The 72089-nt window shown below is 42.3% G+C and overlaps 5 non-coding genes across 5 annotated transcripts; all 5 read right to left on the bottom strand.

Annotated features, from left to right (window-relative positions):
* Nucleotides 1-36780: 36780 nt before the first annotated feature.
* TRNAS-GCU (transfer RNA serine (anticodon GCU)) lies at nucleotides 36781-36862 on the bottom strand. Its single transcript has one exon. It is a non-coding gene; the product is annotated as a tRNA-Ser (tRNA).
* Nucleotides 36863-63391: 26529 nt separating this feature from the next.
* Nucleotides 63392-63473, bottom strand: TRNAS-GCU (transfer RNA serine (anticodon GCU)). The gene has a single exon. It is a non-coding gene; the product is annotated as a tRNA-Ser (tRNA).
* Nucleotides 63474-67473: 4000 nt separating this feature from the next.
* On the bottom strand, nucleotides 67474-67555 carry TRNAS-GCU (transfer RNA serine (anticodon GCU)). Its single transcript has one exon. It is a non-coding gene; the product is annotated as a tRNA-Ser (tRNA).
* Nucleotides 67556-69188: 1633 nt separating this feature from the next.
* TRNAS-GCU (transfer RNA serine (anticodon GCU)) lies at nucleotides 69189-69270 on the bottom strand. The gene has a single exon. It is a non-coding gene; the product is annotated as a tRNA-Ser (tRNA).
* A 1313-nt stretch (nucleotides 69271-70583) lies between these two features.
* On the bottom strand, nucleotides 70584-70665 carry TRNAS-GCU (transfer RNA serine (anticodon GCU)). The gene has a single exon. It is a non-coding gene; the product is annotated as a tRNA-Ser (tRNA).
* Nucleotides 70666-72089: the final 1424 nt, after the last annotated feature.

The raw sequence follows: 72089 nt of genomic DNA, 5'->3' as shown, positions 1-72089 counted from the left end.
CAATTCGAAAATCTAGCGATTAAGCCCTTTGACGTACCCACCCTGCTGTGGCTTCCGCATCGGTTTAGACCAAAAGTGCCACAGATGCCAGCACAGATAAAAACAGCAATAAACACTTGGGACAAGATCCGACACAAATTGACTTCCCATACTCTGCTATCACCGGCCACCCCGCTCGACACTCTCACATATTGTATCCCAACCTTCAATGCTAAGCCTTGGACAAAAAATGGGGTCACGCACCTATACCAAATGCACAAACATAACAAACTCAAAACCTTCCCAGACCTACAGGACGAATACCGCGTACCGGTGGCCTCTCAATTCTCCCATATGCAACTAAGCTCGTTTCTACACAAACACGCAGACAAACCCTCCACCTCAGACGACAGTCTACCCGTTATGACAAAATGGGAACAGATGACCACCGAAGGCTCATGGGCACCAACGTTTAAACCATTGTCTTGGTGCTATCAGCTTCTCCGACACACACAACACTTTGCAGACTCCAACCCAGCCAAACACTGGGCGCAAGACCTACAATGTCACATAAGTAAAGACCAATGGGAACGCGCAATAGTGGCAACCAAAAAACTAATCAAATCAGAAACCCTTTTGGAACAATATAGGAAAACTCTATACAGGTGGTATATGGTACCAGCTCGCTTACAGAAGCTATACCCAGGCTCGTCTCCGGTGTGTTGGAGATGTGGCAAGAGTGAAGGAACAGTACTCCACATATGGTGGCAGTGCGATCGGGTGGCCGGCTTCTGGCAAGACATTGTCCGACTGCTCCGAAGCACTACACAAGTCAAGCTCCCACACACACCCCTAGCATTCTTGCTACTACACATGCCAGACAACACACCTAAAGAGGTACAAAAACAAACATTTCACATCCTCTTGACAGCCCGGAGGGCGACAGCTAGACTATGGAAAAAGCGTAGATCCCCACACATGACAGAGGTTTACAGGGACGTTGACACACAACAACTATATGAATCCCGCTATAGAGGGGTTCTCCCCCTGACTGACGCGGCCACGGAAGCATGGAGACTATGGGAAATTACGGGTGATTCCCGACAACCAAACCACTGGACAAGACAAGGTCCCAGGGCCAACCACTAGAGAAGGACGGGGGAGAAGACACAAGATAGAGACAGAACCGAAACTATAGGCAAAATTAAGAGATGTAGAAGGATCACGACTGTGTGCGGGTACAAGATAAGAGGCAACCAATGTATCTTAACAAATGCGATTGTACACCTTGTTGTAAAAAGTCTGATATGGACCCCTTACCCTCCCCTTCCCACTTCTATTCTGTACCCCTTACCCCCCCCCTACCAGTTTTACGCTTTATGTTGGATATTTATGTTCATGACATTTGAATGACGAAAACCAATAAAAAACTTTAAATGGAAAAAATAAAATATCTGGATTGACGATTTCAGCCTGTCCAATGCTTACAATAGGAAAGCATTGGATTGGAATGCAAAGGACCACTAAAGGCACTCAGACCACTCCATCTCAATGAAGTTGTCTGGCTGCACCCAGACCACTTCAGCTCATTTAAAAACTGCAATGTTATCAGACAGCAACTAGAGGCACTTTTTGGTGGTTAAGCGACTTTTGGTCACCTAACTAATGCTGGATATCCTCACACTCTGCATGAGAACATCCAACTTCAGTAAAATCCCAATGGGAAAACATTGAAGCAATGCTTTCCTATGGGGAGGGTCTAATGCACTAGTGGGGCTTGCCGCGCATGTGCATTAGCCTTTCCATCAGATGATATCAAAGGAGGCAGAGTGTCGACCTAGAGCTGAGGGAGATCGGTGTGTGAGTAAACAAAGTGATTTTTAACCCTTTACATGCTGGGGAGTGGGGGTGTGAGGTAGTGGTAGCGACCAGAGGTAACTATAGTGTAAGGAATACAACTTCATATTCCTAACACTATAGAATCCCTTTAAGTTTTAACTCTGCAATGTAAAACGTTTAGCACATGAAAAAAGATAGAGGCTGAAGTTACTACAGTACTCCAAATAGGCGGTAATACAACAAAGTACAGGTGCGGCTACTTCACCACACTGTGGCTCCTATAGTGATATATGCAAACAAAATTTAGAAAAAAGGAAGGAAGTGCAACCAAAAGTATGTGCAACACGTGCTACAGCTTTAATTGAAGAAAAAGCATCTATACAAACGTTTCGAGCAAAACCCTTTATCAATGCACCTTTTCCTTAAACATCAATGTAACACTCACCATTTTATAAGAAAAAGTGAAATTACACTCCCAAACCAAGTCCCAAAGTGAATGAGAAGAAGGGGACTCCCATCCAAGATCCCCCTGCATCTTGCTGGTTCCGGCTATGTGACTCACGGTCATGAGATGCTAGGAAAGAAGGTACACAGGTTCAGCACTAGGCTGGACCAACAGAGAGCACTACAGTGGCATGGAATGACTAAACAAAACAAAACTCGAAAGAAAAATGTCACACCATGTCAATTCAGCAAAAGACACAAATCGAAAAAAACTATTATTAGAGGGTAGGTAAATTCTTATACAGCAATCCTATATGAAGGCATATATTGCCATATACAATAAAAATTCACAAACATAGAGGGAGAGCCAGACTAATGGGTGGGAGTCAGAGTCTCAGACATTTTGTAATAGGTGTAGGGAGCATAGGACAGAAAGAGGAATAGAAGTGTAGTAAATTGTGAAGCACAAGTTAATGGTTTCATCAACTTAGCCCAACCCACAGAGACACTTCAGTAGATATACGGCAAAAGCAGTCGAGCATGTAATGAAGTCTTTAAATTGAATACTCTTGCCTGTCCTAGGGTGGGTACATATTTCACTTTAATACTGCCACTGCAGTGATTACATGACAAGGAAGGGTATGTACCATGTACTGGCTTTGATAAGAACCTTGGTGTCTGTGAATGTGGCTTAAATGAGTCTGCCTTGACAACCATATCCCTTATGGTACGGCCTCTTTTTTGGGCAAATTAAGGGGGGGTCCCTGAAAAGGTGTTCTATCTGCTTGTGAAGTTGTAGTAGGTATTCTTTGGATCTTAGGGGAAAAGGTAGAGTAGGTACATACAAACGGTAACTTGTTAGATTTGATCTTAGGCTTGATGGCAAGCAGGTTGTCTCATGGTAGGGACCTCACTGTTTTCTTTGCTCTTTGCTGAGTGCGTTTATCTTTTTAGTCATTTAAAACATTTAGCAGATATGTCAATGGTTACATTGCGGGGGTAAATACACTGCCTTCCTGACAGCATCTGGAGGCACATCCACTGTGAGAACCAGGCCAAACTCAGTTTTCAGAGCTAACTTCCATTTAATTATTATTATTTATAAAGCACCATCAAATTTCACTGTGCTGTATAATGGGTGGACTAACAGACACATAATTGTAACAAGACAGAGGGGTTGAGGGGCCTGCTCAATGAGCTTACATTCTAGAGGGAGTGGGTTATAGTGACACAGAAGGTAAGAGTAGAAAAGTAGGTTGCTAGAAAAGTATTCACTGCGGGCTTAGTGTTTTATTTTTGGGTTGATAGTTGCATGAGAGGAATCAGGGTGCAGGGAGGTAAAGCTGTTAACAATTTAATTGATATGCTTTCCTGAAGAAGTGAGTTTTCAATGAGTTTTTGAAGAAATGGACACTGGGTGAAAGTCTAACGGAGAAGGGAGGGGAGTTCCACAGGAATGGTAGAGAAGTCTTGAAGGCAAGCATCAGAGGTAGGAGTACAAACAGAGAATAGACGTAGGTCTTCAGCAGACATAGGATCCTAGATAGGACATACCTATGAATTAGGGAGGATAGGTAGGGTGAGCAGCATTAACTAGAGACTTGGGACTTGTCATCTTAAATTGAGCCCTATATCTTAAGGGAAGCCACCTTGTCTGCCACAAACTTTGCAACTCACGTCACTGAGAGGTTTTCTACATTCAGGTAATATATCTCATCTCTTATCCCCCACTACAAATAATTCTCCCAACCCCATTCCCTCTGCTGTGTTATGCTCAAATGCCAACCTGCTATGGTTGAAAAGGTCTCCGATCATCCCGCTCCACCACCTGTTCCCTCAATCTTATTCCCTCGTATCTCACCAGCACTCTTTCTCCTTCTTTTGACCTCCCTCTCACTAAGATTTTCAATCTCTCCCTATCCTCTTGCATATTTCCATCAATCTTCAAGGTGAAGGGAAAAAAGGGAAAAGAAAAGAAAAACCTTTTTACTTAAGATATTGGGGGCCATTATAATTAATGTTAGGAGGATAGGAGGAAGAAATAAAAAGAATGGAGCCAAACAGTTACAACCCCTCCTTATTGGGGGAAAACCCATGTAAATATAAAAGAGAACAGAGTGGGATGGAGGAGGTAACTAAAACTAGTGAAAACATTTACAAATAAAGCATATTTACAACTTCACATTTAATCAGTAAACTAAAAAGTTCAATCAGACAAAAAGAAACAAGAAAAAACACACACGAAGATACAGATAGTACTACAGTTGCAAGAAAAAGTATGTGAACCCTTTAGAATGATATGGATTTCTGCACAAATTGGTCATAAAATGTGATCTGATCATCATCTAAGTCACAACAATAGACAATCACAGTCTGCTTAAACTAATAACACACAAAGAATGAAATGTTGCCATGTTTTTATTGAACATACCATGTAAACATTCACAGTGCAGGTGGAAAAAGTATGTGAACCCCTAGACTAATGACATCTCCAAGAGCTAATTGGAGTGAGATGTCAGCCAACTGGAGTCCAATCAATGAGATGAGATTGGAGGTGTTGGTTACAGCTGCCCTGCCCTGGGTTTGCTTTTCACAAGAAGCATTGCCTGATGCGAATGATGCCTCACATAAAAGAGCTCTCAGAAGACCTACGATTAAGAATTGTTGACTTGCATAAAGCTGGAAAGGGTTATAAAAGTATCTCCAAAAGCCTTGCTGTTCATCAGTCCACGGTAAGAAAAATTGCCTATAAATGGAGAAAGTGCAGCACTGCTGCTACTCTCCCTAGGAGTGGCCGTCCTGTAAAGATGACTGCAAGAGCACAGCGCAGACTGCTCAATGAGGTGAAGAAGAATCCTAGAGTGTCAGCTAAAGACTTACAAAATTCACTGGCAAATGCTAACATCCCTGTTAGCGAATCTACAATACGTAAAACACTAAACAAGAATGGATTTCATGGGAGGATACCACAGAGGAAGCCACTGCTGTCCAAACAAAACATTGCTGCACGTCTACAGTTTGCACAAGAGCACCTGAATGTTCCACATCAGTACTGGCAAAATATTCTGTGGACAGATGAAACCAAAGTTTAGTTGTTTGGAAGAAACACACAACACTATGTGTGGCGAAAAAGAGGCACAGCACACCAACATCAAAACCTCATTCCAACTGTGAAGTATGGTGGTGGGGGCATCGTGGTTTGGGGCTGCTTTGCTGCGTCAGGGCCTGGACGGATTGCTATCATCAAAGGAAAAATGAATTCCCAAGTTTATCAAGACATTTTGCAGGAGAACTTAAGGTCATCTGTCTACCAGCTGAAGCTCAACAGAAGATGGGTGTTGCAACAGGACAATGACCCAAAGCATAGAAGTAAATCAACAACAGAATGGCTTAAACAGAAGAAAATACGCCTTCTGAAGTGGCCCAGTCAGAGTCTTGACCTCAACCCGATTGAGATGCTGTGGCATGACCTCAAGAAAGCGATTCACACCAGACATCCCAAGAATATTGCTGAACTGAAACAGTTCTGTAAAGAGGAATGGTCAAGAATTACTCCTGACCGTTGTGCACGTCTGATCTGCAACTACAGGAAACGTTTGGTTGAAGTAATTGCTGCCAAAGGAGGTTCAACCAGTTATTAAATCCAAGGGTTCACATACTTTTTCCACCTACACTGTGAATGTTTACATGGTGTGTTCAATAAAAACATGGCAACATTTCATTATTTGTGTGTTATTAGTTTAAGCAGACTGTGATTGTCTATTGTTGTGACTTAGATGATGATCAGATCACATTTTATGACCAATTTGTACAGAAATCCATATCATTCCAAAGGGTTCACATACTTTTTCTTGCAACTGTATATATAAAATAACATAAAACACAAACAATAATTAATGAAAAAATGTATATACAATGGCTAAAATAGCTTGTATGGGAATATATAGACTAGCACCTTAATACACTATGGTAAAAATACAAAATAGGTAATCAATGAAAGAGAGGTATCAGATAGGGATGTGCATGGGGACAATTTTCGGTTCGGTTCGGCATTCTGAAATTCGGGACTTCGGCAATTCGGAACTTCGGAACTTCGGAACTTCAGAACTTTGGTTCGGCACTTTGAAATTTCGGCACTTCGGAACTTTGGCACTTCGGCACTTCGGAATTTCGGAACTTCGGCATTTTGGAATTTTGGGACTTCGGCACTTTGGGACTTCTCCTGCAGCCGCTTAGTAGATAACTCCCTAATTCCCACGGTATTATGGAGTTATCTACCAAAAGGCTGAAAGACCTAAATTGGTCTTTCAGCCAAACTTACTAGTACTTAGTAAAAATTACTTAGTATTAGTAAATTCTGTCCCTACTCGCTATACCGTGAGTATGGGCATGTCTAGTAAACACTGTAAAAAAAAAGTTTCCACCCCTGTGGCGGAACCAACCTCGCCACTGGCCACTGGAGGAGCCTGGTCGCCCGCCTCCTGCCACTGGACTATGGCCCCATGTTTAACACTGTTCTTTTTCCCTGCAGAAAGGCTGGTTCATGCCTTTCTGCGGACTGTTAAAGCCATGCTACCCCAGATAGCTATGCCATGGAGCCCAGCGTATACTGAAAGACTGTATGAAAGACTTTGACTCCATGGCGATTGAACTGTATGTATGTGATCTTAGCGCCATCCGGTAACAATGTGAGCTCAGATCTAAGCTATCTGGGGATAGGTAGAATGTGTATGTTCTATGTGATAAATGTAACAGTATGTATTTTATATATTTTATTGTCCTTTGTCTGCCATGTGGTTAATTAAGTTTTCCCTCTGTCCTTGGAGATAATTGGATTACTTCCCAATTATCTCCAGGACAGAGAGGAGGGGTTGTGATGCATTGTGGGATTGTAAGCTTGTGATTGGTAAGTGTCCAATATGTTTCCCAGTTTCCCATCTGGTCCCCTAGGGGAGTGTCCACCAGGTGGGAGACCTGCATAAAAGCCGGGCAGGTAGCCCCAGTAAATCTGTTCCTGCTTGACCCTCAAAACAAAGTGTTGTCTCGTTCTTGGGGGGAATTGGATTGTATGCTGATTGCCAGGAGTGTAAGCTGATTGTATGCTTTTCCTGTTCAGCTGTTTCCAGTGTTCATGTGTTTCCTGTTCGGGATTTGGAGGATTTGTGTAGTTTGCAGTTCGGGAGACTGGTGCTTGCAGTAGCTGCCTGTGCATTGGAAAGGGGAATATCGCCCAAACGGTTTTTAACCTCTTGTGTGCAAAACGATACGTTACAACCCCCCCAGCCCCCATCCCTGAACAGAGGGTGGGGGCCCTAAAGTAAAATAAGGGGGTGCTATTGTCCTCCCCACCGGCCCCCACCCCTGAGTGGTGGGAGGGGGCCCTAAAGTAAACTAATGGTGGGACCTATTGTCTTCCCCCCGGCCCCCACCCATGAGCGGTGGGTGAGGGCCCTAAATTAGAATAAGGGGGGAGACCTATTGTCCTCCCCCCGGCCCCCGACCCTGAGCTCAGGGGTGGAGGCCAGGGGGGAGGACAATAGGTCCCCCTTATTCTACTTTAGGGCCCCCACCCACCGCTCAGGGGGAGGACAATAGGTTGGTATTTAGGGCCCCCACCCACTGCTCAGGGGTGGGGCCACGGGGAGGACAATAGGTCCCCCCCATTATTTTACTTTAGGACACCCAACTGCCGCTCAGGGGTGGGTGCTGGGGGGGACAATAGGTCCCCCCCTTAGTCTAATTTAGGGCACCCACGCATCGCTCATGGGTGGGGGCCGGGGGGAGGACAGTAGGTCCCCCCCATTAATTTACTTTAGGGCCCCCACCCACTGCTCAAGGGTGGGGGCCGGGGGGGCAACAGGTCCCCCCTTATTATTCTTTAGGACCCCCACCCGCCGCTCAGGGTTGCGGGCCGAGGGGAGGACAATATCCCCCCTTATTTTACTTTAGGGCCCCCATCCGCCATTCAGGGGTGGGGGCCGAGGGGGGCAATAGGTCCCCCCTTCAGGTTAGAAGCCCCCACTCGCGCAGCACGGGTGGGGGCTCGGAAGGGGGGGAAACTTTTTTTTTTTTACAATGAGCAGCCCCAGGCTGCTCACTGTTTAATAGAAATGCCCCTACTCGCGGTATAGCGAGTAGGGGCATAATTTACTAATACTAAGTAATCTTTACTTAGTATTAGTAAATTTGTCTGAAAGACCAATTTAGGTCTTTCAGCCTTTTAGTAGATAGCTCCCTAATACCGTGATAATTAGGGAGTTATCTACTTATTCATTCCTGTCATTTCATTGACTGGCTAAGTAACTTACATTTTATATGAATGTGTGTTACTTGATTGTTGTAAGTGTTGCAAATGCTTACAGCTGAATCCTGGCTATGTTTGTATACTTTTTATTTAAACTTGTATACAGTGTAACAGTCTTCATACTTCTACTGGGTAGGTATATTGGTACTTTGGCAATACTGTGCTTCTGAACTTCGGCACTTCGACACTTCGGAATTTCGGCAACTTCGGCACTTCGGAACTTCGACACTTTGGAAATTCGCCAATTTCGGAACTTCGGAATTTCGGAACTTCGGCAATTTGGCAATTCAGCTATTCAGACATTCGGAAGTATCTGAATGTCCGAATTGCCCGAAATTCATCCGAATTGACTTTCGGAACGAAACGAATTGCACATGTCTAGTATCAGACCTCTATGTCTATAGTAGTATTGTGCTATATCTATGCTAATATGGCACTAAGGGTAATGTGCTACTTGATACTAGCAACAAAAAAAGCTATAGCATAATAGGATATTTGTTATATCTCCCAGTATGAAATCAAATATGCAGTTACTTTCGTAATGATTATCTAAATAATTACACAGTTGACAAGCAGGTTCGTGCAAAGAGATATTATGAGATATATATATACTTTCCTTGATTTAGAGAGTGTTTATTATATTATCCAATAATTAGCAGGAATGCTGTTGGCAACAGTATCACTGAGTACTACTACGATGTTTCGTAGATACAATGTTGCTAATGTCTTGTTATGATACAAAGATTGCTCAATTGAACTGTTAGCATGCTGCTATGTAGAGATAAATGCAATATGGTGCCATTTATACACTCTAGCTCCCTGTTGGGGGGAGGGGTATAACAAGGGAGAGTTGATAGATACTAGCAAGCAAAATATATACAGGGAATAAACTATCTCACCCTATTGTGCCTTCGAGGGATCCTCTTATGCCCACTAACAAAAGCTCGCCCTGTACTGGTCATAATCAAAGAGCCCCCTCCAGAATATAAAGAGGATAGTGTATTAATAATCAATAGAGAAGCACTCACATATTTGATCAAGGTAGCTGATTCACCTATATATATAAGAATCAGCAATCATCCGCCTATCTATAAAGCAATGGCTCAAGAAAGCCATTGTAAAGATATGCTGTTCGTTAGTAGATTTCTCAAACACATTAACTAATGTTGCCTGGTAGCACTAGGTTAATAAATAGTGAATTGCACAAAGATATCTTAGAATGCCTGGTAGCAGCACATTAAGGTTGCTAGTAAGGGCGAAGTGCCCCTAGTCTCTCTGAAGCGCATTTCGCTATTTAGCTCATCAGAGAGAACAGGGAAACTGACAATTGCCAGTTTAAATAAGGGATACAGTGATCCCATTGGATCAAGTGTATTTGAACGTACCAATCATCTAGCAGTGTATCAGGAGGAGTGGTTTTGTTTAATGAGTAGGAGATCGTGAATACACTGCAAAGACAAATCTAGGAATTTACGAAAGAATGCTAAGGGTAAATATTGTGAAAGTACTATACAGGAGCCCTAGTCATGTTTCATGACATACAGTGAAGAAGGAAAATCAAAAAGAATGATAAAATATGAACATGATACGGGGCATACAATTACTGTATTATGCAGTTATCATCAATTAGGGACCAATGTAAAAATATGATATGAATCATTAAGCGATAAATTTGATTGATAATAAACCCATCAATAGTTAGCTGATGGTGTCAGGGAATATTTGGAATATGTACAAATTTAATATGAAAGGGTGCAGTATATAGCTGTTTGAGATCAGCGGTTAACACTATTGTAATGACTTTGTATACCTAAAGCCTTAACCCTTTCAGGACTGCTGACGGTTCAGGACCGTCAGCGGTAAAACGTGCGTTTGGACCGCTGACGGTCCTGAACCGTCATAACGGTCTGGGGCTACTTACCTGATCGCCGTCGGTCCCACGGCGGTGATCAGCTCTCCTCCCGGTCCAGGGGGACTGCCTGTCTGCCCGGGCAGTCTCCCCTCGGCAGATCGTCACTATTGATACATTTAAAATATATATATATTGAAACAGCAATTTCCTACTTGTATTTATAGGCCTATAACTTGCAAAAAAAAGCAATAAAGCATGTAAACACTGGGTGTTTTTAAACTCGGGACAAAATTTTGAATCTATTTAGCAATTTTTTTCATTAGCTTTTGTAGATAAGTAAAAGATTTTTCAAGTAAAAGTCCAAAAACATGTTTTTTTTTTAATTTTTCACCATATTTTATTTTTTTTTTTTAAATACAATATATGACATAATACAAATAATGGTATGTAAAGAAAGCCCTTCTTGTCGTGAAAAAAAAATATATAACTTGTATGGGAACCGTAAATGTGAGAGCGGAAAATTACAGCTAAACACCACAAAAGTGTTAAAACTGCTCTGGTCCTTAACGTACAAACATCGCAAAAAATGGCCGGTCCTTAAGGGGTTAAACGATAGTTGTAGTTCTTGCTTTGTAAACACAAAGTAATAGCTTTACAGGACAGTGGAAGCAATATTCTGTATGATAAGGACATTGATCCTAACTGATTCCAAGTCAGCTATTCTAGCTGATATAATCAATTTTTGTATATACATTGTATACTCTAAAAAATGAAATACAATACAATACAATCAAGATAATATTTAATCTATATCGACAAAATCCTGTCAGGTATGATAATAAATAATGGGCCATGAATACTAATCTGTCAAAAACGAATAATACATGACCGTTTATCTTTGAACACAATAGATTAAAGATGTGGCGAAACCAACCTCGCCACTGTGAACTGTAGAAGCCTGGTTGCTAGCCTCCTGCCCTGCGACTATGGCCCATGGACATTTTGCACTGGAAAAACTATATTTTGGCATGTAATAGTTTATATTACTGCTACTGGGCCTTTAAGGGCCATCCATGGACATATTGGGACTTTTGGGACTACTGTCCCTTTAAGACTGTGGAGCATATTACAGTATACTGCCTTTAATATTACATATTTTATAATGAGTTCAGTTAACCTGGGTTATATGTATGCAGCATTCAACTGATTGTTCGGTAGAATCACTCCATTCATTATACTGAGTGAAACTACCGAACAACCCACCACCCAGGAATAAGTATGCCTCCAATTACCGTTTGCAACACAGTGTAATGTATTCTTTGTCCTCTGGGTGGCCGCCATTCGGGAAATGAACACGTGGCGGCGGCCATCTTAAACTCCCGAACAGCGGTGTTTTACCGTCGAGTGTCTGGAACTAAAATCGGACACTCGACTAGGCAAACACCGCTGAGACCTCCATACTTCCAGAAGTTCGTATGGGAACTACCGAACGGCCCGCCGTTTGGTAGAAAGAACCCCACGAACTAGGGGATTCATTCAAATCCCCCTTAGGCTCCATAACCCAGGCAATTCGTCTGTTTTCATTCCCTTGTCTGTGACCGACCGCAGGGCCAAAATGCATGGAACTGTTTTCGGATACTTTACCCATGCGGTCGGTCAAATCTTTGGAACCCTATATCTCCCGAACCGTTTATCCGAATGACCTGATTTTTGGATATGTTGTCCCCCTGAATAAGGGCTAAAGGTGTACCCCCTGTTGGGGTACATCCAGAACTTGGCTAAAAATGTGTACCGTATAATTTGGTTTACTGTTATCTGAGGGGATGTGTGGGTTGAACCATGTATGTGATTGGTTATTTTATGCCTCCCCCTGGGTGTGGCCTGTAAGTGTACAAGTGTAATAAAAGCCAGGCTGGATGAGCCAGTCCAGAGTTCCTGTTTAACCCTCAAAGTGAAGTGTCGTCTCATTATTGGGGGAGGATTTATTGCATGCTGTTCCAGTTTGACTGCTAGGAGTGCAAACCTATTCGTATGGTTCCTATTCAACTGTCTACAGCATTCAGAGGCTTGAGAGGATTCATATGCTTCTCCAATACGGTGATTGTGGTGTCTGCCAGAGTGCTTGGAGTCCTCAGGAAGCGCTAGGAGCATCCTTCAACGGAAGTACCCAGTCGGGGTGCCAGGCGATCCGTTACAAAAGATACCCAATTTTTTTGTAGTACTGCACGTAAAATTCTCTGAATATACAGCTTTTGTGGTTGTTATTATATAGAGAGCCATTAATATAGCAAAAGGTGTATGATAACCACGCTGACCATCAGTACAGCATGCAACTTACATAGTAATGATAATTGGAATAGTACTAAAAAAACCTAATAAACGCCGTGAAGTATTTCGGATCTGGACTGCCCGTATGGGTAGGACCAGTCTGATATGCTTCAGATATGTTCTCTCTGTAATAGCACAAGATGAGCTAAAACCAGCTTGAGTTTGGAGCGGGGACCCACCGAAGGGTGTTTTTTGCTCTAGATATAGACCAAGTAGTACTTAATATGGTTCTGGAAATATGTACTTCAGTATAGAATAGACAATTATCAACTATATATACAGATGGTTGGAAAAGGTCTATAGAAAGCTTAAGAGTTGTACACAGTATGAGGGTTAAGTGTGAATAAAGGGGGTAAAGTTAAATTCCCCTTTAAACCTCGGAGTGCAAATGTATGGAACAAGTGTATCCATTTTGATTCTTGTTTCAGCAATTTTAAGTTAAAATTTCCCTTTCTGAAATTAAGAGTGATGATTTCAAGTGCCTGAAATATCAGTTTGGAAACTTCGTTATTATGTTCTTTCCTGATGTGGTTGGCTACTGGTGATGTTAAGATTAGTAACTGTATTGACATGTTGTAGAATTCGTCTTCTAAACTGCTGATAAGTTTTGCCTACACATTGTATCCCACAACTGCAGCTGATCACATAGACTACTTTAGTGGAACTGCCGTTTATGAATTGTTTAATAGAAAATTGTGTTTTGGTTTGGGTACATTCCATGATTTTGGATGGTTTGCCAAAATCACATGCCTTACACTGTCCACACCTATAGGTGCCATTAGTGGTGGTGAGCCAAGTTCGAGGAGCCGAGACAGGTTCCATGTGGCTATGTACCCACTTATCTTTTACATTTTTGGATCTGCGTGCTGTGATGCTGGGAAAAGGTGGTAGATGATTAGCCAGGTCCGTATTATGTCTAAGAATTGGCCAATGATCACAATAAATCTGTTTTATTGGATCCCATTGGTTGCTCTTATTTAGGTCGACTAGTTTTCAAGCACATAGTTCTCTCCATGGAGACCACCCTATGATGTGTAATGGAATTTTTATTACATCTTATTTTGGATGACTTTTCCTTTTATCAGAATTTTTATTATTATTGTATACATTTTGTATATTCATGACCTCTTATAGATAGAAAATGGTACCAATACATATAATGTTTGAACAGTGTGTGAGCATGCGTCTGATCTTTCACAGGACTCCAGATGATCTATGGTCATAATCTCTCTCTTTTTTAAAATGTGATAGCTTTCATAAATTTATAAAAACATGACTAAATATGATTATCTCTTGGAAAGCCATCACAGAAATTGTGAAGAGGGATTTTGATTTGCATGAAAAAAATATAAAACCAGAGTGTAAACACATTTATCTACATGTACATATTGGACATATGTTTATTTTGGCCTATATTGGAACTGACATATACATCCCCAAGCACATATAATCTTGTTTTAATTTCTCAAATGTTAATTTCAAAATTTTTGATTCTCTGAATACTCTACCATGTAGCAAAGTGTGATAATGTTTTACAAATTAAAAACAGACTGTATAAATATGAGCAAGTGTTTCAAACAGTGGTGGCACTAAAGTAGAGAGGGCCCCGGCGCAAATTTTTTTTATTGCGCCCTTATCGCAAAGGATGGCCATTTCACAATCTAACATTTGCCCATACAGGGTTGTGTTTAGCACTGGCAGTGTTTATTGTTTGATTGTAAGCATGTTTTTGTAGGAAGTATGTGTATGAATATACGGGAGTACCTGTACCTGTGTTTAGTATTTTTATGTACTGTTGCCATTTGAAAGCATTGGTTTGCTTGTGTGTAGTTTTTTTGACTTTGAATATAGGTGTTTGTCTGTATGTAGTATTAGCATTTGAAAGCTAAGATGTATGCACAGATACACACACTGACATACATGCAGATACACAGATACACAGAATGACACACCTGCAGATACACAGAATGACAAGCATACAGATACTAACCCTGACAAACACAAATACACAGACGCATGCAGATACACAGCGACATAGATACACATACAGACACACATGCAGATACACAGATACACATACCGACACACACATACACACCGACACAGATATACACAAATATACACATACAGACACACATGCATAATGTAAATTTTCTAGCCACCTTCTGGTTTCCTACCTTTTGGGTGCAGTGGGGTGGATTCCCTTCCAATCAGATGGCTGAGGCTGTTGGGAGGCTGAGGCTCTCCCAGTCTGTGCTTCCCTTCTCTCTGTCTCTCTTCCATGTGGTCTGTATTATTTTGGAGGAAGTGCCCTGCAGTCACTTCCTCCCAGTGCTGACATCATTAAAGAGCCGCAGTGCTGACCAGGCCCCTGAAGACACATTGACATTAGGTGGACCTAACTGCATGGACCCCAGAGCAGAGCACCAGCTGCACTGATGGTAGTTCTACCGCTGGCTTCAAATCAAATACACCAGTGGCTCATATCAAAAAGGAAAAAAAAAAAGGAAAAGGCACAGTTATCGTCATATAAAATAATACTATATCAAAGTATTTAACTTCTTCACCTCTATTCTCTGTTAACATTCTGTATGTTAATTACATGCTCTGAAACATCCCCATTGTATAATATTAAAGCTCTTCAAAATATGTTGAAGCTATATAAATGCTAGGAAGCGTAAATTCTGCTTATGCTCATCTTTAAGTAGGGTCAGGGTTTTTGATTTTTAAGGGACAATCTAAGATCCAAAACCACTTTATCTTAATTAACTGGTTTTGTGCACAGGGCCTGTCCCTGGGTCTGGCAATGTAAAACATTGCAGTTTTGAAAAACAGTAATGTCTACATTTTGTCAGAAACATCCCTCTAGTGACACACTAGAGAAGGAGTAGGCAATCTTTGGCACTCCAGATGTTTTGGACTGCATCTCCCCTGATGCTCTGCCAGCATTTTGGCTGTAACAGCATTATTTGGAGATGTAGTCACCAACATATGGAGTACCAAATGTTACCTACCTAGAGGCATGTCCTTGTAATGACCTCCAAATTTCAAAGATATTTACTATTGGTGTCATAAACTTCTCTGAAAACTTATCAAAACTTATGTTACAATGCTGCCACCCATCCCATGTGTTCCCTATTAAGGGTTAATAAGTATATAGGGGTGTATATAAAAAATAACCCTCTCTGTCTCATTAGAGATATCTTTGCCAGAAGCTCAAGGAAGCAAGGTGAAAGGTCAGTGTAGTACCAGCCTAGGGGGGCCTACCTTGATGTTGGCAGGCGGGCATTCCCTCCAATGGCCATTGCAGTTACTAAATGACCTCCATTGGTTTAAATATACATAGGGATTCAGGTTCAAAGTAGTCAGCGGGGGTGTGGCTGACTTCCGGTTAGGACGGTCGCATGGAGTAAGGGCTCCGCATTTAACCTGGCTCACAGCTACATATAAGCACAGATTTTTTCAGAAAAAACATAACTCCAACAAAAGCAGAGTGCCCAGATACTGCATATGTCACTGTCAAAGCAAATGACGATCAATGAGCCATTCCGACAGTGGAGAAAAGACCTCCACAAAGCGCAACAGGATGGTGCCGACTCAGCCATACAATCGCTGTTTTGGGTAGACCCTTCAGAACCGGATTTTACACCAGACACATTAGGGGACAAACCCGTGATGGAAAAGAGCATATACAAAATGCTTCAAGACCTCAGAACAACGATCCAGAAGGATTTCCAACTAATTACAGCCTCTATCCACAACTGATTTGGGTGAGAGCACCAACCATCTTGAAAATAAAACAGAAGAATTGTGCGTTGCACATAACGACATGACAGATAGGATCCAGAGCTTAGAAGAGGAACATGTTGAACATGCTGTTGAAAGGCAAACTGGCTGACATTGAGGATAGGTCCCATCGGAACAATGTCCACTTTCGCGGCATTGCAGATTCCGTAACCGCACACCAGCTCCTGACCTACATCAAAGCACTGTGCCACTCACTTGTACCAGAACTAGAGGACACAGTGTGGTTGCTGAATAGAGCTCATCGCCTGCCAAGGCCTGCCTGTTTCACAGCTGCCACACCGCGGGATGTAGTGGCACGCTTCCACTACTATAAATTAAAGGAAGCCCTACTAAACGTCCCCAGGAAGATGCAAGAGTTACCGGAGCCGTATCAAAATCTGAACCTCTATGCTGATTTGTCTTCCTCAACAATGGCCAGAAGGAGAGAATTCATTATCACAACGAAGACCCTCTGCAATCACAAAATCCCTTATCGCTGGGGCTTTCCCAACAAAGCTCCTAATATGGAAGAACGGCTCCCTTTGTATGATTATGGAATTGGAGGTGAGGCTCCACAAAATCAAGGAGTGGGGCCTATGGAGGGATCATGATGAAGAGCCAGTGTCCAGCACAAGTGTCCCCGTCCAGACTTCTGCCGGAGTGGTCCATGGTGGAATAACAGAAGAGAACCTAACAAGTGGATCACAGGGACTGTCTACAGCTACTCACCGCAAGCTACGAGGTTAAGTCTGTCTGTTGAGGTTTGTGCGTCAGGAACCATTCCGAAACTGTCAGGCCCTCCCTGAGTTCTTGGACATTTGCTTATAGACTCATTGTGGACTGTCCCAGTTGCAGACTTCACGTAAGATATAAAAATCAGATGTGCAATGTTAAATATGAAAAAATAAAAAATAAATTAGTAACAAAGTAGTCAGCAGAGATCCCCCAATTCAGATTGTGCCCTTGTGTGAACGTGGCAGCTCATTAACTGAGGGATATCACCTCAGAATCAGTTAGACTCTCAGGAGCTCAGGCATGACATGTCTGTCCTGCATGGAAGCCTAGCTCCGAACCCCATCTTTGTGGCATTTTCTCCAAAAAAATATGTCCTGAATACATCAAATATGACATTGGGAGCAGGAAATCATTTGCTATCCATGCCCTAAAAGAGTGGAGAAATTTAGTAGAAGGATCTAAGGTACCCATAATAATCATTGCAGATCATAAAAAAATTGGCATATGTAAGCGAGGCTAAACATTTCTCATATAGAATAGCAAGATGGCTGTTGCTTCTCTCACTTTAATTGCATTATAACTTTTAGACCAGGTGCCCTCAACACTGATGCTTTGTCTAGACAAAGTGAAACTGAATCTGCACACGATCAAGAGAACACTTCCATTATACCACCTGAACGTATAGTAGATGTTGGATTCCAACCCTTCAATATAGGTCACACAATATAGGTCACACAATACAGGTTGTTGCAAAATTGTGACTATGGTGACTATTTGCAGCAAATGCCATATATGTTAGTAGAACATAGAGTGGTCCTTGTTCTTTAAGGAAATGCATCCTTTTGGGTTAAAAAAAGAGGTTCCCACTAAAATGTCTCTGATTATATGTTCTTTTAAATTGTGAAAGTGGACAAAATTTGTTGAAGAAGATGCTGAACATTTTATTCCTTTTGATCACAACTGTAAACTCCATGTGTGTTGGGATTGTGGTTTTAGTCACTTGTAGTCTGGATCAGAAAATCATGGACAGTAAAATATGCATTTGTACGGCCCTTGGACACTCAACTTGACCGGTCAACTCCAAGGTTTCACAACCATTTTAACATGGCACAGCATAAATATGTTGAATATATGAGGCCAGAAGAACATAACTGATACCAGTTCTGTGTCACCTTTTCCGAATATTTGCTCAATGTTTATATGTAGCATCATTTAAGAAGACACGTTATTAACAGGGTATAGATCTTACAATTGGTCAATACAAGTGTAACACAAAAAAATAAAAATCTAAGAAAAGAGTATTATATAAAGGTACCCCTTCTTTCTAATTCATACTAAGGCGCATTAAGTATAATAAGGTGATTAACCCCTTAACGACCGATGACGGTTCAGGACCGTCATCGGAAACATCCCCTTGAGGACCGATGACGGTCCTGAACCGTCATAACGGTATTGGGGTACTTACCTGAACGCTGTCATTCCCCTGGTGGCGATCAGTGTTTCACCAGGTCTAAGGGGATTGCCTGCCTACCCAGACAGTCTCGATCACATAGCCGCAATAGGTGCCTGTGTATCTGCCTGCAGGGGGACTGTGTGTGCTGACAGGCAGTCTCCCTGCATCTGTAAAATAAAAAAAAAGTTTAAAACAAGCTATCAGTGTAAAAAAAATATATATATGTATATATATATATAAGATATATATATACATGTATAACATCTATATATAATATGTATATATATATCTTATATACATAAAGTCAAACTAAGTGTATTTTTATATTTATATATACTTATATTAATATAAAAATGCACTTAAAATTAAATTACACACGTATATATATATAAAGTGCTTCCCCTGCCGCCCCCGAGTCAGCCCACAGGGATGCAGTGTGTATTGATTCTGGTGTGTGTATAGTGGATGTAGAATGTGTGCAGTGGATGCAGATGTAACGGATCACCTGGCACCCCGACTTGGTACCTCCGTTAATGGATGCTCCTAGTGCTTCCTGAGGACTCCAAGCACTCTGGCAGACACCACAATCACCGAATCCGAGAAACCTTTTAAATTCTCCCAAGCATATGAATGCTGTAGACCATTGAATAGGAACCATACGAATAGGCTTGTACTCCTAGCAGTCAACTGGAACAGCACTCAATAAATCCTTCCCCCCAATAATGAGACGACACATCACTTTGAGGGTTAAACAGGAACTCTGGACTGGCTCATCCAGCCTGGCTTTTATTACACTAATCCACATACAGGCCACACCCAGGGGGAGGCATAAAATAACCAATCACATACATGGTTCAGCCCACACATCCCCTCCCCTCAGATAACATTAAACTCAATTATCAGGTACACTTTTTCAGCCAAGTTCTGGATGTACCCCAAAACCCGGGGGTACACCTTTAAATCCAGCATCGCTGGATAGCCCTTATTCAGGGGGACAACATATCCAAAATTCAAGTAATTCGGATGAATGGTTCGTGAGATATGGGGTTCCAAAGATTTGACCGACCGCATGGGTAAAGTATCCGAAAACAGTTCCATGCATTTTGGCCCTGCGGTCGGTCACAAACAAGGGAATGAAAACAGGCGAATTGCCTGTGTTATAGAGCCTGGAGAGGGTTTGAATGAATTCCCTTGTTTATGGGGTTCTTTCTACCGAACGGCGGGTCATTCGGTAGTTTCCATACGAATTTCTGGAAGTATGGAGGTCTCAGCGGTGTTTGCCTAGTCAAGTGTCCGATTTTAGTTCCAGACACTCGACGGCAAAACACCGCTGTTCGGTAGTTTAAGATGGCCACCGCCACGTGTTTGTTTCCCGAATGGCGGCCACCCAGAGGACAAAGGACACATTACACTGATTGCCAATTACCCGTTTGCAACATTGTTGCAAACTGTAATTGGAGGCACACTTATTCCTGGGTGGTCTGGTTGTTCGGTAGTTTCACTCAATATAATGAATGGAGTGATTCTACCGAACAATCAGTTGAATGCTGCATACATATCACCCAGGCTACACTTAACACATGAATACATATACAATATTACAGGCAGCACACTAGAACATGCTTCACAGTCTTAAAGGGACAGTAGTCCCAAAAGTCCCAATGTGTCCATAGATGCTGTTAAAAGGGCCAGTAGCAGCAATATACAGTACAATATGCCCAAATATAAATCTTTAAGTGTACCAATTTTCCAGGGGCCATAGTCAGCAGGTAAGAGGCAGGCAGCCAGGCCCCTCCAATGTCCAGTGGCGAGGTGGGTTCCGTCACATTTCTCCCCTTTCCCATTTAGACTATCCAGACTCCAGACCTCCAGTCGGTCTGGGGCTCTGATAGTCGGCTGGCTGTCCTTACAGGGGGTAGTTGTCCAGATGGCCCCCTGCCACTCGTGTCCAGTTGTAAGTCCAAGGCTTGGGGAAAAAGTAACCAGGGTGTCCTCTCCCCTGGTTGAACACAGCTGTTGTTGGGGAAAAACGACTGTCTCCCCTTCCGATATTTTGTCTGGCTGTTGTGGACTAGGACCGACTGTCCCTATCCCCAGTGGTGTAGGTGCAGAGACTACGGTCCCATCTGCACGGTTGTGGGGTTTACTGTCTCCCCTTGGTGTGCTAAGCTGCCGCTGGGGAGAGGGGATGACAAACTCCTCTCCCTGAACCGTAGACTGCCGCTGGGGAGCAAGGACGGCTCCTTCAGCTCCCTGTAACTTGGGCACAGAGACCACGGTCCCATCTGTGCTGTTGTGGGGCTTATTGTCTCCCCTTGGTGAGCTGTGCTGCCGCTGGGGAGAGGGAATAACAACCTCCTCTCCCTGAACCGTAGACTGCCGCTGGGGAGCAAGGACATCTCCTTCAGCTCCCTGTAGCTTGGGCACAGAGACCACGGTCCCATCTGTGCTGGTGTGGGGCTTACTGTCTCCCCTTGGTGTGTTAGGCTGCCGCTGGGGAGGGAGGACGCTGCTCTCCTCTCCCTGCACTTTACTGATCCGCCGCTGGGGAGAGGTGGTAGCAAGCTCCTCTCCCCTACATACTTCTATACTCTGTGGAGGGAGACCGACTGTCTCTACTCCCAATACAGTGTCCTGCTGCTGGGGAAAAGAGACTGGGCTCTCTCTTCCCTGCTGGACACTCTGCTGCCGGGGAATGGAGACTGGGCTCCCAATTCCCAACAAATCACACTGCCACTGGGGAGGGAGGACGGCCCCTTCAGCTCCCTGTAACTTGGGCACAGAGACCACGGTCCCATCTGTGCTGGTGTGGGGCTTACAGTCTCCCCCTGGTACATTAAGCTGCCGCTGGGGAGAGGTGGTAACCAGCTCCTCTCCCATTAGAACACTCTGCCCATTGATGATCCGCCGCTGGGGAGAGGTGGTAACAATCTCCTCTCCCATTAGAACACTCTGCCCATTGATGATCTGCCGCTGGGGAGAGGAGGTAACAATCTCCTCTCCCATGCCTACTTTCAGTCTTTGTGGAGGGAGACCGACTGTCTCTCCTCCCAATTCAGTGTCCTGCTGCTGGGGAACGGAGACTGGGCTCTCTATTCCCAAAAAATCACGCTGCTGCTGGGGGGTAGGACCAACTACCTCTGCCCCCTGTAACTCAGCCTGCCGCTGGGGAGGGAGGACGCTGCTCTCCTCTCCCTGCACTTCACACTGCCGCTGGGGATCTGGGCCGACTGCCCAGCATCCCGGTGGAGAGACCTTGGTCCCATCTCTACCTGCCTGTTGTGGTTCCTCACAGGACCAGTCTATGAGGACCCCCACTTCGGGTTCCTCCCGCCGCCTCAGGGAAAGACGGCTAACCTCCTCGGATGCAGCCTCTACTCGGCTGCTGTAACGCTCCTGCTGCTGAGCATACTTCCTCTCTTTCGCCAACCGGAATTCTCGGTCCAGCCTTGTGTTTCGCTCAGCCATGACCTGGTTCCAGATCACCCGGCGTGTCTCCATGGGTATATCATCCCCATACTCGGCCACTCGCTGCCTCACCTCGGCCAGCCAATCATCTCCAGAGCCAGAACCTTCCATACTTGTCTGCTCCCAGGGGCGCTGCACGACTGCTAGCGTTGCCCTCAATTTGTAAATCCAAACAGTGTCTCTGAGCTGCTTTACCTCACACTAGGACGCCATCCCACCGCTGCCACCAATGTAACGGATCACCTGGCACCCCGACTTGGTACCTCCGTTAATGGATGCTCCTAGTGCTTCCTGAGGACTCCAAGCACTCTGGCAGACACCACAATCACCGAATCCGAGAAACCTTTTAAATTCTCCCAAGCATATGAATGCTGTAGACCATTGAATAGGAACCATACGAATAGGCTTGTACTCCTAGCAGTCAACTGGAACAGCACTCAATAAATCCTTCCCCCCAATAATGAGACGACACATCACTTTGAGGGTTAAACAGGAACTCTGGACTGGCTCATCCAGCCTGGCTTTTATTACACTAATCCACATACAGGCCACACCCAGGGGGAGGCATAAAATAACCAATCACATACATGGTTCAGCCCACACATCCCCTCCCCTCAGATAACATTAAACTCAATTATCAGGTACACTTTTTCAGCCAAGTTCTGGATGTACCCCAAAACCCGGGGGTACACCTTTAAATCCAGCATCGCTGGATAGCCCTTATTCAGGGGGACAACATATCCAAAATTCAAGTAATTCGGATGAATGGTTCGTGAGATATGGGGTTCCAAAGATTTGACCGACCGCATGGGTAAAGTATCCGAAAACAGTTCCATGCATTTTGGCCCTGCGGTCGGTCACAAACAAGGGAATGAAAACAGGCGAATTGCCTGTGTTATAGAGCCTGGAGAGGGTTTGAATGAATTCCCTTGTTTATGGGGTTCTTTCTACCGAACGGCGGGTCATTCGGTAGTTTCCATACGAATTTCTGGAAGTATGGAGGTCTCAGCGGTGTTTGCCTAGTCAAGTGTCCGATTTTAGTTCCAGACACTCGACGGCAAAACACCGCTGTTCGGTAGTTTAAGATGGCCGCCGCCACGTGTTTGTTTCCCGAATGGCGGCCACCCAGAGGACAAAGGACACATTACACTGATTGCCAATTACCCGTTTGCAACATTGTTGGAGGCACACTTATTCCTGGGTGGTCTGGTTGTTCGGTAGTTTCACTCAATATAATGAATGGAGTGATTCTACCGAACAATCAGTTGAATGCTGCATACATATCACCCAGGCTAAACTTAACACATGAATACATATACAATATTACAGGCAGCACACTAGAACATGCTTCACAGTCTTAAAGGGACAGTAGTCCCAAAAGTCCCAATGTGTCCATAGATGCTGTTAAAAGGGCCAGTAGCAGCAATATACAGTACAATATGCCCAAATATAAATCTTTAAGTGTACCAATTTTCCAGGGGCCATAGTCAGCAGGTAAGAGGCAGGCAGCCAGGCCCCTCCAATGTCCAGTGGCGAGGTGGGTTCCGCCACAGCAGAGTTTGTGTGTTAAGTGGATGCGGTGTGTGTTTAACGGATGCAGTGTGCATAGTGGATGCAGATTGTACATTTGTGTAATGTATGAGGTGTATATTAGATGCAGAGTGTGTGTTTGTGTAGTCGATGTAGTGTGTGTTTATAGTGAATGCAGGGTGTGTATGTGTGTTTGTGTAGTAGATGTAGTGTTTGTGTGTATTAAATGCGATGTGTATAGTGAATGCAGAGTGTGTGTTTGTGTAGTGGATGTAGTGTGTGTTTGTAGTGACTGCAGAGTGTATGTTTGTGTAAGGATGTAGTGTTTGTAAATTTTAGTGAATAGTGTGTGTACATTTTTGTGAATAGTGTGTGTATATGTTAGTGTATAGTGTGTGTAAATGTTAGTGAATAGTGTGTGTAAATGTTAGTGTATAGTGTGTGTAAATGTTAGTGAATAGTGTGTGTAAATGTATGGGGCTGCAAAATGTGGGGGGAAAAGCCTACAGTTTTTTTTCCATCCATTAATAGTAATGTTTTATTCCCCCCTCCCTGTATCTCACCTGTGGCCATGGAGGGGGGAGATCACATTGGCTGGAGCCCTGGAGCCAGAAGTCCTGAAGCATGGTGCAGCCCCCCGCTACCTGTATTATGCAGGGGGCCCAGCACACATGAAATATACTGCCCAGCTACTCTGCTCTGTAGAAGTCTCGCGAGCCGTGCAGAGCGTTGCCATGGTAACCCGTGGCAACGCTCTGACGATCGCGTCGCTCGCGAGACTTCAACAGAGCAGAGTAGCTGGGCAGTATATTTCAAGTGTGCTGGGCCCCCTGCAGAATTCAGGTAGCGGGGGGCCTGCAGTGCACACATATATAGCGTTAATTGCCATATATGTGTGCACATAGCTAATGTGTGGCCCGGGACGACCTGAGCAGTCCGGGCCCCCCAGGACCGCTGGGCCCATGACAACTGTTATGGTTGTCATGCCCTGAATATATATATATATATATATATATATATATATATTATTGATACATTTCTTCTTATAATTCAAAATATTAGTTCTTTCAGGGTAATTACAATTTACAGTAAAGTATACTCACACACAGACAAAGACAATATTACTGATGCACACAAATAGGCTTATTGACAGACAATCTCAATGACACACACAGACAAGGTTACTGGCACACACACAAATTTAGTACAGACAAACTCTGATACACACACACACACTCACTACAGACAAGCTCACTGATGCGCACACACTCTCCCTACAGACAAGCCCATTGACACACACATGCTCCCTACAGAAGAGCTCGCTAACACACAGATTCACTACAGAGAAGCTCACTGGCACACACAAACTCACTAGCAGGCGCGCACACACAGAGGCTCCCTCACTAGCAGATGCGCGCGCACGCACACACACACACACACACAAGCTCGCTCGCTCACTTACTAGCAGATGCACACACACAAAGGCAGACAGTCACTGACTCCGAGGCAAGCATCCACCCATACAGAGACAGGTAGACAGCCACACACACATGCAGACCGTCACACACACACGCAGACAGTCACATACACACAGTCACACACACACACACACAGGCAGTCACACACACACTGGCAGATAGTCACACACACACATGCAGACAGTCACACACGCAGACAGTCACACACACACGCAGACAGTCACACACACATGCAGACAGTCACACACACACAGGCAGACAGTCACACACACACGCAGACAGTCACACACACACACACACACAGTCACACACACACGCAGACCGTCACACACACACAGGCAGACAGTCACACACACAGACAGTCACACACACGCAAACAGTCACACACACACACACACACAGTCACACACACATGCAGACAGTCACACACACAGACAGTCATACACACACACACACACACAGGCAGACAGCCACACACACACACACACACACACACACAGTCACACACACACACACACACACACACACACACAGAGGCAGACAGTCACACACACACAGTCACACACTCACAGGCAGTCACACACAGGCACACTGACCTGCTTCTTACTTCCTGCTTGGAGCTCCTGGAAGCTGGGCGTTGGGGAAGCAGGGACTCCTTCCTGCTTCCCATGCTGCATTAACCAGGCCCCGGCCGCACAGCAAGCTCCGCCCCCGCCGCACATCAAGCTCCGCCCCCACTGCAAGAAAGCTCCGCCCCGCCACACACTAGGCTCTGCCCCCGCCGCTAGCCCAGCCCCAGGTGCCGTGGCCCACCGGGAAATTTCCCGGTATCCCGGTGGGCCAGTCCAGCCCTGATGATAGCCCAGGAATAAGAATTACCCCCAGTATGGCATACCATTTGCAAAAGAAGACAACCCAAGGTATTGCAAATGGGGTATGTTCAGTCTTTTTTAGTAGCCACTTAGTCACAAACACTGGCCAAAGTTAGCAATTTTTTTTTGTATTATTCTTTATTTTATTGAGGCATTTAAATGATACATATCAGAATATAACAGTGGGAGTTCATATGAGCCCCACATGCAATCAAGGGAAAGAAACTACAGCTAAAGGTAGCCTCCTTTTTGTAGCAGGTATAATAGAACAATGCATGTGCGGTATTCAAGCAGTTAAAGACATTAGATGATAATATGCACTATATGGCCTCGCATATGTCAGAGATCAGAATTGAACTATAGGCCAGAACATAAGTATATGCTGTCATGTTAATCGCTGGCTAGATAACAGGCTATTTAACATTTTCTTACAAGCTGATAAAACGTCAAGTAACATTATAAACATTCTAAAATAAAATCAGGCAATGTATAGGCATTTTAGAGGTTGTGACCCTTCAGGGTGCGCTAAACATAAGGGATTATAACCTTTGCAGCTTCATAAGCTTTGGGTGTTGCAGGAATGTTATACTCTGCAGGGGATATGTGTCACGGCCACTATGCTTTATTGGTGAGTGCAGCCTACATGTGTGGCAGAGTTAGTGAGTAGTAATAGATGTGTGTCTCTCCCGCCCCAATGTCATGGACCACCACCCTATACCCATTCAGACTTTCATGGTGATATTCGGCTTCAATGTCCCAGCTGTCCCAAAGTGGGTTAGTTCAGGTTGGGTACAGGGTAGTAAGTGGTTGCTCTGCTATATTTCTGTATATTGGCAGTCCCTAGCTCCACGCTCACTATCCTGGGACTGTTACGTCTGTTGGTAGCCTATTTGTGGAAGTAACCGACCTGGCGCTGCAGGGGGTCGATAGTGGGTGATGCAGGGTGATTGGTATCAGTCTGGGTTTAAGCTCGCTGTTAATAGAGGCTGCCTCTATGTTGTGGTGGGTGGGCATGTTCATGCAGGTGAGACTTTTGTGGGACGTGTCCTTTTGCTATAGTGCGTTACTTGGGCTACTTATGTCTCAATACAGGTATGGGTAGTGAGACCAGCCTGACGTGTTAGTGCAGTAGTGGGAATCTGGTGGGGAGACAGATTGACAAGGGGGACGGGTCAAGCTATCCCCTTTAACCAAACCTGTCGTGTAGACAGGAGTAAGCACGTTATGCTAGGCATTTTAAGTAACTGGTGCATGTAACGTCTGATTAATCAGGAGAGTACGGTATGTTTTGTAAAACAAAGAAAACAAAGAAGGGAAATTAAAGTGAATACATACAGTTAACAAATAAACAAACCCCTCTGGTTCTAAAAACGAAACAGGTGCTATAATTAAATCCATGCTGGTTAAACTTGTATGTTGGCCTGATACAGTCCGAGTAGGGACAGACATCGCTCCAGTGAGCAGTTTTGCAGTCGCCCATTGCTTCTCAGGTAGTGACTGCCACGTAGGGGTCCGGTGTTAGCCCCTGTGGGACGAACGAGACCCAAGTGTGGTTTGGCGAGATTGCACTCTGCGGACCCGTCTGAGTTAGTGAGTCCTGAGGCAGTCCCAAGGCCCGCAGTAGCACTGCTGTATCTCCCAAGTCACGAATCTGGTGGGAGTCCGACCCGTGTTGGATGGTAAGTGTGCGGGAAGGCCTCCAGCGGTATCTGAAGTCGTGCCTGCGGAGGATCGTGGTGAGTGGCTGGAGAGATCGTCGCCATGCCAGGGTGTCGCTCGACAGGTCGGCAAAGAAGGTTAGTGCCATGTTTTCGAAATGTAGGGGCGTTTTGCCCCGCAGCACGTTAAGGATTGCTGTTTTATCTTGTTTTTTGCGGAAAGTGACTATCACGTCCCTTGAAGCTGAGGTTGGCGCTTTTGGCGGTTTGGGAATCCTGAAGAGATTGTCCGGGATAATATGTTTGGCTTGTGTGGGTGTCAATATATTTATGAGCAGACGTGTAATGACATGTGGCAGTTCAGCATCGGTTATCGTTTCAGCGATCCCTCTAACCTTTAAGTTCTTCCGCCTCTTTGTGTCCTCTTGGTCTGCTAAGAGTTGGTTGAGTTTCCGCTGTTGTAATTTCAAGTCGTTTACGGCCTTGTGGAGGTCGCCAATGTCCTGGGAGTTGGTAGTGGATGAGCTTTCTAGCTTGCTTATGCGACCTGTCAGCCCCCTGAGGTCGCCCCGTAGGGCAGTGACATCTTGTAGTATATTGTTTTGAAGGTCAGTGAGCAGTCGCTTCAAGACCGCTGTGGTGACCGGCGCTGAGTCCGGGTCTATCTCGCTTGACTGTGTTGGTCGCCGCGGTATGGGAGCCGGCAGGTACTCTTCTCTGGAAAGGTTATCGGAGAAGTCTGAGCAGCCTCCGTGAAGCGCCACCATGTTTGGCCCAGTTGCGTCTCGCGCCCTTCTCCAGGAGACAGATTGGTGGCCCTGAGGTGGGTTTTTCCTGGTTTATTTTTTTCGTTTTACGTCCCATGATGTTTTGGACGTCCAGGGGGTATTTCTTTTGTGTATGGGGTATGTTATTTGGGGTGATTTTCTTTTATTTCTCCGTTTGAGGCCTGGAGCTCTTAGTTAGTGCGAATGCTTCTTTCAATGATCATGCTCCGCCCCTCGCGTTTTTTGCATTTTTTTTTTAAATTCTTTATTTTGGTTGTGCAGGTGGTTACAACATTTCAATCAGCACCACAACAGCGTGTTTCAGTTGTCATACAAGTTAAACAGTGGCATGATAGTTTGCACATTTTTCTTATTTTAATAGCATGCTGAACTAAACAGTTGATTTATCAGAATATAGGTGGGTGAAATAAAATGAAGTAGATTAAAGTTATTGGACGCTCCACATTGCAGGGTCGCCTATGCTATGGTAAAGATTGCATGAACATGTGTATTGCAGAGCGAAATCTGGCTACGAAGTACAAAAAAAAGAAATTAAGCTATGAATGTTGAGGTAACAGGAACAGTACATACAATGAAGAATGCAAGGTACAATATATGGAGGCATAGCTTGGTAGGTTGGTAACTATTAGCAGTACCTCATTATTTGTATTAGTAAAACAACGTTAAACCGTGGCGCTAATGCGCTTGAGAAACCCGATATAAACACAATAAACTTCTTGTGAAGCTAGATTATCTTGGGCATGCACAGTGAGTGCAAGGTGAGCTACTGCTTAATACTTGCGTTTGAGTGTCTCACTGAGACAGGTCAAGGCAATTGTGTCCAGCATATTGGGCAAGAAAATCAGGTAGTAGAAGGCATACTAAAGGAATATTGTATAGGGCAAAGTTAGACAATCAATCAGGGGCAGTACCAGGATCCCATTGCAATCCTAGAGGTCTAGCTAGTCAGGCGGTGATAGAGCAGGGTAGGTACGTAAGATGAGCACCATTAGGTTGTGAGTAATTTAAGACGGATTTGAGATATATGAGCTTTTGTAGAACTCATTATTGGTGCTGCAGTTGGAGTTAGGAGGACAGAGTTTGTACTTTATGCTATTAGGTACAACAGGCAAAGTAATAATTTGTGAATAATTTAGGGACTAAAATGATAATGAGGTTAAGAGTTTGATTTAACGTTAACTCAAAATTGGCAATTCAAGGCCACAGTCTCTGACATGCACCCCACTTTGGCCCGCCGTGCTATGCTCGGTAGTTTGAGAGTTTGCCTTGGAAATTTTCCATCAGAATGGTGTACTGCTTGTTAGGAAAACTGGTTGCCCCCGCTCGTGGGAAAGGGCCAGCTATTCCAGCTTTGTTAAGGGCTAGTTATGAAAATAGCTCAATGTGTCCTTACTAATTATTTCATACCTAGACAGCACAGCTCTGGGCTGATTTTATCTCCTAAGGCTAAAACCTCGGTTTTGAACTGTGGTCTAAGTCTTTCAAGAGACAAAATGTTTTGAAAAAATATAACAAAGGAGCGAGCTGGGTAAGTGCAGCAGGAAACATGTGGTGCATGAGAGAACGGTGCGCTTTGTTAACATGTGCTACAGATTGTGCGTGATAAAATAAAATAAAATAAGGCAGTACAAGAAGCGGTAAGTCCCGTCAGAAAGCTGACAGGCCTCTACCCCCGGGCCCCCTTTTTCTGCTGACAGCAGGACCTGGAGGGGGGTCGCCCGAGGGCAGAGGAGTAGGGATAACAGTTTAAGACGTCTAAGTAAAGTATAATAATACTAAAATAAATAAATAAATAAATACATTTTTGGCAATGAAAGTGAGTGCCCTCCTATATGTGTGAGAACTAATTCTAAGTCGCTATTGTGCGACATCTTGTGCTATTGGGCCAGGCTGAACTGGGATTATAAGGAATGTGGTTCCTCTGGACCATGCATGGTAGTCCAGGGGGGTCGTCATGCTATATGCCATCAAGTGTCGTATTAACTGTGGGCCACTTACATTCAGACTACTATATATTGGTAGTTACAGTGGGAAGTCCATTTCTAAGTCCGGAGAGCTTGCAGCCGAGCCCCGTTAGTTGGACGGTCTGGCCCCTGGCCTAGTTCATGTGGTTACAGCGACGTATGGGTCGGGTGTGAGTCCTTGTGGCACGAATGGGACAGTTCTAGTCGGGTCCCAACTGTGCCGTGGGGATGTCGGGCTTTTCTGGCCTGTTTGCTTGAGGGAGTCTGTAGGTAGGCCCAGTACTTGCAGGAGCGGTGCCGCCTCGCATATGTCCCGTATCTGATGAGTGACCGATCCCTGCTGGATGGTGAGAGTGTGGGATGGTTTCCAGCGGTATCTGAGGCCTTGTTGGCGGAGAAGTGCGGTTAGAGGTTGGAGGGAATGTCTCCACGCCAGGGTGCCGCTGGAAAGGTCGGCATAAAAGCTCAGCGCCCTGTTATCAAATTGTAGGGGTGTCTTGCCTTGCAGGGCGTCCAGTACAGCCGTTTTGTCCGTTCTGTTTCGGAATGCAATTATGATGTCCCGGGTGGCCCCGGGTGCTTTCGGCGATTTGGGGTGTATGCGGTCTGCTTGTGCTGGTGGCAGAATCAGTGTGAGCAGGCGTTGAACAACCGTCGGTAGTTCTGCTTCGGAGAGATCTTCCGGGAGTCCCCTGACTTTCAGGTTGTTACGCCGACTGGCGTCTTCGTGCTCGGCCATGCGGCTTTCATGTGAGCGTTGCTGTAGTTGCAGCTCTTGCACGGTGCGTTTGAGTTCTCCTATGTCCCTTGCGTTAGTTTCCATACGGCCCTCCATTGTATTTAGTCGGGTTGTCACTCCTTTGAGATCGCCTCTCAGTGCAGTGATATCCTTATGGAAGTCGTTATGGTGGTCCGCGAGTATTTGTTTGAGGACCGACACTGTCACTAGTGTGGAGTCTGTATCGACGTTGGTCGGATGTGGGGGCCTTCCTGCCCTGGGGGCCGGTAAGTAATCTTCTCCTGAGAGGTCGTCGGAGAAATCAGAGCAGCCTCCATGGAGCGCCGCCATGTTGTGTTCGCTTGCTCCTCGTGCCTGTCTCCACATGTCTCCTATGGTGAGTCCCGGGTTGTTTTTTTCCATGTATGGTTTTTTCGTTTTGCGTCCCATCGTATTAGGGAGGGTGTTGGTGGTCTCTGTTGCAGTTTAGGGGTAGTTTGTGTTTTTTGCATTTTTAACACACAAACAAATATAAATGCTAACTTTGGCCAGTGTTTGCGACTAGGTGGCTACTAAAAAAGACTGGACATACCATATTGAATACCCTGGGTTGTCTACTTTAAAAAAATATGTACATGTGAGGTGTGATTCAGGGATTTATGACAGATAACAGTGTTACAATGTCACTATTGATAAATTTTACAAATATATATATTGAAACAGCAATTTCCTACTTGTACTTATAGCCCTATAACTTGCAAAAAAAGAGCAAAAAAGCATGTAAACACTGGGTGTTTTTAACCCCTTAAGGACCAAACTTCTGGAATAAAAGGGAATCATGACATGTCACACATGTCATGTGTCCTTAAGGGGTTAAACTCAGGACCAAATTTTAATTCTATTTAGCAGTTTATTTCATTAGCTTTTGTAGATAAGTAAAATATTTTTCAAGTAAAAGTCCAAAAACATGTTTTATTTTCAATTTTCCACCATATTTTATTATTTTTTTTAAAGTAAAATATATGACATGATACAAATAATGGTATGTAAAGAAAGCTCTTCTTGTTCTTAAAAAAACAATATATAATTTGTATGGGAACCGTAAATGAGAGAGCGGAAAATTACAGCTAAACACAAACACCACAAAAGTGTTAAAACCGCTCTGGTCCTTAACGTACAACATGGCCAAAACAGGACGGTCCTTAAGGGGTTAAGAGAATACAAGTAAACAAAAGTAGACAATTAGATATAAAATATTGATATAATGGTATACATTACTGAAATATTCATGATCTAATGAATACTGCAGTTGGTAAAAATGTATTCTGTGTGTAAAGGTGAATGTGTCAATATGTGGTTTGGATACCCATTGTAAAAGCAGAAGGCATGAAATAAAAAACAAAACAAAAACAAAAAAAACCCTGAAATAAAGTGTAGCAAGTAAAATAGTTGATATGGAGGAATGCTGTTAGTGTGCTTTTTTAAAGCATACAATGACTCATTGTATTGCAAGCTATAATATCGAAAGAGATACCAGCTTAAAAATGTTCTATGCATTTGGCTGTTGGATACTATATCCCAGTTGTTCCTAAACTTGTAGGTTCAAGGCGCTCTTAATATTTCAATATTTTTCCAAGGCACCCCAAGTCAATACAATTTTCTAGGTTGTATATATGTACAGCGCTGCATCATATACTGGGCCCTAATCTTGGGAGTGTCACTGGTAGATTATTTAAAGAAACAATCCAGGCACAATAACCATTGCATTATGTTGTAGTGGTTATGGTGCCAGTAGTGCCGTAGTGTCCTCCCAGGGTAAGTAGTCAAACTGTTTAAAAACAGTTTGACAACTTACCTGGGGTCTACCGGGATAGAGGCTGTTGTGTGTGTGTGTGTGTGCAATATGTGTGTGTGTGAGGGTGCAGTGTGCGTGTGTACAGGGGTGCAGTGTATGTGTGTGTGCGAGGGATGCAGTGTGTGTGTACAGGGGTGCATTGTGTTTGTGAAGGATGTAGTTAGTGTGTGTGTGAGGGGTGCAGTGTGTGTGTATGTGGGGCAGTTTGTGCATGAGGGGTGCAATCTCGCCCTAGCACTGTTCATTATTGGGAACAAAGGCCAGAAGTTAGTCTTTTGTAGTAAGAAATTAATTAATAGTTGGAGAATTTCTGAATTTTTATATGGTTTAATAGTGTAGAAAATGTTTTAATATTTTTATTTAGATGTTTTTATGTTTTTGACATTTGATATATAAGTGTTTTGTAAAGTTATAATTTTGAAAGTTAATTTAAGAGTGTTGAATTATTTGGGATTATTAATTTAATTAAGTGGGATTATCAAATCAAGATTTAAGTTTAGGAACTAAGTTTTATTGGGAATTATCACTGTAAGTATATGTTAAGATTATGTATAGACTTAATCTGGTAGTCAATTGCTTGAGAAAGTGTTTTAGTACTCATCCTGTCCAATTAAGAGTTTATGAAGAGTGAATGCTTCTCTCATCTATACAAAAGCATTCCAAAGGGAAATTATGTAAACGTTAGTAATTGTCATGGCCGTTACCAGTAATTCTGAGCACACAAGCTTTAGCCTGCTCACACATTCTCCTATCGTTATAGGAGTAATTCCTATTCATTAACCCTTCAGTATCCAGCTGATATGTTGTATTATTATTATGTACGTAATTGATTGATTGATGATGATATATGTATCCTTTTTGGAATTGTTCATGTTGTATTGAACCTTGTGTTTGTATGATTCTAGAACCCTTCTGGAGTGGTTGTGCAGCGAGATTCTTGGGAACTGCTCACCAATCTCCTCTGGCTAACCTTCTACTAACTATTTTGCAATTGTGTCTGTTTGTCAAAAAGCCATGCAGGCCGCAGAAACTGAGATGCTTACTTATGAGGACATAAACTTTGCATGGAAGTACCTGGAAAGCCTGAAATTAAAGTGCTGTTTAATGTTGCAGGTTCTGTAATAACCCTTTTGACATTTGGAGTGTTGAACAGAGCATTGTGGTGAACATCCATCAACTACAGGAAGTACTTGGAACAGGAACTTTGTGGAAGCTGTTATTGGCTTGTTGTCAGCCATCTTGCTACTAAGAGACATTTATGGAACACAACCTATGGTGTATAAACTTATTTTCAAATATTTTTTGAAAGGCTTATTTTTCCTTTTTTTGAACTATGCTGAACTATTAAGCATCAGTTTTTCCTTTTTATAGAGTGAGCCAGAGAGAGAGGAAGTGTTAGCAGACCCAAGGATAGATATAGAATGTGTGGTTTTGATGTACGTTGAGTATGTCAAGGTTAGATTCCACTGATTTTGAACTTGTAAGAAACCACTTGCATAAAGAAGTGGATTATATTTCTACCTTCCCTGAGTGTAGAAATGCAACATTTTATATGTCTTGATTTTGCTTTACCTCCCATCGGGTTGCATCTTTTTGATAATGTGATTGGACATTTACATTAGTTGTTTAAGTTTGGTGGAATAGCAAAAAAGGTACTATGGGGAATTATTGTTCCACTTTTTGTTGCCATTTTTGCCTTTGTACAACTAATGAAATGATTATTTTCTATTACTTAAATCCTGCAAGAAATAATATTGATAATTGGCTAAACAATATTGACAGAAAAATTGTTGCACACTTGTTGATTATTTTTCGCTCTGTATTCATGGTAACCTTTAGTAGTTAACTGCTTACTGTAACACCTTAGATTTATATGAACATCTGATGCTGGTATCCTAGGTGCGTCTGGTCTTCTTGGTTGTAGCCTGATGACCCTTTTCCCACTCACCTACCCATAATCCATATCTGCCTATTTTTGTGTTCACGTTTGTGAACAAAGAGGGAGTTGAAAGCGTCAAGTTTGATTGACCTGAATAAAATTGGTATGACAAAATGTTGAAATATTTCACTTTGTTTGACGTGTCCTTTTGACCTGTCTTAAGTTGTAAGTTACAATTTAACCACAGCCTCATGTTTCCTGCTTTAAACTGCCAAATTCTCTATTCCATTCTTCTACAGAAATATTGCAGTTATTTTTGATTTTATGTATGTGTACTAATTGCCATTGGCTGATAATGATGGTAATGTATACATCCCAAGACAACTGTGCCCTATATCTATAATGTACCATGCAATACATTTTTGAATGCCTATTGATACTACATCTGTGTGGTGTGATTCTTTAAGTATTCCCGGTTGTCACGTTACCCTTGCCTTGATACAGCATGGCCGGATCCGATTGGTGCGGTGATGCTATAAGTAAAATAAATGACTTACCTGAGGCAAGTCAGCTTGCCACCCAGCACCCTTGTGGAGCAATCCACAGCTGGTGCGGCACTATAATGATCAAAGATGGCGCAGACGTGCGTGCGCATTACAAAAATGACACGCATGTTTTGGGGTCAAAGGCAATGTACAGTAAATCACAACCTTAGGAGGGTAATTTAAATCCAAATTAGCATTTAGTCCGTGGCCTGTCGTGGTTTCCACTAGCTGGTTGTCAGAGAGTGCGTTCTTGTTCTTGATCTTTTTGGTAGTTTACTTTTGGTTGCATTTTTGGTTTTCCTTAATTCTGGTATTCTTGACCTTTAACTGTTTTCTCGATCTTTCTCTTTCTGTGTCCCTGACCCGGCGAGTATTTTGACTATTATCATTTATGTTAAGTCCCGCCATTCTACAGCTCGGTATACGTTGTCCTTGTTCATTGTTTATACATTTATATATTACATAGCTCAGCGCATTGGGTCATTTTGTAATTGAGACACCAGCGCTGACGAGAGATAAGAAAAGCAGAAACATTTTGGTGCATAAATAGTAGAGAACCAAAGGTGTCACTTGAATAGAAAGTGACCACAAGGTTAAAATTCCAATCCACTCCAATAAGATCCTAAGGGAGAAAATAATAATAAATAACAAAAGAACTTTATTAGCAATTTTGTTATTTATTATTTTCTCCTTTAGAATCTTATTGGAGTGGATTGGAAATTTAACCTTGTGGTCACTTTTGATTTAATTTTGATTTAAATTTTGATTTAAACTCTAATTTGCGTTATTTTTACAGTTACAGATTGGGGATGATAATAATGTGAATTTTTGTTTGTGTTAGTTGTTTTTAAGACAAGCCTTAGTGTTAGGCACTACACATCGGGGGAAAAAAATGTGTGCTTTTTTCCTGTCGATTTTGCCGTCAAGTGTCAGGGCAAATTGGTTCTCTTTGCCGAGGTGAGGAAAAGACAAGGTGTGCTCTTGTTTCCTGGACTTAATCAAAATAATTTTGATTTGAGCTCTAATTTGCGTTATTTTTACAGTTACAGATTGGGGATGATAATAATGTGAATTTTTGTTTGAATAAGTTGTTTTTAAGACAAGCATTATTGTTATGCTATAGGTATCAATGGGAAAAATGGTGCTTATTTCCAACTTGTGGAATGCGACTCTGTGCCTATTTATGGTGTAAAAATTCCCTGGACCCTCCATTAAAATATCCTTGCAAATAAATGACAGTTGACTAACACAGACAGTAACGTGAGTTTACAAAGTTCTCTGAGGAACAGAGTTTTGAAGAAAAGTCGACAAAGATGGGATTTGAACCCATGCGTGCAGAGCACAATGGATTAGCAGTCCATCGCCTTAACCACTCGGCCACCTCGTCTGACAGTGGCGCACACAAGCTGTTAGACGCAGTCGGTGAAGTGCACGTGGCCGTATCGACCAACTCAGCAAAAGGCTAATATTCACATTTTACAAATCTAAAACTTGAAAGAAGAGCAGAAATTACAATGATCATTTTGAATGATTTTTATGGATCATATCAATAAACTCCTAGAAATAAGAGATGTAGTAAATGATACATTAACCAAGGATGTTGAAAACTTTGCTAAACTTGATGCACTCCAATACTGGATATGTATACTTAGTTCTCCTTACCTAGCATGGAATAAATGAATTCCCTGTCAATTTTGCCTACAAGTGTGTCTAGAATAGGTCTCCTATCATTTTCTCAATGAATCATAAATAATTGTGTTTTGCGTCCTGGTTTGTGTTAGTTCTTCGGTTACAGATTGGGGATGCTAATCATGGGAATTTTTGCTTGTGTTAGTTGTTTTTAAGACAAGCCTTAGTGTTATGCTGTGCATATCGGGGGGCAGGGTGCTTTTTCCCTGTTGATTTTGCTGTCAAGTGTCAGGGCAAAATGGTTCTCTTTGACGAGGTGAGGAAAAGGCATGAGTGCTAGTGTTGTCGCGAACCCGAAATTTTCGGTTCGCGAACTGCAAATGCGAACTTCCTCAAATGTTCGCGAACCGGCGAACCGCGCGAACCGCCATTGACTTCAATGGGCAGGCGAATTTTAAAACCAACAGGGACTCTTTCTGGCCACAAAAGTGATGGAAAAGTTGTTTCAAGGGGACTAACACCTGGACTGTGGCATGCCGGAGGGGGATCCATGGCAAAACTCCCATGGAAAATTGCACAGTTGATGCAGAGTCTGCTTTTAATCTATAAAGGGCAGAAATCACCTAACATTGACACCTGTCCTCAAAGCCCCTGATACACACTGACACAGAGCAGAATAGAGACTGTTCCCCGTCCTCAGAGACCATGATACACACTGACACAGAGCAGAATAGAGACTGTTACCCCTACATAGGGTCACTTGGCAGATATGGCGGGGTCGTGGGAGGGGGAGGATGACTTTCACCTCTTCCCCTGTTACATTCCCGTTGTGCTTTATACGCTGTATAAAGCATACTATTTAATTTGATCAGCATGGCCACTTGAGTTTTTATAGTTTTCACGCTGCTTGTAGTTTATATATGGTTCACAAAAATCAAACAAACGATAAAGTAAACATGTTAGGATTCAGAATATTCTTTCAAACCCTTATACATTGTGTGTACGTATTTTTTGTCTTAAGTTTGTGGCTTTAAAGAGGTTTACGTTGTTTCTATGATGTGCATAACATGTTCTTGTAAATGTTTGTTAAATTTTTCCTGGAATTGTAATTTTTGAATCTGAATAAAGATAGTCAAATCCCTGATACACACTGACACAGAGCGGAATAGAGACTGTTCCCCCTACATAGGGTCACTTGGCAGATATGGATTGACACCTGTCCTCAAAACCCCTGATACACACTGACACAGAGCAGAATAGAGACTGTTCCCCCTACATAGGGTCACTTGGCAGATATGGATTGACACCTGTCCTCAGAGACCATGATACACACTGACACAGAGCAGAATAGAGACTGTTCCCCGTCCACAGAGACCATGATACACACTGACACAGAGCAGAATAGAGACTGTCCCCCCTACATAGGGTCACTTGGCAGGTATGGATTGACACCTGTCCTCAAAGCCCCTGATACACACTGACACAGAGCAGAATAGAGACTGTTCCCCCTACATAGGGTCACTTGGCAGATATTGATTGACACCTGTCCACAGAGACCATGATACACACTGACACAGAGCAGAATAGAGACTGTCCCCCCTACATAGGGTCACTTGGCAGGTATGGATTGACACCTGTCCTCAAAGCCCCTGATACACACTGACACAGAGCAGAATAGAGACTGTTCCCTGTCCACAGAGACCATGATACACACTGACACAGAGCAGAATAGAGACTGTTCACCGTCCACAGAGACCATGATACACACTGACACAGAGCAGAATAGAGACTGTTCCCCGTCCACAGAGACCATGAAACACACTGACACAGAGCAGAATAGGGACTGTTACCCCTACATAGGGTCACTTGGCAGGTATGGATTGACACCTGTCCTCAAAGCCCCTGATACACACTGACACAGAGCAGAATAGAGACTGTTCCCTGTCCACAGAGACCATGATACACACTGACACAGAGCAGAATAGAGACTGTTCACCGTCCACAGAGACCATGATACACACTGACACAGAGCAGAATAGAGACTGTTCACCGTCCACAGAGACCATGATACACACTGACACAGAGCAGAATAGAGACTGTTCCCCGTCCACAGAGACCATGATACACACTGACACAGAGCAGAATAGGGACTGTTCTCCCTACATAGGGTCACTTGGCAGGTATGGATTCACACCTGTCCTCAAAGCCCCTGATACACACTGACACAGAGCAGAATAGAGACTGTTCCCTGTCCACAGAGTCCATGATACACACTGACACAGAGCAGAATAGAGACTGTTCCCCGTCCACAGAGATCATGAAACACACTGACACAGAGCAGAATAGAGACTGTTCCCCGTCCACAGAGACCATGATACACACTGACACAGAGCAGAATAGGGACTGTTACCCCTACATAGGGTCACTTGGCAGGTATGGATTGACACCTGTCCTGAAAGCCCCTGATACACACTGACACAGAGCAGAATAGAGACTGTTCCCTGTCCACAGAGACCATGATACACACTGACACAGAGCAGAATAGAGACTGTTCCCCGTCCACAGAGACCATAATACACACTGACACAGAGCAGAATAGGGACTGTTCCCCCTACATAGGGTCACTTGTGTCAGGGTACCTGTGGTCTCTACCTCCGAAAGAGGTAGAGACTTAGCTGTTCCTCCATCCAGACGGTCTGATGGCTCCCTTCCCCGCGGTCTATCCGGTCATGCGAGGCCGGCCGCGAGGGAGTGACTGCCTTTTACAGCATCTAGGCAGGAAGTAGTCATCAGGACACTCCCCCGGAACGACCTGTCAGTCAATTGCTGCAGGACCAATCAGGACGCCTCGGAGGCGTGGTTACTGCTCTGAACAGGGTATTTAACAGAGCTTCTTTCATTAGCTCATTGCCCTGTCGTGGTTCTAGCTTGTTCTAGTCACTCAGTGCTTGTGTATTCTATTATCCCTTTTGGTTTTGACCCGGCTTGTTTACCTTACTCTGCTTATCTCTGTTACCCTTGATTCGGCTTGTCTCTCGCTTACCTGTCTTCTGTTACCCTCGACCTCGGCTTGTCTTTGACCATTCTATACTGTACTACTTACGTTAGTCCGGCCATTCTAAGGTCCGGTATACGTATCTGGCTACTGTTTGTACTCTGCGTGTTGGATCCCTGTCCCGATCCTGACATTACGACAGGGCCAATGGATCCTGCAAGTACAAACAGTCAGCTGGCTGCTCCTGATCCTAGGTTTGAAGCCATGGATCACAGAATGGATAAGATGGCGCTTGCGCTACAGGCTCTATTAGCTTGTGCCAATAACCCACCAGAGGAGATACGTAATACCCCTGTTTCTCCTGTCGGTTCAGGTCTAGAGGTAGCCACAGTGGGTGCTTCTTCTCACATTACCCCCCCAGTACGCTATGGTGGGGCTCCTGAGAAGTGTCGTGGTTTTTTAAACCAAATTAGTATCCACTTTGAATTGCAACCTCGCTCTTATCCTACAGATACGGCAAAAGTAGGATTTATTATCACCCTACTCATTGAGAAAGCTCTGAGATGGGCCAACCCACTATGGGAGAACGATAATCCATTAGTTTATAACTATAACGCATTTGTAGCTGCTTTTAGAAGAACATTTGACCCTCCAGGTAGAAAGGTTAATGCAGCCAGATTACTGTTGCGCCTGAGACAGGAGAACCAAACACTGGTGGATTATGCACTAGAGTTCAGGTCTCTGGCGGCAGAAATCAAGTGGAATGAGCAGGCGTATATGGATGTATTTTTGAATGGCCTATCTGATGTAATCCTTGATGAGGTTGCTACCAGAGAACTCCCTGAGAATTTAGAGGATTTAATTTCGTTCATCTCTCGTATAGATGAACGTCTAAGAGAGAGACAGAACACTCGAGAGAGGAACCAGAGACCTTCTTTTAGGTTAGCTCCCGCTGTTCCAAGTCCTGACTCCACGATATCTTTGCTTACTGAACCTATGCAGATAGGGTATACCCGCCTCTCTGAGGAGGAAAGACAGCACAGGAGAAGAGAGAGTTTGTGTATGTATTGTGGAGCCAAGGGTCATTTACTCTCGAACTGTTCTAACCGCCCGGGAAACGCTCGCACCTAAGTCTCTCTAGAGGACAGGCCTTGGGTGTTTCTATTTTGTCCTCTACTCCTGATTATAAAGATCACAGGCTTCTGCTACCAGTTTCCTTAACTTGGGGGAAGGAAGTAGTAAGGGCTATGGCATTGATAGATTCCGGTGCTGCTGAGAATTTTATCGACCAAGCCTTTGCTAGTAAGAACAATTTCCCATCCCAGCTAAGGGAGACACCTTTGGCCGTTGAGGCCATTGATGGTAGACCACTACTAGACCCTGTTATCTTTCGTGAGACCATACCCATTAATTTAAATGTTGGTATCCTACACGTGGAGAAATTATCTCTTATGCTCATTTCGTCTCCTTCCGTTCCCATAGTTCTGGGGTACCCATGGTTGAAAAAACATAACCCTATTATCGATTGGGAGTTAGGAGAGATACTCTCATGGGGCCAGGGCTGCCAGGATCGGTGTTTGTGCAAGGTTTCTCCATTAGCTAATATTAACATACCGGAGAATCCTACTCAGTCCACAGAAAGACAAATACCAGACCTTTACCTAGACTTAAGGGCAGTGTTTGACAAGAAGAATGCCGATTCTTTGCCTCCACACAGGTCATTTGACTGTAAGATTAAGCTTCTACCCGGCACTATGCCTCCGAGGGGCCATGTATATCCTTTGTCTGTTCAGGAAAACTCGGTTCTAGAGGAGTATATTCGGGAGAATTTAGAAAAGGGATTCATCAGGAGGTCTTCTTCTCCGGCCGGGGCTGGGTTCTTTTTCATTAAGAAGAAGGATGGCACGCTGAGACCTTGTATCGATTACCGAGGCTTGAATAAAATAACTGTCAGAAATGCCTATCCTATCCCACTGATTACCGAGTTATTTGATCGTCTTAAGGGCTCCAAAATCTTCACCAAGTTAGATCTCAGAGGGGCTTACAATTTGGTGAGAATCCAGCAAGGTCACGAGTGGATGACGGCATTCAATACCCGGTATGGCCATTACGAATACACTGTTATGCCATTTGGACTATGCAATGCTCCTGCAGTATTTCAAGATTTGATTAATGAGGTACTTAGGGAGTTTCAGCATGATTGTGTTATTGTTTACCTGGACGACATACTAATACACTCTAAGGAGATTGAGACTCACCATAGACAGGTCAGAAAGGTATTACACAAGCTGCTGCAACATGGTCTATATTGCAAATTGGAGAAGTGCAGTTTTGATCAGTCTCAGGTAGACTTTCTTGGATACGTGATTTCTGGGGAAGGTTTTAAAATGGATCCTGTAAAACTTCAATCTATTTTAGACTGGCCCTTGCCCAAAGGACTCAAGGCTATCCAAAGGTTTATTGGTTTTTCCAACTACTATAGGCGCTTCATTAAAGGATACTCCTCTATCATTGCGCCTATTACCAATATGACCAAACAAGGGGCTGATACTAAGTTCTGGTCTAAGGAAGCTCTGGGTGCTTTCAAGACTCTCAAGGAACTTTTTGCCTCGGCTCCCATTCTAGTCCATCCTGATACGACTCTGCCTTTCTTGCTCGAGGTCGATGCCTCTGAGACAGCAGTTGGGGCTGTTCTGTCTCAAAGGTTAGGGGTGGATAAACCGTTACACCCTTGTGGTTTCTTCTCTAAGAAATTTTCTGGGCCTGAGAGCAGATATGACATCGGGGAAAGGGAACTGTTAGCAGTCATTAAAGCCTTAAAGGAGTGGAGACATTTGTTGGAGGGGACCCTACACCCTATTACGATTTTGACGGCCCACCAAAAACTTGTCCTATATTGGGGAGGCTAAGCGCTTATCCTCTAGACAAGCTCGTTGGTCCTTATTCCTGACTCACTTCAATTATGTACTGACTTACAGACCTGGTTCTAAAAACTCTAAAGCCGATGCATTATCTCGCCAATATGAACCTTCTACTGTACCTAAACCAGTTCTTTCTTCTATAGTTCCGAAAGGCAATATCATTGCTAATACGAATCTCAGGATTCATTCTCCATTACTGGCCGAGATCATTAAGTTGCAACATCTAGCACCTAAACAGACTCCATTTCGTTCCTCCTGCTCTTCAACTGGAACTTTTACAGTGTTTACATAATAGCAAGATGGCGGGACATCCTGGTATTCGCAAAACTTACGCGTTGATCTCTAAGGACTTCTGGTGACCTGCTTTACGGAGGGATATTGAGGAGTTCATCGCTGCATGTGAAGTTTGTACTAAAACCAAACAACCCCATACGCTTCCATGTGGATTCCTGCAACCCTTGGAGGTTCCAGAAAAACCATGGTCCTGTTTGGCCATGGACTTTATTGTCGATCTACCTATCTCTAAAAGACAGACTGTTATCCTCACCGTGGTTGACAGGTTTACTAAGATGGCACACTTCATTCCCCTGCCTAAACTCCCGTCTTCTCCCGAATTGGCAGAGATATTCGCTAAGGAGATTTTTCGCCTACATGGGATACCCTCTCAAATTGTATCGGACAGAGGCTCCCAATTTGTTTCCCGCTTTTGGAGGTCCTTCTGCTCTCAACTTGGTATTAAATTAAACTTTTCTTCTGCCTATCATCCTCAGTCTAACGGAGCTGCTGAACGTACCAACCAGAAAATTGAACAATATTTACGATGCTTTGTTTCTGAACACCAGGATGATTGGGTCGGTTTGATTCCTTGGGCGGAGTTTGCACACAACAATCTCGTTTGCGATTCTACTCATTCAAGCCCCTTCTTCATGAATTATGGTTTTCATCCGTCTATTCTTCCTTCGGATTCTCCTTCCCAGGGTGTGCCGTCGGTTGATGTTCATGTTGCCAATTTGAGGAAGTTGTGGGATCAAACTCGACAAATCCTTGTGCACAACTCTATGTTGGTCAAGAAACACGCTGATAAACGTAGAAGGGCGGCTCCGGTCTTTGTTCCAGGTGATAGGGTATGGCTGAGCACGAGGAACATCCGTTTAAAAGTGCCCTCCATGAAGTTCGCTCCTCGTTATATTGGACCCTACAGGGTGCTGACCCGTATCAATCCAGTTGCGTATCGTTTAGCTCTTCCTAATACCTTACGCATCCCGAACTCGTTTCACGTTTCATTGCTGAAACCACTCATATGTAACAGATTTTCCTCCACAATAGCCCCTCCTCGCTCCGTTCAGGTGGAGGGTCAGGAGGAGTATGAGGTTAACTCTATTATTGATTCTCGAATCTCCCGGGGGAGAGTACAATATCTGGTTGATTGGAAGGGATATGGTCCTGAGGAGAGGAGTTGGGTACCTCAGGAGGATGTTCATGCTCCCCGTCTCGGCAGGGCGTATCACTCTCGCTTCCCATCTCGTCCCGGTTCATTCCGCCCGGTGGGCGTATCTGAGAGGGGGGGTACTGTCAGGGTACCTGTGGTCTCTACCTCCGAAAGAGGTAGAGACTTAGCTGTTCCTCCATCCAGATGGTCTGATGGCTCCCTTCCCCGCGGTCTATCCGGTCATGCTAGGCCGGCCGCGAGGGAGTGACTGCCTTTTACAGCATCTAGGTAGGAAGTAGTCATCAGGACACTCCCCCGGAACGACCTGTCAGTCAATTGCTGCAGGACCAATCAGGACGCCTCGGAGGCGTGGTTACTGCTCTGAACAGGGTATTTAACAGAGCTTCTTTCATTAGCTCATTGCCCTGTCGTGGTTCTAGCTTGTTCTAGTCACTCAGTGCTTGTGTATTCTATTATCCCTTTTGGTTTTGACCCGGCTTGTTTACCTTACTCTGCTTATCTCTGTTACCCTTGATTCGGCTTGTCTCTCGCCTACCTGTCTTCTGTTACCCTCGACCTCGGCTTGTCTTTGACCATTCTATACTGTACTACTTACGTTAGTCCGGCCATTCTAAGGTCCGGTATACGTATCTGGCTACTGTTTGTACTCTGCGTGTTGGATCCCTGTCCCGATCCTGACAACTTGGCAGGTATGGATTGACACCTGTCCTCAAAGCCCATGATACACACTGGGGGGAGCTACTGTCCTCCCCAACCACTACGCGGTGGGTGGGGGCCATAAATCACAATGGGGGGACCTACTGTCCTCCCCCCTCGGCCCCCACCCCTGCGCGGTGGGTGGGGGCCATAAATCACAATGGGGGGGCCTACTTTCCTCCCCCCGGCCCCCATCCCTGCGCGGTGGGTGGGGGGCATAAATCACAATGGGACGGACCTACAGATAGGAGTGGAGTATTGTTCATATCAGTTTAATACCTTCCGCGTCTCCTATCAGTGGACGTGTATATGGCAGCCATTTTAGGAACCGCACACCTGGGACCCGAGCAAGGTCACCTCGTTCAAGCTGCTCTGGTTCCTTGATGAGCCAGCTGCCTGTGAGTTAACATGTCCTGCGGAGAAGCACTCTGTACTGTAAAGCCTCACCACAAAAAAATTAAATAAATAACAGCACTCGGAGTGGTGAGTTTAGTAAATGTTCATATCAGTTTAATACCTTCCGCGTCTCCTATCAGTGGACGTGTATATGGCAGCCATTTTAGGAACCGCACACCTGGGACCCGAGCAAGGTCACCTCTTTCAACAGGCGACAAGATATGGCCCTGTAAAACTCTCCTGGATATTATGTACAATTTCTATGGATATGGCATTGATTTATGTAACAGGGAGATGGAAGAAGATGCTTGGTCGGTCCTCTTACTTGAAATTTGTGGCACTGCGCGGGCAAGCTAATGTGCCACCAGATAGGAGTGGTGAGTTTAGTATTGTTCATATCAGTTTAATACCTTCCGCGTCTCCTATCAGAGGACATGTATATGGCAGCCATTTTAGGAACCGCACACCTGGGACCCGAGCAAGGTCACCTCTTTCAACAGGCGACATGATTTGGCCCTGTAAAACTATCCTGGATATTCTCTACAAGTTCTATGGATATGGCATTGATTTATGTAACAGGGAGATGGAAGAAGATGCTTGGTCGGTCCTCTTACTTGAAATTTGTGGCACTGCGTGGGCAAGCTAATGTGCCACCAGATAGGAGTGGTGAGTTTAGTATTGTTCATATCAGTTTAATACCTTCCGCGTCTCCTATCAGTGGACGTGTAAATGGCAGAGATTTTTAATTGTTGAATCACCTCCCCTTTTTAGGCCAAGGTGGGAAGATGCTTAGACCACTGGTATATTGGTGCCATCCTGGAGGATTTTTTTTTTGTTTGGTTTTTGAAGCCACAGTGCTGCACCAGTGGGCCTAAAAATTAGGCATGTACACATGCCTGAAAAATTTGGTATTGTTGCAGCCGCTGCTGTAGCAGCGGCCAGAAAAATTGATGTTTGTTTCACAGGCAGAAAGTGCCCTAAAACATGGCGTCTTGAACCCTAGTTGGTGGCGGATAAGTCACGCAAGTCAAACGTCATTCAGAGCTAAAATACAGCAGCGTGTGGACCATTTTTAGCCCAAGGCAGCTCATCTCATCAGGCCTTTTTTAATCGAATGTATCGCCCAGTGTCAATCCCTTCGGGATCCATCCCTCATTCATCTTAATAAAGGTGAGGTAATCTAGACTTTTTTGACCTAGGCGACTTCTCTTCTCAGTGACAATACCTCCTGCTGCACTGAAGGTCCTTTCTGACAGGACACTTGAAGCGGGGCAGGCCAGAAGTTCTATCGCAAATTGGGATAGCTCAGGCCACAGGTCAAGCCTGCACACCCAGTAGTCAAGGGGTTCATCGCTCCTCAGAGTGTCGATATCTGCAGTTAAGGCGAGGTAGTCTGCTACCTGTCGGTCGAGTCGCTCTCTGAGGGTGGATCCCGAAGGGCTGTGGCGATGCATAGGACTTAAAAAGGTCTGCATGTCCTCCATCAACAACACGTCTTTAAAGCGTCCTGTCCTTGCCGGCGTGGTCGTGGGAGGAGGAGGAGGATGACTTCCACCTCTCCCCCTGTTAGATTCCCGTTGTGCTGTGACATCACCCTTATACGCTGTGTAAAGCATACTTTTTAATTTATTTTGCAAATGCTGCATCCTTTCCGACTCGTAATTCGGTAACATTTCCGCCACTTTCTGCTTATACCGGGGGTCTAGTAGCGTGGACACCCAGTACAGGTCGTTCTCCTTCAGCCTTTTTATACGAGGGTTCCTCAACAGGCAGGACAGCATGAAAGACCCCATTTGCACAAGGTTGGATGCCGAGCTACTCATTTCCCGTTCCTCCTCCTCACTGATGTCATTGAAGGTATGTTCTTCCCCCCAGCCACGTACAACACCACGGGTGCCAGATAGGTGACAACGAGCACCCTGGGATGCGTGTTGTGTTTGGTCTTGCTCCTCCTCCTCCTCCTCCTCAAAGCTACATTCCTCCTCTGACTCCTCTTCCTCACAATCCTCTTCCAGCGTTGCCGCAGGTCCAGCAAGCGATGCTGATAAGGCTGTTTCTGGTGGTGATGGTGACCACAACTCTTCCTCTTCCTCTTCACGCTCATCTACAGCCTGATCCAGCACTCTTCGCCGGGCACGCTCCAGGAAGAAAACAAATGGTATGATGTCGCTGATGGTGCCTTCGTTGCGACTGACTAGGTTTGTCACCTCCTCAAAAGGACGCATGAGCCTACAGGCATTGCGCATGAGCGTCCAGTAACGTGGCAAAAAAATTCCCAGCTCCCCAGAGGCTGTCCTAGCACCCCGGTCATACAAATATTCATTAACAGCTTTTTCTTGTTGGAGCAGGCGGTCGAACATTAGGAGTGTGGAATTCCAACGTGTAGGGCTGTCGCAAATCAAGCGCCTCACTGGCATATTGTTTCGCCGCTGGATATCGGCAAAGTGAGCTATGGCCGTGTAGGAACGCCTGAAATGGCCACACACCTTCCTGGCCTGCTTCAGGAGGTCCTGTAAACCTGTGTACTTATGCACAAAGCGTTGTACGATCAGATTACACACATGTGCCATGCACGGCACATGTGTCAACTTGCCCAACTTCAATGCCGCTATCAAATTCTTTCCGTTGTCACACACCACTTTGCCGATATCCAGTTGCTGCGGAGTCAGCCACTTTTCCACCTGTGCGTTCAGGGCGGACAGGAGTGCTTGTCCGGTGTGACTCTCTGCTTTCAAGCAAGTCAAACCCAAGACGGCGTGACACTGCCATATCCGGGATGTGGAATAGTACCTGGGGAGCTGGGAGGGTGCCGTTGATGTGGAGCAAGACACAGCAGCACAAGAGGACTCAGCCGAGGAGGTTATGGAAGAGGATGGAGTAGGAGGAGTAGAGGAGGTGGCAGCAGGACTGCCTGCAATTCGTGGCGGTGTCACCAACTCCTCTGCAATGCCACGCATTCCTTGCTTGTCAGCCGTCAGCAGGTTTACCCAATGCGCAGTGTAGGTGATATACCTGCCCTGACCATGCTTTGCAGACCAGGTATCAGTGGTCAGATGGACCCTTGCCCCAACACTGTGTGCCAGACATGCCATGACTTCCTTTTGCACAATCGAGTACAAGTTGGGGAATGGCTTTTTTTGAAAAGAAATTCCGGCCGGGTACCTTCCACTGCGGTGTCCCAATAGCTACAAATTTTTTGAATGCCTCAGACTCAACCAGATTGTATGGTAAAAGCTGGCAGGCTAATAGTTCGGACAAGCCAGCTGGCAGACGCTGGGCAAGGGGGTGACTTGGTGACATTGGCTTCTTACTCTCAAACATGTCCTTGACAGACACATGACTGTGGGCAGATGAGCGGGAACTGCTCAAGGCGGGAGACGGAGTGGCGGATGGTTGAGAGGGGGCAAGAAGGACAGCAGTGGTTGACATGGCTGAAGATGCTAGACCAGGAGGAGGATGGCGGCTTAGAGTAGGCGTGCTGCTTGTACTCATGTGTTGATCCCATAGGCGTTTGTGATGTGAGATCATGTGCCTACGCAAAGCAGTTGTACCTAGGTGGGTGTTGGACCTCCCACGACTCAGTTTCCTTTGGCACAGGTTGCAAATGGCATCGCTGTTGTCCGAGGCAGACACACAAAAAAAATGCCACACTGCTGAGCTCTGCAATGACGGCATTCTGGTGGTGGACACAGCATGCGTTGATTGGCGTGCTGTCGGGCTGACCCTGGGTGCCAATGCATGCTGTCTGACTGTGCCACTAGCTCCTTCCGACGACCCCCCCCTGCTTCCAACTCGTCTCCTCCTCCTCTCTGTCTCCCCATCTGAACTTTCACCCTGTTCTTCTTCTTGCCGAGCGGGCACCCACGTGACATCCATGGACGCATCGTCATCATCAACCGCTTCGCTTGTATCTGACAACTCAGAAAAGGAAGCAGCAGCGGGTACAACATCATCATCATCACACCGTACCTCCATGTGTTTAATGCTGCCTGCCTGATACATATCCCTGTTATCTACATCCTCTAGCAATAATGGTTGCGCATCACTCATTTCTTCAAACGGGTGTGTGAATAACTCCTCTGACATACCAAGTAAAGCGGCTGTGGTGCTAGTTTTGGTGATGGCGGCAGGCGGGTGAGTGGTATCTTGAGAGGTGCCTGAAGCTAAGCTGGAGGAGGATGGTGCGTCAAGGTTCCGAGCGGAGGCTGTACAAGATTGGGTGTCCTGTGTTAGCCAGTCAACTATGTCCTCAGAACTTTTCAAGTTCAGGGTACGTGGCTTCTGAAAACTGGGCATTATTCTAGGGCAAAAGGGAATCACAGCACCACGACCACGACGGCCCCTGCGGGGTGGCCTGCCTCTGCCTGTCATTTTTTTGGGATTAGTGGTACTATAAGTGCAAGCTACTGTGAGACCAGATATGATTGGCAATGTGAACTGTAAGAGTTCTGCAGAGCACACACTGTAGGCCTGAGACACCCGCTTGAAGACAAGTAACTGCTATTCAATCTATAACAGTGAAAAACAAATTTTGGTTTTAAAAGCACGCTATAGAGACACCAGATATGATTGGCAATGTGCACTGGAACAGTTCTGCAGAGCACACACTGTAGGCCTGAGACACCCGCTTGAAGACAAGTAACTGCTATTCAATCTATAACAGTGAAAAAAAAATTGGGTTTTAAAAGCACGCTATAGAGACACCAGATATGATTGGCAATGTGCACTGGAACAGTTCTGCAGAGCAAACACTGTAGGCCTGAGACACCCGCTTGAAGACAAGTAACTGCTATTCAATCTATAACAGTAAAAAACAAATTTTGGTTTTAAAAGCACGCTATAGAGACACCAGATATGATTGGCAATGTGCACTGGAACAGTTCTGCAGAGCACACACTGTAGGCCTGACACACCCGCTTGAAGACAAGTAACTGCTATTCAATCTATAACAGTGAAAAAAAAATTTTGGTTTTAAAAGCACGCTATAGAGACACCAGATATGATTGGCAATGTGCACTGGAACAGTTCTGGAGAGCACACGCTGAAGGAAGGACTGACAGAGCCGCTTGAAGGACACTGACTGGCTGCTATTAGCTTACACTAGAAACCTTTTTTCTCTGTAAAAGCACGCTAAAGAGACACCAAATATGATTGGCAACTGTCAAAGCACGCTGAAGTAGGCCTGACACCCAGACGCTTGCAGACAACTAACTGCTCTTCTATTACAGTGAAAAAAAATTATTTATTTTAAATCTAAAGCTTAAGCTATTGTAAAAACAGATATGAGTGGTGGCACTGGGCAAGAGGGCACAGTATCCACTGTGAACCTCAAACAGAAGCTGGCAGGCAGGCAACTGCTCTTCTATTACAGTGGAAACAAAATTTTGGTTGTAAAAGCACGCTATAGAGACACCAGATATGAGTGGCAAATGTCAAAGTACGCTGGCAGGGTTGAGCAGGTCACACGCTGAAGGAAGGCCTGACAGAGCCGCTTGAAGGACACTGACTGGCTGCTATTAGCTTACACTGGAAACCTTTTTTCTTTGAAAAAGCACGCTATAGAGACACCAGATATGAGTGGCAATTGTCAAAGTACGCTGGCAGGGTTGTGCAGGGCACACGCTGAAGGAAGGCCTGACAGAGCCGCTTGAAGGACACTGACTGGCTGCTATTAGCTTACACTGGAAACCTTTTTTCTATGTAAAAGCACGCTATAGAGACACCAGATATGAGTGGCAATTGTCAAAGTACGCTGGCAGGGTTGTGCAGGGCACACGCTGAAGGAAGGCCTGACAGAGCCGCTTGAAGGACACTGACTGGCTGCTATTAGCTTACACTGGAAACCTTTTTTCTTTGTAAAAGCACGCTAAAGAGACACCAGATATGATTGGCAACTGTCAAAGCACGCTGGCACAGGTCTGCAGAGCACACGCTGAAGTAGGCCTGACACCCAGACGCTTGCAGACAACTAACTGATCTTCTATTACAGTGAAAAAAAATGATTTCTTTAAAATCTAAAGCTTAAGCTATTGTTAAAACAGATATGAGTGGTGGCACTGACTGTGCAAATGGGCAAGGCATCCAACCTGACACAGAAGCTGGCAGGCAGGCAACTGCTCTTCTATTACAGTGAAAAAAAATGATTTCTTTTAAATCTAAAGCTTAAGCTATTGTAAAAACAGATATGAGTGGTGGCAATGGGCAAGAGGGCACAGTATCCACTGTGAACCTCACACAGAAGCTGGCAGGCAGGCAACTGCTCTTCTATTACAGTGGAAACAAAATTTTGGTTGTAAAAGCACGCTATAGAGACACCAGATATGAGTGGCAACTGTCAAAGTACGCTGGCAGGGTTGTGCAGGGCACACGCTGAAGGAAGGCCTGACAGAGCCGCTTGAAGGACACTGACTGGCTGCTATTAGCTTACACTGGAAACCTTTTTTCTTTGAAAAAGCATGCTATAGAGACACCAGATATGAGTGGCAATTGTCAAAGTACGCTGGCAGGGTTGTGCAGGGCACACGCTGAAGGAAGGCCTGACAGAGCCGCTTGAAGGACACTGACTGGCTGCTATTAGCTTACACTGGAAACCTTTTTTCTTTGTAAAAGCACGCTATAGAGACACCAGATATGAGTGGCAATTGTCAAAGTACGCTGGCAGGGTTGTGCAGGGCACACGCTGAAGGAAGGCCTGACAGAGCCGCTTGAAGGACACTGACTGGCTGCTATTAGCTTACACTGGAAACCTTTTATCTTTGTAAAAGCACGCTAAAGAGACACCAGATATGATTGGCAACTGTCAAAGCACGCTGGCACAGGTCTGCAGAGCACACGCTGAAGTAGGCCTGACACCCAGACGCTTGCAGACAACTAACTGATCTTCTATTACAGTGAAAAAAAATGATTTCTTTAAAATCTAAAGCTTAAGCTATTGTTAAAACAGATATGAGTGGTGGCACTGACTGTGCAAATGGGCAAGGCATCCAACCTGACACAGAAGCTGGCAGGCAGGCAACTGCTCTTCTATTACAGTGAAAAAAAATGATTTCTTTAAAATCTAAAGCTTAAGCTACTGTTAAAACAGATATGAGTGGTGGCACTGACTGTGCAAATGGGCAAGGCATCCAACCTGACACAGAAGCTGGCAGGCAGGCAACTGCTCTTCTATTACAGTGAAAACAAATTATTTATTTAAAATCTAAAGCTTAACAAATTGTTAAAACAGATATGAGTGGTGGCACTGACTGTGCAAATGGGCAAGGCATCCAACCTGACACAGAAGCTGGCAGGCAGGCAACTGCTCTTCTATTACAGTGAAAACAAATTATTTATTTTAAATCTAAAGCTTAACCAATTGTTAAAACAGATATGAGTGGTGGCACTGGGCAAGTAGGCACAGTATCCAATGTGAACCTCACACAGAAGCTGGCAGGCAGGCACCTGCAATAACATTACACAGGAAAAAAAAAAAAGCAGCCTGATGTTATAGCCCTAAAAAGGGCTTTTTGGGGTGCTGTCCTTACAGCAGAGATCAGATGAGTCCTTCAGGATTGTAGTGGACACTAAATACCCTAGCCTAGCTATCAATTTCCCTATCTAATCAGCAGCAGCTAAACTTTCCCTCCTCTCACTAAGCATGCAGCTTCAGAATGAATCGAAAATGGATGCTGGGAGGGAGGTTGGAGGGTGTAGAAGGGAGGGAGTGCTGCTGATTGGCTGGAATGTGTCTGCTGACCGAGAGGCACAGGGTCAAAGTTTGCCCAATGATGACGAATAGGGGGCGGATCGAACCGCCCATGTGTTCGCCCACGGCGGCGAACGCGAACACGCTAAGTTCGCCGGGAACTGTTCGCCGGCGGACAGTTCGGTACATCACTAATGAGTGCGTCTCTTGGCATATGTAAGGTGTAAAAGTTCCCTTTCCATTTTGCCTTCAAGTGTGAAAAGAAAAGGTGTGCTATTGTTTTCCGGATTTAATCTAAAGTATTTTGATTTGAGCTATAATTTGTGTTATTTTTACAGTTACAGATTGGGGATGATAATAATGTGAATTTTTGTTTGTTTTAGTTGTTTTTAAGACAAGCCTTAGTGTTAGGCACAACACATCGGGGGAAAAAATGTGTGCTTTTTTCCTGTCGATTTTGCTGTCAAGTGTCAGGGCAAATTAATTCTCTTTGCCGAGGTGAGGAAAAGACATGGTGTGCTCTTGTTTTTGGACTTAATCAAAAGAATTTTGATTTGAGCTCTAATTTGCGTTATTTTTACAGTTACAGACTGGGGATGATAATAATGTGAATTTTTGTTTGTGTTAGTTGTTTTTAAGACAAGCCTTAGTGTTAGGCACTACACATCGGGGAAAAAAATGTGTGCTTTTTTCCTGTCGATTTTGCCGTCAAGTGTCAGGGCAAATTGGTTCTCTTTGCCGAGGTGAGGAAAAGACATGGTGTGCTCTTGTTTTCTGGACTTAATCAAAAGAATTTTGATTTGAGCTCTAATTTGCGTTATTTTTACAGTTACAGATTGGGGATAATAATAATGTGAATTTTTGTTTGAATAAGTTGTTTTTAAGACAAGCATTATTGTTATGCTATAGGTATCAATGGGAAAAATGGTGCTTATTTCCAACTTGTGGAACTGCCATGAATGCGACTCTGTGCCTATTTATGGTGTAAAAATTCCCTGGACCCTCCATTAAAATAACCTTGCAAATAAATGACAGTTGACTAACACAGACAGTAACATGAGTTTACAAAGTTCTCTGAGAAACAGAGTTTTGAAGAAAAGTCGACGAAGATGGGATTCGAACCCATGCGTGCAGAGCACAATGGATTAGCCTTAACCACTCGGCCACCTCGTATGACAGTGGCGCACGCAAGCTGTTAGACGCAGTCGGTGAAGTGCACGGTGGCCTTATCGACCAACTCAGCAAAAGGCTAATATTCAAATTTTACAAATCTAAAACTTGAAAGAAGAGCAGAAATTACAATGATCATTTTGAATGATTTTTATGTATCATATCAATAAACTCCTAGAAATAAGAGATGTAGTAAATGATACATTAACCAAGGATGTTGAAAACTTTGCTAAACTTGATGCACTCCAATGCTGGATATGTAAAAAATAATAAAAAGGCTGCGCTTACGATAAAAGCAGACACAGTGTAAAGTCCAAAGGGAGGAAAAAGTCCAACTGGTGTGTCCTTACAGGAGGTCTTTGCTGGTGGTGTCCTCTACCAATGTAGTAGTTCCTCTCATATGAAAGACAAAAGGGAAGAGATGGACGACCAATAGTGTAGTTTGCACAATACTGATGTGGATAGAAATAATAATAATAGTTGAGAACTCACATTTACCAGAGCTACTGTCCTAGCTCTGGAATAAAGCGCATACAGCGGTATAATCCCCGCTTATGGGATTTAAATGGGTTCCTCTCTGTGTTCTTGGTGTCCAATTCTCAAAAAGATAAAAAGAAACATCCGATAGTGCTCACTGTTTGGCAAAGTGAATAAAATAATAAAAGGGTATACTCACAAACCAAGAGCAGACCGACTGCTCTGTGTAGACAGCTTTGGTGGATTGATCCCCACCTAGGATTTCTTTAAAATGCAGGAAACTTCCAGGGTTTTTATCAAGGTGTAATAAAACCAATAAAGATTAAAAAGCCAGGGTAAAATAATTAAGTTTCTATAAAAAAGATATTTTGGCACAAACAAATGTCCAAAAAATACTTTAATATATTATAAAAACACAAATATAAATATCCATAACGCGTTTCGTCAGAGACTTTTTCAAATGGATTAACAGAAATTACCTGGCTAATAGATGTTATATAGGAGCATAACTGGTTTAAATTTGGCGCCAAAAATTGGTCTGACCAATCAGAAATAAGAACATATTAAAAAGCTTTAAAACGTGTGTTTAAAATAATCATATGTAGTTTATAATAGTATAACTTATTCCTGATATTTCTGAAGAAAAACGAGGGCAGGAAAGTATAGATTTAATCCTTTAAAGATAGTCATGTGACAAGGTACTTCCGCATTTTCGGAAGTTTTAGCCGCAATGTCTTATGGGAGTTGTAGTTAAATAAAAAAAAAAATTTTTTTTTTTTTTTTTTCTTTTTTTTTTTCCCCAAAACGGAAGTTAAACCGAACTGACTCATGGGAAATGTAGTTATAATCCCAGAGTCAGTGAAAACTGGCCAATAATAATTGCTTAAGGGAGTTAAACACTGCAGTTAAAAACTGGATGAATGATAAGAGATATTAAAGGAAATAGGGACTAAAATAATTAATTGGATAAAAACAAATAGTTTTTAAAATAAGAGCAAGTTATTTTGCAGTAAAATGGAAGTTTTTAACTTCCGTTTAACTTCCGTTTTGGGGAAAAAAAAAAAAAAAAAAAAAAAAAAAATTTTTTTTTTATTTAACTACAACTCCCATAAGACATTGCGGCTAAAACTTCCGAAAATGCGGAAGTACCTTGTCACATGACTATCTTTAAAGGATTAAATCTATACTTTCCTGCCCTCGTTTTTCTTCAGAAATATCAGGAATAAGTTATACTATTATAAACTACATATGATTATTTTAAACACACGTTTTAAAGCTTTTTAATATGTTCTTATTTCTGATTGGTCAGACCAATTTTTGGCGCCAAATTTAAACCAGTTATGCTCCTATATAACATCTATTAGCCAGGTAATTTCTGTTAATCCATTTGAAAAAGTCTCTGACGAAACGCGTTATGGATATTTATATTTGTGTTTTTATAATATATTAAAGTATTTTTTGGACATTTGTTTGTGCCAAAATATCTTTTTTATAGAAACTTAATTATTTTACCCTGGCTTTTTAATCTTTATTGGTTTTATTACACCTTGATAAAAACCCTGGAAGTTTCCTGCATTTTAAAGAAATCCTAGGTGGGGATCAATCCACCAAAGCTGTCTACACAGAGCAGTCGGTCTGCTCTTGGTTTGTGAGTATACCCTTTTATTATTTTATTCACTTTGCCAAACAGTGAGCACTATCGGATGTTTCTTTTTATCTTTTTGAGAATTGGACACCAAGAACACAGAGAGGAACCCATTTAAATCCCATAAGCGGGGATTATACCGCTGTATGCGCTTTATTCCAGAGCTAGGACAGTAGCTCTGGTAAATGTGAGTTCTCAACTATTATTATTATTTCTATCCACATCAGTATTGTGCAAACTACACTATTGGTTGTCCATCTCTTCCCTTTTGTCTTTCATATGAGAGGAACTACTACATTGGTAGAGGACACCACCAGCAAAGACCTCCTGTAAGGACACACCAGTTGGACTTTTTCCTCCCTTTGGACTTTACACTGTGTCTGCTTTTATCGTAAGCGCAGCCTTTTTATTATTTTTTACTTATCTAGCTCTAAAGGGTTTGAGGGATCCCCTTTTAATAGGTTGCTGCTTTTTAGTTACCTAGCGCTGTCTCATTTTTATTTATTTTTGTTACCATTCTTTAATTTCCCTTTTGGGATAGCTGCTTTCTAACTTTTTTTACAATATGTCTATCTTTGAATATAGGAACAAATATACAATTGATGTTAATAATGTATTTAATACAGAGGTGATTAATTCCATACAAACAATTCCTCATCACTCCAACCAACAAGATTTGTTTATGAAATTAGAAAAAGCCCTATCCACAGAAATTAAGCTCAAATGGGAAATTGCCACTTTTAAAAAATATATAGATGAGCAAATTACCCCCCGTGGCTTAAGGCTTTTAAAATTACCCACCTCTGACCAAGATGACCTTGAGTTCATGGAGGAATGGAACAACAAATTAGAGTTATGCACTTTTGGTTTAATGGAAACGTTAATAATTAAAAAAAGTAAAAAATTGTCTATTTTAGATATTGAGATAAACGAACTTAGAGAGAAACTCCTACCATTTACCGAAACCAAGGCTTATAAACAAAATTCCGTACTAATTCAAAATAAAATTGAAAAGGTTGAAGTTGACACAAAGCATCTGAAAATCAAAAAATACATTCGAGACAAAACCGATTATTCAAATAAACAAGTGAGAACTTACCATTTTAAAAAAAAGTACACTTCAGAGAACTATTCCTCTAGACCAAACTACCAAAATTATACGCACAACAATTCCCACTCTTACAACAATACGCTACACCAACCTCCTTCCAAATATCAGAATTACACCACACGGAGATCCTATCCCCAATCCCCACCCGCAAAAAGGCCCCAAACAACTTTCCCTCACCAATCTCATGGTTTTTCTAAATTACCATATCAAAATAAAACCAACACATATCAATTACCCTCACATAAACAAAGAAAATTCCCTCAACAAAATTATAACTCTGCACCCCGATCACCAAGATACCATAATCCCTCTGATTTTAATTTTTCACCGAAACCACAAAGATCTAGGTACACCAATGATCACTCTGCACCCCGATCACCAAGATACCATAATTCCTCTGGTTTTAATTTTTCACCGAAACCACAAAGATCTAGGTACACCAATGATCAAAATGAGTACTTTAATTATTCCAAATCACCCACTATCCCAAATCACACTAATAGGTACCAGTTGCTATCAGTCGATTCAGACCTTGACAACGATGACCATTTTTTAGAAATACGTACTCACCAGCCTGCACTAGCCCAGACACCACACCCATCACGCTCCCAAAAAAGAATTCTAAGCCTAGAGGAAGACGAAGTGGAAGACGGGAGCAAAAGAGAAAGATTGGAAAGACAATAATACCTGTCACCAATTCCCATAATGGCATCTTTAATCTTTCTCAAAAAGTTTTATCAGCTGCACAATTGTCCGTTTTAAGTAAAGGCCTTAAATTTGCCCCTACCTCATCTTTTAATTCATTTCAAGCCTTCCTTGATGTAAATAAATTTGTGAGAAAGGCTACACTAAAAAGATTCTTTATAAGTAAAAATGACAAAGAATCTAATCTACCAACCCCACCCGTCTCACCTCCCCTTCCAAAGACAGACAAAAGTCCTTTTTTAAATACACATCTCAGAACAAAATCTAAGTTTTATCCTTCTCATTTTAAATCGGCTCCTTTGGTTTTATTCGAGAAACTTGTTCACAAAGATTTAGAAAAAATTAAATATAAAAAATATGACACTAATAATCTTACACATGCCGAAAGACAGGCAATTAAAGAACTCCAAAAAGACAGAGATATCGTCATTAAATCAGCCGACAAAGGCGGTGGAGTAGTTATCCAGTCCAGTAAGATGTATATCGATGAAGCCCATAGACAATTGAAAGACAAAAATGTATATGAACAACTTTTAACAGATCCTACCAAAAATATTAAAACTATTTTACTTAATTTTTTAAATAAAGGTTTAAATTCAGAAATTTTAAATAAACATGAATTTAACTTTTTAAATATAGAATTTCCGATCACCCCTGTTATTTATTTTCTTCCCAAAATTCACAAGAATGAACAACACCCCCCAGGTAGACCAATCGTTTCAGGGATTGGTTCACTTTTATGTAACCTTTCCCAATATATTGATATCCTTCTCCAGCCTTCGGTTAAACTCATGAAATCTTATTTAAAAGACTCTATGTCGCTTTTAAAATTTTTAAATGATTTTACTTGGAAAACCAGTTTTATATTAGTCACTTGTGATGTACAGTCTTTGTATACCATTATTCCTCATGACATTGGTTGTCGAGCTATAAAAGAAATTTTAACTAATGAAGCTAGGATTCCTGACACTCAAATAGATTTTATAATAGAAGGTATCAATATTATTTTAAAAAATAATTACTTTTGGTTTTTAGATTCATTTTACTTACAAAAGAGAGGTACTGCTATGGGGACTAGGTTTGCCCCCAGTTATGCCAATTTGTTTATGGCTGACTGGGAATCTATAGCCATTTGGGGCAACCACCAATGGCGGGCAAACCTAGTCTCTTACTTCAGATACATAGACGACCTCTTTTTTATTTGGGATGGACCAGAGCACCATCTTATTGATTTTATTAATCATTTAAACAATAACGATAGGGGTATTATTCTTACACATGAATTTAGCAATAAATCCATTAATTTTTTAGATCTCAATATTTTTATTAACAAGGGACAACTTCAAACAAAAACGTTCTTCAAAAAAGTATGTGTAAATACGGCTATAGACAGATCAAGCTGCCATTATAAGCCTTGGCTCGAGAGTGCCCCTAAAAGTCAGTTTTTACGCCTTCGTAGAAACTGTTCTGAACTCACTGATTTTAATGAGCAAGCAGATTTTTTAAAAAGTAAATTTATGGAAAAAAAATATTTAGAGTCAGATCTAAATACTACAATTAATACAGTTAAACAAAAAGAACGAAAAGAACTTCTGACGTACAAAAATAAAGAAAATATCGAACCAATAGCACTCCCAATTATTTTTAATTTTAATAACAAAAATAATGATGTCAAAAAAATAATAAGAAAACACTGGCATATACTGAAACACGATGAAATACTTAATCCCATCATACCCAATCATCCAAATATTGTTTTCAGAGGAGCACCTAATTTTAAATCTATTTTAACTACAAATTTTACTAAAAAATCTCCTCCCAGAAATCTATCCTTTTTTCCCCAGACGAAAGGTTTCTATAAATGTAAACAATGCATTGTGTGTAAAACTACAGATAATTTTATTCCATCCAAAGTCACAAATTTTATGTCGAATCGGACAAAAAAAGTGTATAGTATTTATGATTTTATTTGCTGCAACACAAAAAATGTGATTTACCTGCTTGAGTGCCCATGTGGCCTCCAATATGTGGGGATGACCACAAGGTGCCTGAAGATAAGACTGAGCGAACATTGCAGGAATATAAAAAATGGATACTTAAATCATACAGTATCCAAACATTTCATTATGCACAATAAAGACCCACGCCTACTAAAATGCATTGGTATAAAAAAATGTTCCACCTCCTGGCGTGGAGGTGATATAAAAAAGCTGCTTGGAAAAACAGAGATGGAATGGGTGTATAATCTTCAGACTCTTATACCCCATGGTCTTAATGCAGATTTTGATTTACACAACTTTTTATGATTTTGTATGTTTAACTATGCCTGTACCTTTAAATGTATATGTTCTTAATGTTTTCCATATAGACTTATAATTTTAAGCTGTTTCCTAACTTCCATTTTACTGCAAAATAACTTGCTCTTATTTTAAAAACTATTTGTTTTTATCCAATTAATTATTTTAGTCCCTATTTCCTTTAATATCTCTTATCATTCATCCAGTTTTTAACTGCAGTGTTTAACTCCCTTAAGCAATTATTATTGGCCAGTTTTCACTGACTCTGGGATTATAACTACATTTCCCATGAGTCAGTTCGGTTTAACTTCCGTTTTGGGGAAAAAAAAAAAAAAAAAAAAAAAAAAAAATTTTTTATTTAACTACAACTCCCATAAGACATTGCGGCTAAAACTTCCGAAAATGCGGAAGTACCTTGTCACATGACTATCTTTAAAGGATTAAATCTATACTTTCCTGCCCTCGTTTTTCTTCAGAAATATCAGGAATAAGTTATACTATTATAAACTACATATGATTATTTTAAACACACGTTTTAAAGCTTTTTAATATGTTCTTATTTCTGATTGGTCAGACCAATTTTTGGCGCCAAATTTAAACCAGTTATGCTCCTATATAACATCTATTAGCCAGGTAATTTCTGTTAATCCATTTGAAAAAGTCTCTGACGAAACGCGTTATGGATATTTATATTTGTGTTTTTATAATATATTAAAGTATTTTTTGGACATTTGTTTGTGCCAAAATATCTTTTTTATAGAAACTTAATTATTTTACCCTGGCTTTTTAATCTTTATTGGTTTTATTACACCTTGATAAAAACCCTGGAAGTTTCCTGCATTTTAAAGAAATCCTAGGTGGGGATCAATCCACCAAAGCTGTCTACACAGAGCAGTCGGTCTGCTCTTGGTTTGTGAGTATACCCTTTTATTATTTTATTCACTTTGCCAAACAGTGAGCACTATCGGATGTTTCTTTTTATCTTTTTGAGAATTGGACACCAAGAACACAGAGAGGAACCCATTTAAATCCCATAAGCGGGGATTATACCGCTGTATGCGCTTTATTCCAGAGCTAGGACAGTAGCTCTGGTAAATGTGAGTTCTCAACTATTATTATTATTTCTATCCACATCAGTATTGTGCAAACTACACTATTGGTTGTCCATCTCTTCCCTTTTGTCTTTCATATGAGAGGAACTACTACATTGGTAGAGGACACCACCAGCAAAGACCTCCTGTAAGGACACACCAGTTGGACTTTTTCCTCCCTTTGGACTTTACACTGTGTCTGCTTTTATCGTAAGCGCAGCCTTTTTATTATTTTTTACTTATCTAGCTCTAAAGGGTTTGAGGGATCCCCTTTTAATAGGTTGCTGCTTTTTAGTTACCTAGCGCTGTCTCATTTTTATTTATTTTTGTTACCAATGCTGGATATGTATACTTAGTTCTCCTTACCTAGCATGGAATAAATGAATTCCCTGTCAATTTTGCCTACAAGTGTGTCTAGAATAGGTCTCCTATCATTTTCTCAATGAATCATAAATAATTGTGTTTTGCATCCTGGTTTGTGTTAGTTCTTCGGTTACAGATTGGGGATGCTAATCATGGGAATTTTTGCTTGTGTTAGTTGTTTTTAAGACAAGCCTTAGTGTTATGCTGTGCATATCGGGGGGCAGGGGGTGAGGGTGCTTTTCCCTGTTGATTTTGCTGTCAAGTGCCAGGGCAAAATGGTTCTCTTTGACGAGGTGAGTAAAAGACATGAGTGCGTCTCTTGGCATATGTAAGGTGTAAAAGTTCCCTTTCCATTTTGCCTTCAAGTTTGAAAAGAAAAGGTGTGCTATTGTTTTCCGGATTTAATCTAAAGTATTTTGATTTGAGCACTAATTTGTGTTATTTTTACAGTTACAGATTGGGGATGATAATAATGTGAATTTTTGTTTGTTTTAGTTGTTTTTAAGACAAGCCTTAGTGTTAGGCACTACACATCGGGGGAAAAAATGTGTGCTTTTTTCCTGTCGATTTTGCCGTCAAGTGTCAGGGCAAATTGGTTCTCTTTGCCGAGGTGAGGAAAAGACATGAGTGCGTCTCTTGGCATATGTAAGGTGTAAAAGTTCCCTTTCCATTTTGCCTTCAAGTTTGAAAAGAAAAGGTGTGCTATTGTTTTCCGGATTTAATCTAAAGTATTTTGATTTGAGCACTAATTTGTGTTATTTTTACAGTTACAGATTGGGGATGATAATAATGTGAATTTTTGTTTGTTTTAGTTGTTTTTAAGACAAGCCTTAGTGTTAGGCACTACACATCGGGGGGAAAAAATGTGTGCTTTTTTCCTGTCGATTTTGCCGTCAAGTGTCAGGGCAAATTGGTTCTCTTTGCCGAGGTGAGGAAAAGACATGGTGTGCTCTTGTTTTCTGGACTTAATGAAAAGAATTTTGATTTGAGCTCTAATTTGCGTTATTTTTACAGTTACAGACTGGGGTTGATAATAATGTGAATTTTTGTTTGAATTAGTTGTTTTTAAGACAAGCATTATTGTTATGCTATAGGTATCAATGGGAAAAATGGTGCTTATTTCCAACTTGTGGAACTGCCATGAATGCGACTCTGTGCCTATTTATGGTGTAAAAATTCCCTGGACCCTCCATTAAAATATTCTTGCAAATAAAGGACAGTTGACTAACACAGACAGTAACGTGAGTTTACAAAGTTCTCTGAGAAACAGAGTTTTGTAGAAAAGTCGACGAAGATGGGATTCGAACCCATGCGTGCAGAGCACAATGGATTAGCAGTCCATCGCCTTAACCACTCGGCCACCTCGTCTTACAGTGGCGCACGCAAGCTGTTAGACGCAGCCGGTGAAGTGCACGGTGGCCGTATCGACCAACTCAGCAAAAGGCTAATATTCAAATTTTACAAATCTAAAACTTGAAAGAAGAGCAGAAATTACAATGATCATTTTGAATGATTTTTATGGATCATATCAATAAACTCCTAGAAATAAGAGATGTAGTAAATGATACATTAACCAAGGATGTTGAAAACTTTGCTAAACTTGATGCACTCCAATGCTGGATATGTATACTTAGTTCTCCTTACCTAGCATGGAATAAATGAATTCCCTGTCAATTTTGCCTACAAGTGTGTCTAGAATAGGTCTCCTATCATTTTCTCAATGAATCATAAATAATTGTGTTTTGCGTCCTGGTTTGTGTTAGTTCTTTGGTTACAGATTGGGGATGCTAATCATGGGAATTTTTGCTTGTGTTAGTTGTTTTTAAGACAAGCCTTAGTGTTATACTGTGCATATCGGGGGGCAGGGGTAGGGTGCTTTTTCCCTGTTGATTTTGCTGTCAAGTGTCAGGGCAAAATAGTTCTCTTTGACGACGTGAGGAAAAGGCATGAGTGCGTCTCTTGGCATATGTAAGGTGTAAAAGTTCCCTTTCCATTTTGCCTTCAAGTGTGAAAAGAAAAGGTGTGCTATTGTTTTCCGGATTTAATCTAAAGTATTTTGATTTGAGCTCTAATTTGTGTTATTTTTACAGATACAGATTAAGGATGATAATAATGTGAATTTTTGTTTGTGTTAGTTGTTTTTAAGTCAAGCCTTAGTGTTATGCACTACACATCGGGGGGAAAAATGTGTGCTTTTTTCCTGTCGATTTTGCCGTCAAGTGTCAGGGCAAATTGGTTCTCTTTGCCGAGGTGAGGAAAAGACATGGTGTGCTCTTGTTTTCTGGACTTAATCAAAAGAAATTTGATTTGAGCTCTAATTTGCGTTATTTTTACAGTTACAGATTGGGGATGATAATAATGTGATTTTTTGTTTGAATTAGTTGTTTTTAAGACAAGCATTATTGTTATGCTATAGGTATCAATGGGATAAATGGTGCTTATTTCCAACTTGTGGAACTGCCATGAATGCGACTCTGTGCCTATTTATGGTGTTAAAATTCCCTGGACCCGCCATTAAAATATCCTGTCAAATAAAGGACAGTTGACTAACACAGACAGTAACGTGAGTTTACAAAGTTCTCTGAGGAACAGAGTTTTGTAGAAAAGTCGACGAAGATGGGATTTGAACCCATGCGTGCAGAGCACAATGGATTAGCAGTCCATCGCCTTAACCACTCGGGCACCTCGTCTAACAGTGGCGCACGCAAGCTGTTAGACGCAGTCGGTGAAGTGCACGGTGGCCGTATCGACCAACTCAGCAAAAGGCTAATATTCAAATTTTACAAATCTAAAACTTGAAAGAAGAGCAGAAATTACAATGATCATTTTGAATGATTTTTATGGATCATATCAATAAACTCCTAGAAATAAGAGATGTAGTAAATGATACATTAACCAAGGATGTTGAAAACTTTGCTAAACTTGATGCACTCCAATGCTGGATATGTATACTTAGTTCTCCTTACCTAGCATGGAATAAATTAATTCCCTGTCAATTTTGCCTACAAGTGTGTCTAGAATAGGTCTCCTATCGTTTTCTCAATGAATCATAAATAATTGTGTTTTGCGCCCTGGTTTGTGTTAGCTCTTCGGTTACAGATTGGGGATGCTAATCATGGGAATTTTTGCTTGTGTTAGTTGTTTTTAAGACAAACCTTAGTGTTATGCTGTGCATATCGGGGGGCAGGGGGGAGGGTGCTTTTTCCCTGTTGATTTTGCTGTAAAGTGTCAGGGCAAAATGGTTCTCTTTGACGAGGTGAGGAAAAGGCATGAGTGCGTCTCTTGGCATATGTAAGGTGTAAAAGTTCCCTTTCCATTTTGCCTTCAAGTGTGAAAAGAAAAGGTGTGCTATTGTTTTCCGGATTTAATCTAAAGTATTTTGATTTGAGCTCTAATTTGTGTTATTTTTACAGTTACAGATTGGGGATGATAATAATGTGATTTTTTGTTTGTTTTAGTTGTTTTTAAGACAAGCCTTAGTGTTAGGCACTACACATCGGGGGAAAAAATGTGTGCTTTTTTCCTGTCGATTTTGCCGTCAAGTGTCAGGGCAAATTGGTTCTCTTTGCCGAGGTGAGGAAAAGACATGGTGTGCTCTTGTTTTCTGGACTTAATCAAAAGAATTTTGATTTGAGCTCTAATTTGCGTTATTTTTACAGTTACAGACTGGGGATGATAATAATGTGAATTTTTGTTTGAATTAGTTGTTTTTAAGACAAGCATTATTGTTATGCTATAGGGATCAATGGGAAAAATGGTGCTTATTTCCAACTTGTGGAACTGCCATGAATGCGACTCTGTGCCTATTTATGGTGTAAAAATTCCCTGGACCCTCCATTAAAATATCCTTGCAAATAAAGGACAGTTGACTAACACAGACAATCAATGGGAAAATGGTGCTTATTTCCAACTTGTGGAACTGCCATGAATGCGACTCTGTGCCTATTTATGGTGTAAAAATTCCCTGGACCCTCCATTAAAATATTCTTGCAAATAAAGGACAGTTGACTAACACAGACAGTAACGTGAGTTTACAAAGTTCTCTGAGAAACAGAGTTTTGTAGAAAAGTCGACGAAGATGGGATTCGAACCTATGCATGCAGAGCACAATGGATTAGCAGTCCATCGCCTTAACCACTCGGCCACCTCATCTGACAGTGGCGTACGCAAGCTGTTAGACGCAGTCGGTGAAGTGCACGGTGGCCGTATCGACCAACTCAGCAAAAGGCTAATATTCAAATTTTACAAATCTAAAACTTGAAAGAAGAGCAGAAATTACAATGATCATTTTGAATGATTTTTATGGATCATATCAATAAACTCCTAGAAATAAGAGATGTAGTAAATGATACATTAACCAAGGATGTTGAAAACTTTGCTAAACTTGATGCACTCCAATGCTGGATATGTATACTTAGTTCTCCTTACCTAGCATGGAATAAATTAATTCCCTGTCAATTTTGCCTACAAGTGTGTCTAGAATAGGTCTCCTATCATTTTCTCAATGAATCATAAATAATTGTGTTTTGCGTCCTGGTTTGTGTTAGTTCTTCGGTTACAGATTGGGGATGCTAATCATGGGAATTTTTGCTTGTGTTAGTTGTTTTTAAGACAAGCCTTAGTGTTATGCTGTGCATATCGGGGGGCAGGGTGCTTTTTCCCTGTTGATTTTGCTGTCAAGTGTCAGGGCAAAATGGTTCTCTTTGACGAGGTGAGGAAAAGGCATGAGTGCGTCTCTTGGCATATGTAAGGTGTAAAAGTTCCCTTTCCATTTTGCCTTCAAGTGTGAAAAGAAAAGGTGTGCTATTGTTTTCCGGATTTAATCTAAAGTATTTTGATTTGAGCTCTAATTTGTGTTATTTTTACAGTTACAGATTGGGGATGATAATAATGTCAATTTTTGTTTGTTTTAGTTGTTTTTAAGACAAGCCTTAGTGTTAGGCACTACACATCGGGGGAAAAAATTTGTGCTTTTTTCCTGTCGATTTTGCCGTCAAGTGTCAGGGCAAATTGGTTCTCTTTGCCGAGGTGAGGAAAAGACATGGTGTGCTCTTGTTTTCTGGACTTAATCAAAATAATTTTGATTTGAGCTCTAATTTGCGTTATTTTTACAGTTACAGTTTGGGGATGATAATAATGTGAATTTTTGTTTGAATAAGTTGTTTTTAAGACAAGCATTATTATTATGCTATAGGTATCAGTGGGAAAATGGTGCTTATTTCCAACCTGTGGAACTGTGCCTATTTATGGTGTAAAAATTCCCTGGACCCTCCATTAAAATAGCCTTGCAAATAAATGACAGTTGACTAACACAGACAATAACGTGAGTTTACAAAGTTCTCTGAGAAACAGAGTTTTGTAGAAAAGTCGACGAAGATGGGATTCGAACCCATGCGTGCAGAGCACAATGGATTAGCAGTCCATCGCCTTAACCACTCGGCCACCTCGTCTGACAGTGGCGCACGCAAGCTGTTAGACGCAGTCGGTGAAGTGCACGGTGGCCGTATCGACCAACTCAGCAAAAGGCTAATATTCAAATTTTACAAATCTAAAACTTGAAAGAAGAGCAGAAATTACAATGATCATTTTGAATGATTTTTATGGATCATATCAATAAACTCCTAGAAATAAATAAGAGATGTAGTAAATTATACATTAACCAAGGATGTTGAAAACTTTGCTAAACTTGATGCACTCCAATGCTGGATATGTATACTTAGTTCTCCTTACCTAGCATGGAATAAATTAATTCCCTGTCAATTTTGCCTACAAGTGTGTCTAGAATAGGTCTCCTATCATTTTCTCAATGAATCATAAATAATTGTGTTTTGCGTCCTGGTTTGTGTTAGTTCTTCGGTTACAGATTGGGGATGCTAATCATGGGAATTTTTGCTTGTGTTAGTTGTTTTTAAGACAAGCCTTATTTTTATACTGTGCATATCGGGGGGCAGGGGGAGGGTGCTTTTTCCCTGTTGATTTTGCTGTCAAGTGTCAGGGCAAAATGGTTCTCTTTGACGACGTGAGGAAAAGGCATGAGTGCGTCTCTTGGCATATGTAAGGTGTAAAAGTTCCCTTTCCATTTTGCCTTCAAGTTTGAAAAGAAAAGGTGTGCTATTGTTTTCCGGATTTAATCTAAAGTATTTTGATTTGAGCTCTAATTTGTGTTATTTTTACAGTTACAGATTGGGGATGATAATAATGTGAATTTTTGTTTGTTTTAGTTGTTTTTAAGACAAGCCTTAGTGTTAGGCACTACACATCGGGGGAAAAAATGTGTGCTTTTTTCCTGTCGATTTTGCCGTCAAGTGTCAGGGCAAATTGGTTCTCTTTGCCGAGGTGAGGAAAAGACATGAGTGCGTCTCTTGGCATATGTAAGGTGTAAAAGTTCCCTTTCCATTTTGCCTTCAAGTTTGAAAAGAAAAGGTGTGCTATTGTTTTCCGGATTTAATCTAAAGTATTTTGATTTGAGCTCTAATTTGTGTTATTTTTACAGTTACAGATTGGGGATGATAATAATGTGAATTTTTGTTTGTTTTAGTTGTTTTTAAGACAAGCCTTAGTGTTAGGCACTACACATCGGGGGGAAAAAATGTGTGCTTTTTTCCTGTCGATTTTGCCGTCAAGTGTCAGGGCAAAATGGTTCTCTTTGACGAGGTGAGGAAAAGGCATGAGTGCGTCTCTTGGCATATGTAAGGTGTAAAAGTTCCCTTTCCATTTTGCCTTCAAGTGTGAAAAGAAAAGGTGTGCTATTGTTTTCCGGATTTAATCTAAAGAATTTTGATTTGAGCTCTAATTTGCGTTATTTTTACAGTTACAGACTGGGGATGATAATAATGTGAATTTTTGTTTGAATTAGTTGTTTTTAAGACAAGCATTATTGTTATGCTATAGGTATCAATGGGATAAATGGTGCTTATTTCCAACTTGTGGAACTGCCATGAATGCGACTCTGTGCCTATTTATGGTGTTAAAATTTCCTGGACCCTCCATTAAAATATCATGTCAAATAAAGGACAGTTGACTAACACAGACAGTAACGTGAGTTTACAAAGTTCTCTGAGGAACAGAGTTTTGTTAAAAAGTCGACGAAGATGGGATTCGAACCCATGCGTGCAGAGCACAATGGATTAGCAGTCCATCGCCTTAACCACTCGGCCACCTCGTCTGACAGTGGTGCACACAAGCTGTTAGACGCAGTCGGTGAAGTGCACGGTGGCCGTATCGACCAACTCAGCAAAAGGCTAATATTCAAATTTTACAAATCTAAAACTTGAAAGAAGAGCAGAAATTACAATGATCATTTTGAATGATTTTTATGGATCATATCAATAAACTCCTAGAAATAAGAGATGTAGTAAATGATACATTAACCAAGGATGTTGAAAACTTTGCTAAACTTGATGCACTCCAATGCTGGATATGTATACTTAGTTCTCCTTACCTAGCATGGAATAAATTAATTCCCTGTCAATTTTGCCTACAAGTGTGTCTAGAATAGGTCTCCTATCATTTTCTCAATGAATCATAAATAATTGTGTTTTGCGTCCTGGTTTGTGTTAGTTCTTCGGTTACAGATTGGGGATGCTAATCATGGGAATTTTTGCTTGTGTTAGTTGTTTTTAAGACAAGCCTTAGTGTTATGCTGTGCATATCGGGGGGCAGGGGGGAGGGTGCTTTTTCCCTGTTGATTTTGCTGTCAAGTGTCAGGGCAAAATGGTTCTCTTTGACGAGGTGAGGAAAAGGCATGAGTGCGTCTCTTGGCATATGTAAGGTGTAAAAGTTCCCTTTCCATTTTGCCTTCAAGTTTGAAAAGAAAAGGTGTGCTATTGTTTTCCGGATTTAATCTAAAGTATTTTGATTTGAGCTCTAATTTGTGTTATTTTTACAGTTACAGATTGGGGATGATAATAATGTGAATTTTTGTTTGTTTTAGTTGTTTTTAAGACAAGCCTTAGTGTTAGGCACTACACATCGGGGGGAAAAAATGTGTGCTTTTTTCCTGTCGATTTTGCCGTCAAGTGTCAGGGCAAAATGGTTCTCTTTGACGAGGTGAGGAAAAGGCATGAGTGCGTCTCTTGGCATATGTAAGGTGTAAAAGTTCCCTTTCCATTTTGCCTTCAAGTGTGAAAAGAAAAGGTGTGCTATTGTTTTCCGGATTTAATCTAAAGAATTTTGATTTGAGCTCTAATTTGCGTTATTTTTACAGTTACAGACTGGGGATGATAATAATGTGAATTTTTGTTTGAATTAGTTGTTTTTAAGACAAGCATTATTGTTATGCTATAGGTATCAATGGGATAAATGGTGCTTATTTCCAACTTGTGGAACTGCCATGAATGCGACTCTGTGCCTATTTATGGTGTTAAAATTTCCTGGACCCTCCATTAAAATATCATGTCAAATAAAGGACAGTTGACTAACACAGACAGTAACGTGAGTTTACAAAGTTCTCTGAGGAACAGAGTTTTGTTAAAAAGTCGACGAAGATGGGATTCGAACCCATGCGTGCAGAGCACAATGGATTAGCAGTCCATCGCCTTAACCACTCGGCCACCTCGTCTGACAGTGGTGCACACAAGCTGTTAGACGCAGTCGGTGAAGTGCACGGTGGCCGTATCGACCAACTCAGCAAAAGGCTAATATTCAAATTTTACAAATCTAAAACTTGAAAGAAGAGCAGAAATTACAATGATCATTTTGAATGATTTTTATGGATCATATCAATAAACTCCTAGAAATAAGAGATGTAGTAAATGATACATTAACCAAGGATGTTGAAAACTTTGCTAAACTTGATGCACTCCAATGCTGGATATGTATACTTAGTTCTCCTTACCTAGCATGGAATAAATTAATTCCCTGTCAATTTTGCCTACAAGTGTGTCTAGAATAGGTCTCCTATCGTTTTCTCAATGAATCATAAATAATTGTGTTTTGCGCCCTGGTTTGTGTTAGCTCTTCGGTTACAGATTGGGGATGCTAATCATGGGAATTTTTGCTTGTGTTAGTTGTTTTTAAGACAAGCCTTAGTGTTATGCTGTGCATATCGGGGGGCAGGGGGGAGGGTGCTTTTTCCCTGTTGATTTTGCTGTCAAGTGTCAGGGCAAAATGGTTCTCTTTGACGAGGTGAGGAAAAGGCATGAGTGAGTCTCTTGGCATATGTAAGGTGTAAAAGTTCCCTTTCCATTTTGCCTTCAAGTGTGAAAAGAAAAGGTGTGCTATTGTTTTCGGGATTTAATCTAAAGTATTTTGATTTGAGCTCTAATTTGTGTTATTTTTACAGTTACAGATTGGGGATGATAATAATGTGAATTTTTGTTTGTTTTAGTTGTTTTTAAGACAAGCCTTAGTGTTAGGCACTACACATCGGGGGAAAAAAATGTGTGCTTTTTTCCTGTCGATTTTGCCGTCAAGTGTCAGGGCAAATTGGTTCTCTTTGCCGAGGTGAGGAAAAGACATGAGTGCGTCTCTTGGCATATGTAAGGTGTAAAAGTTCCCTTTCCATTTTGCCTTCAAGTTTGAAAAGAAAAGGTGTGCTATTGTTTTCCGGATTTAATCTAAAGTATTTTGATTTGAGCTCTAATTTGTGTTATTTTTACAGTTACAGATTGGGGATGATAATAATGTGAATTTTTGTTTGTTTTAGTTGTTTTTAAGACAAGCCTTAGTGTTAGGCACTACACATCGGGGGGAAAAAATGTGTGCTTTTTTCCTGTCGATTTTGCCGTCAAGTGTCAGGGCAAAATGGTTCTCTTTGCCGAGGTGAGGAAAAGACATGGTGTGCTCTTGTTTTCTAACTTAATCAAAATAATTTTGATTTGAGCTCTAATTTGCGTTATTTTTACAGTTACAGATTGGGGATGATAATATTGTGATTTTTTGTTTGAATTAGTTGTTTTTAAGACAAGCATTATTGTTATGCTATACTTACCAATGGGATAAATGGTGCTTATTTCCAACTTGTGGAACTGCCATGAATGCGAC

This window comes from Pelobates fuscus, chromosome 1, assembly GCF_036172605.1.
Source record: "Pelobates fuscus isolate aPelFus1 chromosome 1, aPelFus1.pri, whole genome shotgun sequence".
Lineage (NCBI taxonomy): Eukaryota > Metazoa > Chordata > Amphibia > Anura > Pelobatidae > Pelobates > Pelobates fuscus.
The sequence above is the reverse complement of the archived record's forward strand: the minus strand, read 5'-3'. Positions and strand labels throughout refer to the sequence as shown.